The sequence below is a fragment of the Dromaius novaehollandiae genome, unplaced genomic scaffold, assembly GCF_036370855.1.
Source record: "Dromaius novaehollandiae isolate bDroNov1 unplaced genomic scaffold, bDroNov1.hap1 HAP1_SCAFFOLD_65, whole genome shotgun sequence".
Taxonomy (NCBI): domain Eukaryota; kingdom Metazoa; phylum Chordata; class Aves; order Casuariiformes; family Dromaiidae; genus Dromaius; species Dromaius novaehollandiae.
Window position 1 is genome coordinate 484,897 of NW_026991288.1, and position 72,089 is coordinate 556,985.

Below are 72,089 nucleotides of genomic sequence, written 5' to 3' on the forward strand. Positions count from 1 at the left end.
AGGGTGGCGTTGCCTGTGGCGGGAAGGAGAGCCGCGTGTGAGGGGCAGCGAGGGCGCAGGACCGGCACCTGCCTGTCCCCTGCCACCAAGGGCTTTCCCGCGGGGTCGTGGCCTCAGCACGGCCAGCTCCCGAGGGCTTCCTGCTGCCGGCCTCGGTGCCCCTTGCTGTGCCGGCACAGGCCCCCCCGTCCCCAGAAGGGCTCTTGACTTGGGTACGTACCTGCGTCAGCCTCTGGTGTGTGCCTGAAGGAAGAGGATGACTTCTGCTCGCCTTTGGGCTCAGAGGCAACCTGCATGGGCAGAGCAAGAACACACACCCGCGTGCCATCAGCTGGCGATGCTCAGGATACTGGTGCCCCGGGATGGACGGGGGAAAGGGCTTGGGGTCGGGGGATGCTGCCACCAGCTGCGAGTCCCAAGGGGAGGGAGCTGCGGCTGGCACAGCAATGGCACAAGGCCGTAGCAGCAGGGCTGGGCTGGCTGGGGGCCGCGATGGGCAGGAGCAAATGGAGGTGGCCAGGTGCATGGCAGAAGTGGGGGTCGCTCACCGGGTGTGGGAGGGGGCTGCTGCTGGGGCTGCCCCTCCCCTCCTCGCTCAGCATCCATGCCCCAGGGCTGAATGCAGCACAAGGGGTGGAGGGCACGTCAGCCCTGTGCCTTTGGCACTTTGAAACAGAGAGGAGCAGGCATCTCCCCCATGGGAGACATTGCAGAGGGTAAATGGCTGGGGGTGACCGCTTGGCACCATGGCCGGGGGGGTGCCACGCGATGGGGCAGCTCTCTGCCCCCACCCTGCACACCCCAGACACAGGTCACACAGCAGCTCCCTCTCATCATGGGTGCCAATGGCGTGCTCGTTGCTCACCTGGTGAGGAGGGCCTCCAGCCAAGGCAGAGGTCACTGGTGGTGTTTCCTTGGGCAAAGGCTGTTGGAGAGGCAGGCTGTTGCTCTCAGCCCAAGTGCCTATGGCCAAGGGAGAGGCCTGTGGCACAGCTTCTGCAGGAACTGATGGAGTCAGAGGTGCATTTTCCCCCGCATCCGGAGGGATGCTGGCTGCGGGGGAGGCCTCCTCCGGCTTTGTTCCTGCGCTCAGAAATGCTGATGGGGCGAGAGACGTGCTGTCCCCCGCGTCCTGAAAGCCATCGGCCAAAGCAGGTGCTGCTGCCTCGGCTCCTCTGGGCACTGCTGGGGCGAGAGGCGTGCTCTGCAGGTCGCCCGTTGCCTCCCCGGTAGCGTCTCTGGCCTTGCCGTTGGGAGAGCAGGGCACCTTCTGGGGGCACGTCTCTGTGTCTGTGAAGAGGCTCCTGAGGCTAGGTCTGACCCAGGTCATGCACAGGGAGGGCTTTCCCTCCAGCTGCTCCTCTTGCAGAAGCTCTTCATCAGTGTGCTCTTCCTCACTGGGCCAGTCCGCTTGCTCCTCCTGCAGCGCTCCCGGGACTCTCTTGCCTCTTCCCACCTCCCGCTCCCTCCTGGGGGCATGGGCATACAGCCGCTCCAGCACCTCCCACTTGCACCTTGCGTCCTTGAGGAGCTCCACTCGCGTCACCTCCGGTTTCCACAAGTTGTAGAAGGAGTTTCTGGCGAGGAGCTGAAAGGAGAGGGGGAGATTTGTGAAGGCAGCTCCTTTTCCCACCAGGAAAGGCCTCGCGGGGCCCCGCCAGCACTGGCACAAGCAGGCTGTCGTGGCACGGCGCAGCAGCTGGCCCCAGCACGGGGAGGGTTGACACCTGCCCCGGCCCAGCCCTTGCACTCACCTCCTTGGGTTTGACGTTGAGGGATCCTGAGGCTGTCAGGGAGAAACGTTTCCCCTCGCCCTGCTCTTGCTCGCCCTCGCTCTCCTTCAGGCTCTGCTCCCTCCTCTGCAAACAGGCTTCCCGCAGCTGGGCCAAGCTCTGCCCGGTGCGGGCCAGGCAGCTGCTGTTGAGCTCCTCCAGCGTCTCTGTTTTGATCGACAGCACTGCCAGGTACTGCGAGGTGTTGTCCGGGTGAATGCGCAGCGGCTCTCCTCCAACGTGGCAGATGATGCCCAAAGGCTGCTGTTTTGGGCGCTGCCCTGCTGGCGCTGGTTGTGGTGTCCCTGGCCCCGCACCCTTGCCCGGGGAAGCTGGTGCACCAGCCCCGCTGACCTGCCTTTTGCCCCCATGAGCGTGGGGATCAGGCCTTTGCTGAGCTGCGGGGGCTGTGCTTTTGCCACGCTCTGTGCTCTGGTGCTGGTCTGGCCTTGCCGGTGTTGCTGCATCGATGGTGTGTGCCTCGAGGCCCAGGCCCGCGTCCTCCAGAGCCACGGCAGGCGGTGCGGGGCCATGTGGGGCAGGCCCCTGGCTCTCAGCCCTCAATTGCCTGCCAGCTTCTGCAATGATGCTCTCAACAAGGCCAGCAGGCTCCGGCAGGGAAGGCGATGGGGACTCAGGTGGGGCCATTTCACTGTGGCACCTGGCAGCGATGTCTTCTGCAGAGCCGGGTGGTACCTCTGCGAAGGGCGGGCTGGTGAGTCCAGCCGTGTCCGAAACAGCTTTGGCTGCCATCGCACACTGCAGGGGAGAAGAGGCTGTTTCTTCCGGGGGCATCTCAGCTGGGGGCACTTGCAGGTGGGGAGGCTGCAGGTCTGCCCCTTGGGATGCTGAGGACTTGCTTAGCACCAAGTCCTGCCTCTGCACCACTGCGTCCAAGCATTGTGCCTTGACCTCCTGGGCACAGGCATCTCTGGGAGCCGGGGGCAGCTTGCTGACTAGCTCCTGGTGCATTTCTTGGCCAGTGCTGGCAAAACCCACCGCTGACGGGGACTGTGGCAGCCTTGGCACTGTCAGGCAGCTTGGCCAGGCCTCGTGCTGCTCCTTGCACGCTGGTGTGCCTCGCAACTCCCTTTCAGGAACGGTCTGTGCTCCTGCGCCAAAGGAGGAGCTTCCTGAGAGCTGTTGGCTTTTCAGGGCAAGAGGTGTTCTGCTGCCGTCGTCCTGCAACATCCTTGCTTTTCCCAGCACTAATGGGGAAGACCCAGGCCGGGACTCAGGCCAGGAGCGGACGTGCTCTTGAATTGCCTGGGGAAGAGCACAAATTTCCCGCTTGGGTTTTTGAAGGGGAGGCAAGGAAAGCTGGGATGGCTTTAGTTCCTCCTCTTCCAGGCTCTTCCCTGAGTCCAGAGCCATCCCAGCCCCACTAACAAGCGGGAAGTGTTCCTTGGCAGCAGCTTCACTGGAATTTGTAGCCAGCCTCTCTAATGCCTTGGTCATTCTCTCCAGGACTCTCCTGCTCACAGCTTCCGCATCCATGGCATTGGCCCAGCCTTGGGGAGAAGATCTGCCGGATGTTTCCAGAGCAGGCAGCTTGGTTTGACTTGTAGCTCCTGCTCTTTTACCTGCAGAGGCCTCCGGGCCTCCCTGTGCCTGCCTAGCTGCCTTGGCTGGGAGCGGTGCTAAGCCGGGCAGATGTGGTGTCTCTGCTCCCGCATAAGTCCTGCCAGGCAGTGTCTCCCCGTGCCTCAAAGGAGCCTTCTTGAGAAGGCCGGTGGAGGCATGCAGAGCTTGCACTGTGACATCCCTGCTAGTGTCCTCCACCATCTGCAACTCAAACCCACAAGAAAGGCCAAGTTACTGCCATCGTTCCCCCCGCTGCCCTGCATCCTTCCATCACAGAAACTTCCTGCGGCCCCTGATGCCCTCGATGACGGCAGCGCTCTCCCACACAGGCGGCTGCTGCCCTGCTCCCAAAGGCTGGGTGGGGAGAAGGGTCCTCACCATGGGGCAAGAGATGGGCAAAGGCAGCTCCCTGGGACGCCCCAAGGCATGTGCTTGCAGGCTGCCATGCAGAGCAGCCAGTCAGCCTGCCGGGGGGCGGAGACCGCCTGGTCTCGGCCAGCACTTCCCGCCTGCTTCTCAGCAGCTGCAGGGAGTCAGGCAGAGGCTTTGCCACCTTCTCTGCTCAGCTCTGTACCTTTGTGATGCCGTGTTCCGAGGCTCGTGAGCTCTGTGGGCCGGGCAGCGAAGGCAGCCTGTCCCTTTGGTGGGACGGAGCCGGGGTCCGGCTGTGCTGCATTGCTGCGTGCAGCTCCTGCTGGCCTACCTGTGGGGAGAAGGAGACACGTGATGGGGGTGGTTGCATTGCTGTGAGCATCTCCCTGTGGCCCAGGTGCGGGGAGAAAGAGGGGCAGGATGCAGGCAGTTGTGCTTGCACATGAGGCCACTGAAGGGTGGAAAACTCCGGGTCTGTTTGTAAGGCAAGAACAAGGCTGGCCACAGCCAGGCTGAGCTCAGCCCAGAGCTGCTCTCTGCCCTGGGTGGAGGTTACTGCGGCCGTGTGGCCTTGGAGCATCCGTGTGCCCCAGTCTGCCCTGGGGGCCAGGAATTAATAATACCCTTTGCTACTGGAGTACCTCAGAGCTGGCTGTCCCACCCCCAGCTCGCCCACCCCACACCCTCGCTCTCTCCATGCAGGTCCCATCCCTGCTGCCTGCCCCTGCCTCCAGCCCCATCACTCACCTCGCTCCTGCACTCCTGCGCTCCTGGAAGGCCGTCCGCGGGCTGGGAGCAGGCGCTTGCCTGCCGCTCCTTGTCCATCTCCAGGATGCTCTCCTGGGGACCTGACACTCTGGCAGCTGATCGAGCTGCTCTCCTCAGAGTGGGGACCCCGGGGGCTCTGGCCGCAGCAGGGACATGGTCACCACGGGGACCGCCCCCTCACAATGGCCTTGAGGGCACGATGCCACCCCATCACAAAGCCCTGGCGGTCGCCATGGGGACCCCCATGACCATCTCCTGGCAGTCCCCCGTGGAGACACCACCTCCCCTGCCGCCCCCCCATCACAGTGCCTTGCTGTGCCCGTGGCCATCCCCATCTTTGCCTCCAGCCCTGCGGGCCCAGTTTCTGAGCCCAGCTGGGAGTGGGTTTCTGGGGAGTAGGAAGACTCTTCCTCTGCCCAGCTCGGGGCTCCTCTGTGCCTTGCCCAGGCAGCTGCTCTCCTTGGCTGCTTGGATCTCCAGGCACTCACAGTCCCCAGGGAGGTCCCCACAGACCTGCTGGCCAGGCTCACCATGGGCGGGCCAGGTCTTGCAGGACACCTCAGCAGAGGCCCTCGCGGCTGGCCTGGGTGGCTGACAGTGCTGTTGGGAGAGCCCTGGGATGCCAAGGTGTGCCCGGGGGTGGGGCAGGCCTGGGGAGTCTCAGGGGGCAGCCGCTGGGGGCGGAAGGGCAGCTGGGGTTGCAGCAGAGCCGTATGTCAGGCCCTGGGATGGCCAGCGAGGCCGTGCAGAGCCAGGATGGCCATGCCTCAGTCTCAGTTTGGCCCTGCACAGAGGCCAGGGAAGTGCTGCTGCGCAGAACGGCACAGCAGATGAGTTGAGACTGCTGTGGCTGTTGCTGTGGTGGTGCCTGGGCCGGAAAGCGGCCTAGCTAGAAACAGCCTGTGGCTGCAGGGCACCGTGAGAGGCAGCTCCCAGCAGTGGGTGGGGGTAGGACCCTTTTGGAGGAAGCTCCCAGCACAAAGGGGCAGGGCACTCGGGGACGGTCACAGCGGTGGTGGGTACCCAAGGTAGGTAGGAGATCCTGGGGACAAGCGGAGCTGGAGGCAGCAGCGTGACCCGGCAGCACGGCCGGCCCCGCACCCCAGCTGTGTTAGCAGAGGGCAGCCAGCAGGGCGAGGGAAGGCATTGCTCCCCTTGGCTCGGCCTGGGAGAGACCGTGTGTGGGAATAGGGTCCAGTTTGGGCTACCCAGCCCCAGACAGACACAGACACACAAAGCCCTGGCGGTTGCCATGGTCGGCAGTAGCTGAGGAGAAAGTCTAAAGCTGGGAGGAAGAAAAAGGTATTCTGTATTTCCAGATAATACTTAAATATCAAGTAGAAAGGCTAAGCTACCATTGTTTAGAAGAGAATACCAATGAATCAAGCAGCAAAACATTTGAAGGTTTTTCTTTGCTTATTTGCAGTACTTTTAACCTTCTTGAAAGAGAAGAATTTAAAGTTCTATTTCCTCATGCTGTGAACTGAGTTTTGCTGATAGAGAATATATACAGCTAACTAGTAAATCTACAGACATTGCACCCATAAAGGGAAATGCCTGGTCTTTCAAGCAAACAATTGCAATTGACTTCCAACAGACAAACCTCTCCAGCTTATAAAGTAATCAGGTTCTCAGGTATGTAAAAAAAATCATAGATGACAAAACTCCCAAAACACCTTTTTAAACCAGGACATGTTTTGAGTATACTTTCCGCTTATCACACAAGACACTAAGCCTTTAACTATGGCAAGCAATCCCCTATACTTTGAATCTATGTATATTCTGGATTTCATCTGTTCTTAAGAAATTACTTTTTACTGCTACTATAAAAGCTCAATAATGGCAGAAGCTTTTCAAGCACACAAATGTATTGATGTCTCAGTTTACCTAAAGATAAATCCAACAGAACCCATGTCCTGGGTTTAAGAAAGGCAAAGAAACCCCATCGCTGCCTCCATTTATAAATTTTCTGTTGGGGGGGGTTCTTTCTGAATAGCCTACTGTAAAGCAGAGGGGCAGTAGAATTTTACATTAAAATATTTAGAGTTTACGCCTAACCCCTTCAAAGAAATCCAATTGCTTTTAAAGAGTCAAGTCTAAAAATCCAATTGCAGAGAGCCCCCTTAGAGCCACCAGTGCCAGTAAGTTACATACTATGCTAATGGATTAAATATTGCCACTGTTTAGAATCTGCATAGGAGCAGGGAGGAGAACACTTCACAGTCAGGCAGCTGCTCTGCCTCTTCAGCAGATTCCTCCCTCCCCTCTTCTCTAATCACACTCACCTTCTGACAGCTCTGTTAGGGCTGTGCTTCCTACACCTCGCAAAATGTTCCTCATCATCAGAGGAGGAGGAGGATGGGGAATCACTGCTGTAGACTTCATGTTTCCATCCACAAGCATTTCAAAGGCAGTAACAAAGACAAGACTAGGTCACACTAAATCACATCAAAAATCAAGTGAAGCCTCCTCCAGAATGTGCTGTGAGAGCTAAGAAGTTTCCAGCCCATTATCTGTATTCCTCGTGCATCTGATTTCAAACTGCATTACACATTTCTCCTTGTGAGAGCAAAATTCAGTCTTTGCTGGGAAGGTGAAATGTTTAACTAGTTTACAATCAAAATTCAGCTACAAGTTGTTCAAATCTGTAATCAGACACACAGAGCACCCAGTTTCACTGAGCATTAAGTATCCACTCTGTAAAACATAAGCCCTTTGCACGTATTGAATCATCGCTCTTCCAAAACTGAGGCCCCCTCTTCTTTCCTAAACTGACTGCTCTAAAGAATGTCAAAGTGTTCTTATCAAGCAATAGATAGCTTTCTCCAAGCTCCAAGTGCTTACAGCATCCAAAACAACCTTTCTCACCACAATCGCCATTAACACTTCTTTATGGAATTTTTCTTGTTTAAGAGTACTTCTACAGAGAAATAATCCAAGAGGAAATTAGTATTGCCATCTGAGTGATTAGAAAAGCACCCGGTACTTATATGCACCTTGACTTTGGCACACAGTATGCCAGAGCCTTGCAAAGTAACTGTATTTGTGAATCTATTCCCCCTGATTTCCTCTGAACTTCATGTTCACAGATGTGACCAAAACAGCAGGACAGATCAAGAAGGGTGCTCCTGAGAGAGCTTCAATTAATTATGATGCATGCAGGAAGATAATTATGAGGCACACATAATTATGAGGCACACCTCCTTTGGCTTGAAGCTTTTTATACATTTTTATTCTCCTTGTTCAAGTCTTGCACAGGCTGTGGAACATGGGCGAGGTACTGCCTTCACGAGCTATTGCATAATTACATCTCTTCCTCAAGGCATAATGAGCTCAACTACTGCAACATCCTCTTCCGTCCTGAAATACAGCCTTACCCCACTCAGATCCATTCAGAAAGTGGCTCTAAAGATCATATGCTGAACTTCTTCCCTTAATCACAAAGAGCATTCTCCTGAAAGCCGTCAAGTTTCTTCCCTCACAGCAAGCAAAGTTGCTAGAGCCTTTCACGAATTACCCTCATTCCCACATTATTTCCCACTGAGTGCCCAGAGGAGAGCTCTGAATTCCAGGCCGGCACTGACAGCAGCACCTACTGACTAACTCCTCAGTACAAAAATGCAGCAGCACAAGAATTTCTGCTCTAAACCAAGGCTCAGTAAATGTGGAGGTTGCTGCAAATTCTTATCCAGATACAAAATGGAGCGTATCAGCTAATCAACTACTAATCCACCAGTAGAATCATGAAAAAAGCAATAGTTCCTCAGCAGCCACAGAACTGTTCATACTGTCACTTGAGAGATATCATACAAAATAGCGTGAGCAATTCTGGTCTTATTTGAAAAAAGGGAACTGAGATTCAAACGAAAAGTGACAAAGGCAAGCTATGAAGATGCTCCAAAAATGAAGTGCCAATCATTCAAAAGCACACTAGGAGAATGTAATTTGACATAGCAAAACTAAGACAGAGGAAATATGATTGTTACATATAATAGAAGTTGCTCTAGGGACAGAGAACCAGTTACACCCACAAGTAATGCTGGTACAAGAACAAATACTCATAAACTTGCCCCCAGTTGTGGTGGTCTGATTCACGGACTCCGATGTGCTGGATCAGAATCAACTTTATTCAAGCAAGCAAGCCCTATATATAAGCTCTAGCCCGGATTGGTACTTTCCCACAGTGATTTACGGTACTTTCTCTTCTCCTTGCAAGCGCCACGTTATACCTTCCCAAAGGTCATGTTCCTATCATCACTCCCTCATTCTGTGCGGTTACTCCCTGTGTTCCCATACTGCTATCTATTCAGCCCATGGCCTTCGGCTCCTTATTTCTATCTTGTCCGATCCCTCGCTGTCTGCCCCTACACCCAATAAATGCAGTTCCCTAAAAAGGAAATCCTGGAAGTGACTCTCAATGAAAGGAATATATTACAAAGGAGCTTAAGTCAATTTATAAAAATGATTCTGCGATCCTTTTGCCTATAACAGGCAACTAAACTACAGCACCCAGGAGATTCTTTGGGAGGTGAGCAGATGTCAAGGAAAAACAGGAATCCAAATCTCAGCCACAGGGACAAGCACAGGACACTAAGCAGTGCCTTTTAGCCTGTAGGCTAACCACGCTGCCCAGGCAAACAGCATTCTTTTGTGCATGTGGAACAACAAGATTCAGGAGCTGAGGAGTAAAATCACAAAAGCTTAACAGCTTAGTTGTGCCTAGGCAATGGAAGGCATCACACAGTCTTCTTGCATATTTCAACCCCAGCCATTATTTCTGATAAGTTTTAAAGTGGAAAAACAAGCCCTGAAGCAGCTGTTTGTAAGCAGAGTATCTATACAAAAATCACAAAAAGGCAATTCAGAGAATGCAGCATAAAGCGTATATACTGACTGCTCACCGTTATTTCACATTTTCTGAGGAAGAAGATCATCATCCGCTGGCTTGCAATACTGCTTCTGCGGGACTGACAGAAAGCTGCACACACAAGAGCAAAGAAAACCAAGTGTCAAAATGGTTGGACACAATGCATACAAGCAGCAGGACATCTCAGTGTGGAGTGCACATAACGACAGACTCAAATTAACACTTAGCCAGGTTCTTCAAAACTAAAAGAAAGTTAGTTCAAATGTTTGCTTTGTACAGAGCGGTTTAAGAACAAGTGCTTGAGACTCTGCAATCACACTGCACTGAGGTTCATTTTCCCTCCCCCGAATACAGTGAAAAATCCACTTTTGTAGGAGAAAAAGAGAAAGTCTAAAGGTCATAGTCAGACATGAGAAAGGAATTATGGCAGACGTTAACAGCACTTGAACTGCTCTGCAGGACAGCAGGAAGCCCTTTGCAGCTGACAGCCTCCCCCAGACCCAGCGGCTCTCTGTTCCTAACTGGGGTGCAAACCGCGGGCGTTGCTCCATGGTGGCACACGTCGGACAGGCCACCCCGCGGCGGCCCCACGCTGCAGCTCCCCCAGGAGACAGCGCCAGCCTGGGCTGCCCGAGGGCCGCGTCGGGAAGGAGGCTGCAGGCAGAACCGCAGGAACGTCAGGACTCCTCGGGGCGGGCTGCGGTCCCTCTGCCCCCGTGTCCGGACTCGCCCCACGCACGAACCGCATTTCGATGCGCCTCAGCCTGGAGCAGCAGCTCGTCAGCGCTCCAGGAGCCTCTCACCCCGCAGCCGCCACTAAGATGGCGCCGTCCCGCCCGGGTCACGTGGCCACAGCATTGCCATGGCAACACCCCCAGTGCGGCCCTGCTGTTGGCCGGCAAGAGGAGGTGGGCGGGTCTGGGTGGGACTGACAGCTCTATCAACCAATCAGAGTCCAGCATGCAGGGTCCTCGGGGAGGGGAGGAAGGGGTGGGGCCTGACCTGGGGGAGAGAAGAGGAGGGAGGAAAGGAGAGGAGGAAGCGGGCGGGTGCATCTGGGTCGGGGTTGGGGACGGGTGTGGGGGGGCTGTGGGTGTGTTCAGATGCCGGCGGGTGCCCTCCCGCTGGGGCGGGGCAGTGGTGCTGCCGATGGGGCTGCTTCCTGCTGGAGCTGCAGCAGGTCAAACCATGAACTAGGAGAAGGGTTGTTGTCCTGGCTGTGCAGAGCGTTTGCTGACTGCCGAGTTGTGGGAAGGCCTCTCACCCTGATGGCACAGGAGGCCCTGCTGTCCTCAGCTCCGTGATCGCTGCTCCCATGCAATGCTCCCATTAGAAAATGATGCCAAGAATTCCGGGCTGTTCTCCACTTCCTAAGTGTCATAGGCTGGGTGTAGGTAATACATGGGCAAAAGCTGATCTTTTGGGGGGTAGTAACTGGTACGTCATGGGTGTTTTGCTGCACTCTGAGCACTGCGAAGCCACGAGGTGACTCAGGGAGGCTGTTGAGGAGCTGGCTCAGCCCTGGGGGGGGGGGGGGGGCAGGGGGAGCTGCAGGCAGCAGCAGGCACGTGGTGAGGGTGTGGGTAGTGAGGTCACCACTGTGTGTGAGAGCTATGCCAGGAAATCACCGGTGTCACATGAATTCTTTGTGAGTAGCTGATAGGCCTGGAGGAGGCACGTGGCTTGGCTGTTGATTGTGAGGTCACTTCTGACTGCTGAACTGATTGGATAGCAGCAGCCGTGTGGCTGGTGACGGTGACTGTGAGGTCACTTCTACCTGAGCGGTTGATAGGGCAGCAGCAGGTACATGGCTGGGATAGATGTTTTTGAGACCAGTTCTGCCCGTGCAGCTGATAGGTCAGCATTTTTCTCGCGGCTGGGGAACTTGCAGTGAGGTAACTTTTTTCTCAGAGGCTTCTAGGCCAGTAACAAGCCCACGGCTGTGAAGTGACTGTGAGGTCATCTCTTTCTGAGTCCCTGGTAGGCCAGCAGCAAGCGCATGGCTGGGAATCGACTTTGAGGTCACTCCTGTCCCAGCAGCATACAGGCCTGCAGCATTAGTAATCTCTGATTTCCAGGGTCTGTGTGCTGTAGAAATTACCCCTGTCCATCAGCAGGGAGCTTGTGAGCTTTTCCTGCAAGGTCTGTACTGGGTCTCTGTTCTTCATGTGTACACCTGCTTTAATATCACCTTTGGGACTGTAGCATGTGAGAGGTCACCGATTCTCTGTCCAGGTATGTTCTGATTGGAGAATGGGTGCAAAGGCTCTTGGAGGAGGCAGAGGTAATGTCACCCCCAAGGAAAGGCATGAGAAAAATGTCCACAGAGGCCTCTTTTTGGCAGGAAAATAGGCACAAGAGAGAGAAGAGATTTGGCCAGGTGAAGCCCCTTGGGACCGCTTCATCTGCTTCCTTGAGGTGGGAACTGAACGTGAGCAGGGCTGAAAATGGATGTTCCAAGAAAGTCCATTTTTAAAGCCTTTAGGGGATTAAAAGCAGCTTCCAGGGATGGAGAGTTGGCCTTGCTGTGTTTTTGGGCTTTTGGGGTGCTCTGCCTGCTGCCATGTCTAGTCCTGGCCCCTCTGTGTCCCTGATGCACCATGCTGAGGCAGCAGTGACCTCAGAATCAAGATCCAAGCCATATGCCTGCTCCTGGCCTATGAGGTACTCAGGCAGCAGTGACCTCACAATCAACACGCAAGCCGTGTGCCTGCTGCTGGCCTATCAGGGGCTCTGGGAGAAGTGACCTCAGAATCAAAATCAAGCCCTGCGTCTGCTGCTGGCCTGTGAGGTGTTCAGGGAGCAGTGACCTGGCAGTCGGCATTCAAGCCGTGTGCCTGCTGCGGGCCTATCAGTTACTGCAGCAGGAATGACCCCAAAAGCACGTGTCCCACCCATGTGCCTGTTGGGGACCAAAACAGGATGGCACTGTGTAAGACAGCAGAGAATCTCTAAGACAGAAAGTGATGATGTGGTAACTATGATCTGTGGCCAGAATGTGTGCACGTGAGTTGCCAGTGATCATGATGTGACTTCCTCCCTGTGTACCAGCAGTCACGGTGTGCCTTCCTGCCTATGTGTCAGCAGCTACGGTGGGCCTGTCCTGCTGGCCTGCCTGCCTGCCAGGGATCAGGAGATGTCTTCCTACCTATCACAAGATGCCACAATGCTTAGGAGATACTTGGAGGAGTGGCTGGGCTTGATTGCTATATAACCAGCCATTGTGTTTTCAATAAAGGATCTTTGCACTACCCTACCTCAGGTCCGTGTCATCATATGCCACGTGTGCCTACTGTTGACCTCTCAGGCACTTAGGCATCAGTCATCTCACAGTCAGTATCCAAGCCCTGTGCCTGCTGGGAAGGGAAGGGAAGGTAAATAAGTTAAATGCAAAGTGCTCCTGAGAGGATAAGGACAACATCCCAGGAAGGGCAACATAATAGAGTAATGTGAAAAAAGAGAGCCACAATAATATTTGAAGAGCCTAATACAATGCTCAAGCATTTCTCAATAGAAAACCACTGAGTAAGTAGAAAAGTAAAATACATAACCATATGTGAAAGTCTAATGGCATTGCAATGTATGAAAGTGTGCAATAACAGCATGGTGGGATGCTGTGAGATGCCGTATTGCTTGTGTGAAACTGCAATGAAATGTGTGTGCTGTTCTGCATAAATGGTGGTGTGCGATGGACAGGAGTTACAGAGAGATGGAGAGGTGCTGGGTGCCAGTGGCCCTGGGCTGCTGTAGTGCTGTGAGCTGTGAGCACTGTGCCCCTGCAGCACAGGAGACATCCGTCCCCCTGCTCAGCCCTGAGCATGGGGGCTTAGGAGTGTTTTGGTCACCTGCAGAGAAAAATCCCCCTCTAGGACCTGTGCCCAGCACCTGTGTCTGCAAAGGCAGCAGGAGCAGCCCCTGCGGCCCCATCCCTGGGAGCAGGTTTGGGGCTGGAGCTGGCACAGTGGCTACGTGCAGTGACACTGCTTGGGGAACCAGGCCCAGAGAGAAACCACCGTCTTCCTGGCTCAGCCGCTGCTGCAGGGAGAGCGCGGCGCAGGCTGCCGAGGTCACGTGGGCTGTGGTTTGTGCACCTGCAGGCGAGGCTTTGATCTCCCGCTCAGCCCCGGCGAGGGAATAACGGGCTCTTGGGTGAACACCCGGGGGGGTGGGGGGGGTCTGAGTGCCTGGGCTGCCCTGTCTGCTGTCAGAGCAGTGACATGCCCCAGCTCCCTGCTCCTGACCAAGGCACCCACCGCGGGGCGGGCCAGGAAGGGACTGACAAGCCCGCGCTCACGGGATGTGGCTCTGGCCATGGCAAAGAGGGCTTTCACCGCTGCTGCTCCCGGCACAGCAGGGCTGTAGCGGGGTCAGGGGCTGTTTCTGTTTCCTTCCCCTCCTGACACAGCCCGTCCCGGGGCAATCCCAGCTCCACGGTTCCCATGGTGTGGGGACAGCTGGACACTCACACCTTGGGCACGTGGGCAAACACAGGGTATGAGATGCCCAAAGCTCCCTGTCCCCACAGTGGGATACGAGGGGCGACAGACCCATTTTCCCCCCATGGCCTGCCCTGTCCCACTGGGATGGGCCCCGTGACGATGCCCCAGAGCAGCGACCGTGACATCCGCAGTAGAGCCGTGCCTCATATATGGTCATGAATGGTGCTGGAGAAGTTCATTGGAGGGCTGGGCTGTGTCAGACGGGAGATGACGCCTGATAATGTCTAAAAAGGTGCCTGCTGCTTCGATTGGCTCCTCCTGCAGCTGGGCCAGCACCTGCAGATATATATTAGCCTCCCATCTTTGTTGTCCTGCGCGAGTCCCCAGGAGCTGTGTCAGGGAGTGGGGTGCAGCAGGGCAGTGCCGTCAGGGCAGGAGGCTGCGGATGGAGGCAGAGGGCCTCCTCGTCCCTCGGGTGCTGTGGCTGCTCCTCTGGGTGCAGCTCTGCAGGGGTAAGTGCCTGCTTCCTTGTCCCACAGCCCTGGGGCCACTGGGCACCAGCAGGGTCATGGGGATCCCTCTGGAAAAGGGGTTTCATCCCAGAAAGCAGTGAGACAAGGGTCAGAAGGTGCTCAAGTCCATCGACACTGTGCCGCTCTGGGTGGGAGAAGGGTGTTTGTGCTTCCAGGGCTCCTGTGCTTATGGCAGTCGGTGCCTGGGTGTGCTTGTAGACACCTCGTCCTTGGGCACCCTTTGGGGACCCCCTGTGCCCCCAGTGCTGTGCCCCGGAGCTGGCGGTGGGTCAGCTGGTGACTGCAGAGCTCAGCAATCCCCAGGGCACAGCCAATCCCCCGGGTGCCCAGGAGGGTTTCTGTGCTGCTTGCTGCCCCATTTCAGGGTGAGCCTGGCCCAAGCAGGGGCAGTTTGTGCCCCGCAGAGAGAAGGGGACCAGGGCATCTGCGTCCACAGCCCGGCAGAGAGGTGTCCTTCCTGGGGGCCCTGGCCAGGGGCAGGGGCTGGGCTCATCCCCATGGGCGAGGAGGGGATGTGGGTTGGGAGGGATTGTGGGGATCATCTTGGTGCGGAAAGCCCTGTGGGATGTGGGTGGGTTTGGGTGGTGCCCAGGGCAGGTGGTGGGCAGGGGGCTGGGATCCTGGGGGGGGAGGGCAGCAGTGTGTGGGGAGGCCTGGGGGTTCAGGGCTGCTCGTGGGGCACCGGGCTGGGGAGGAGCGGGTGCCCTGTGCAGAGCCTGGCAGGGTGTCCGGGTGGGCATGGGCGGGGTGCAGGGGGGCTGATGGGGTGCGAGGAGGTGCCGAGGGCTCTGGGGTGGGAATGGCCCAGCAGGGCCGGAGCTGGGCATCCCCCAGCACAGCCCAGTGCAGCCTGTGGGGAGAGGAGGGAGCCGGCACTGCCGCAGGACAGCGCGGAGGGGAGAGGGCTCACACCCTGGTGCCTGGGACTCGGCCCCAGGCAGGGGACCCCGCACAGCCACAGCGCTGGGGCTCGGTGCTCCCCTAACCTGCCCCGTGTCTGTGTTTGAAGGTGCTGCGGAGGTGAGGCTGGAGGCTGGTGGCAGGCGCTGTGCTGGGAGAGTGGAGGTGAAACACCAGGACCAGTGGGGGACGGTGTGTCGTTATGCCTGGGACATGAAAGATGCTGCTGTAGTTTGTAAGCAGCTGGGCTGTGGATCTGCTCTCCAAGCCGTTCAGGATGGATATTTTGGGCCAGGATCTGGGCCGATTTGGCTGAGCCTTCTTGGCTGTCAAGGCACCGAGACTGCCCTGTCTGAGTGCAGACATGCTGGTTGGGGTAAAGTTTATAACTGCGTTCATGCTTGGGATGCTGCAGTGGTTTGTTCGGGTAAGGAGTCAGGCAGTGCCTCACCTTTGGGGTCGGGCCTGGGATCAGAGCACTAACCGGGCTGTGCCCTGAAGGAGAAATGCGTGGGTACCAGCGCAGGCCCTGACGTGGCTGCTCTCGCTGCCGAGCTGGGACTGTTGCTGCTGCTGTCCCCAGGGAAAGCCCGGGTGAGCCCATCCCCGGGTGCACAGACCCCGTGAGGGTCCTGGGGGCTCAGCCCACCCCAGGTGGTGCCTCATGCTGGGAGATGAATCCCCCACGCTGCCCTGTGGTGTCTCTTGGTCTCCATCGATCTCCTCCCATTCTGCCAGGACCCGGCTGGCAGTGCTGGGGGTTCCTGTGCCCTAGACCTCAGGGATGACTTGCTCAGCACCCCACAGCCGGGATAGGGCATGAGATGGCCGTGGCCCCTCGGCTCATTCCCCTCAAACACAAGTCCCTCAGCTGAGCCAAAGGGGCTTTTCAGAGGGGAGAAGAGCAGGGCCTGGGCAGAGGAGCAGGGCGGCAGGCAGCACCTCGCACCCCGTGCCCAGGGCCACCCTGCGAGGACCAGCCCCATGTGGGCTCGGGGCTTGGTGGCTGCGGGGCCGCTGGCTGCTCCCTCCCGTGTCGCTGCACGCTCAGGCCAGCCCTGCGGGTCCCTGGGGCTGTCACCGCCCCGTGGGGAACACGGCCCGTCCAGGCAGCACTGTCCAGCCGCTCCTGCCGGCCCCGGCTCCCCACACTGCCCCGTGCCACAGGGCTTTGCCAGCACTCGCTGACCCTCGTCTGTGCCTGCTTTTGCAGTGCGCGACGGTGTCAGCCCAGGCTGCACACGGGTCTCCTGCTCCTCTGCCCGGTCGCTGGCCTGCGACGTGCTGTGGCCCTGCCTGGGGACACCCCTCCCCGGGCACACGTCGGAGGGGGCAGCTGGCCCAGGCACCGACCCGGTTACAGCTGCACCACTTCTGTGCCTGGGACGTGTCACCCCTCACAGACACCCCGACACCCCAGGACACCCCCGGGAACAGGGCGCATTTTGGGCTGCTCTGAGGCAGCTCCCCAGCCTGGCCCTGAGCCCTGAGCTCTGCAGGGGCTGAGCAGGCTGCAGCAGCCGTGAGCGCCTGGGCAGCTTCTCCTGGTCCAGGTGCTGCAGTGCTGGGGCCTGCGCTGGGCAGTGCCAGGCCTCTGGGGCAGCAGCATTTCCCTGAGCAGTGCCTGTGTCTGTGGGTCCAGGACAGACACAAGCCCTGGGGTGCTGTGTGGGTGTGAGAGGAGGTGCAGGGGGCCCTGGAGGGTTTGTGTCATCAAAACCCCCTGACAGCTGCTGCCAGGATGTTCACAGGGCATTTTGGATGTGGCTGCCATGGAAATTGTGTGGGATGCAGGTGTGTAACTGCTGGAAGCCCCTGGGAACTCCCCATCGTTGGTGTTTTTTCCAGGATTTGTCCAGCTGGTTGGAGGAGACAGCCCCTGCTCAGGACGTGTGAAGATCAGAGATGGGGACCAGTGGAGACCAGTCTGTGACTCTCACTTTGGTCTCAAAGCTGCCGATGTTATCTGCAGGGAGCTGCAGTGTGGCACAGCCCTGTCCATCCCCGGGGGAGCTCACTTTGGAGAGGGGGTCGGTCCCATCTGGGACGGAGAGCTGCAGTGTGTGGGGAATGAATCCCTCCTCTCCTCCTGCCCCAGGAAGTCCCTCAGCAACCAGACCTGCACCCATGCGAACGATGCTGGTGTCACCTGCACACGTGAGCATTTGGGGAGGAGGTGTGAAATGCCTCCCACGAGCTGTGTGCCGTGGGGCAGGGGAGCAGGGAAGTGACCGTGCTGAGCATGGTGTGAGCACAGGAGGGCTGGAGTCATTGTAATCTTAAAATGCTGTGGAAGGAGCAGGAAGGGCTGCTATGCCTTTGGTGTCTCCTTCAACACCTGAGGGTGCAAGAGCTCAAAGCCATCCTCACTTTTCCTCCTCTTTCCCCCGAGTACACAGGATTCAGGCTGGTGAATGGCAGCACGGTGTGTTCGGGGCGGGTGGAGATCCAGGTGCAGGGGACCTGGGGAAGCCTCTGTGACTCTCACTGGGACGTCGCCGATGCCCACGTTCTCTGTCGTCAACTCAACTGTGGATTTGCTGAGTCCGTTCCTGGAGGAGGGCATTTTGGGAGAGGAACCGGCCCTGTCTGGAGAGACAGCTTCCACTGCAATGGGACTGAATCCCATTTGGGACAGTGCCCTGTGACTGCCCTGGGGGCCTCCCCATGCTCACATGACAACAGTGCTGGTGTTTTTTGCTCAGGTGAGTGCAGGGAAAATGCAGGATTAACTGAACTTGCCCCTTGTGTGTCACATGGCAACACGAAGCTGGGGAACCCATGGCAATGACAAACTGAATTTCTTCCTGGAGAAACTGTGGTTCCCCATGGAGGGACTGAAAGGGCTTTGCCTGCTCAGGCAGACCTCTTTGCCTTGTGAGAAATGAGGAGTGAGCACGGAGGAGACATCTCTGCCTCCCCAGGGCAGCTGGTTCAGGCCCCAGGGGCCACCACCAGGCCTGGGCTCCTCTGCTCCCTCCTGCAGCTCAGGCTCAGGACAGGGCTGTGGGACACAGCTCCACTCACTGCAGCTGTGAAGGACCCTCTGCTCCCTCCTGCATCACACAGCCCCATCTCAGACTGCAGAGAGCCCCGCAGACCCTGATCCCACCACCGGCAGGGGCTGCCATGGGTTCGCCTAGCAGGAGCAATCCCTGGGGCTGAGCTGCAGAGTGGGGCTGGGATTTGCCCTTGCTTCTTGTCAGTATGAACCCAAACTTGTCCTGTTTTGTCAGAATGGCCCTTGGCCGTCTGCTTCCTGCCAAGGACACCAGCTCCCAGGCCCCGATCCATAGGGATGCAGAGGGGCAGAAACGTGTGGGCTCTCCCCTGGGTGTCTCAGCAGGGGCCAGTCCCAGAGCAGAGAGGGGAGCAAGGCTTGGGCTCGTCCTGTCCATCACCCAGGCCTTGCACAGGCCCCTGCTTCCTCCTGCTGGAGCTGCTCCAGATTCATCATTAAGGACATATCTGGTGTCTCTGGGATTTGTGCTGACCTCCCACACTTTCCCATCTCTGTCCCTTCCTGAGAAACAGCAACATTTGTACTCAGCAAGGTTTAGTGAGTGGAGAAAAAGAAATCCCTGGGAAAACTCCCATCCTTGAGCTCCTTACTGTGAGCTGGATACAGCTGGGTGAGCCCCAGGGTGTCCGAGGACATCAGAAATGGGAGACACACGGGAAGATGCAGGGCTCCCCAGTGTCACAGAGGATCCAGGGCATTTCCCCTCTCTCCGGGCAGGACCCTCTGAATCCCTGCGGCTGGTGGACGGAGGAAGCCGGTGTGACGGGCGAGTGGAGATGTCCCTGCACGGGGCGTGGGGCAGAGTCCTGGATGACCAGTGGGACATGGACGATGCCAGCGTGGTGTGCCGGCAGCTCCAGTGCGGAGAGGCAGAGCGAGCTTACAACCCGCCGAAGCCTGAGCGAGGGACGGGCCCTGTGGGGCTGAGAAGGGTCCAGTGTGCAGGGGAGGAGACTCGCCTGGCCCTCTGCAACACCTCCCTGCTGGAGGCAGCGCCGGCAGGAATTGCTGAGGACGTGGGGGTGGTTTGCTCGGGTGAGTCGCTCTGACGGTCCCCGACGTGCTGTGCTCCCCAGGGCTGCGAACCTCTGACAGCCGGGGTTTCTCCTGTCTGCAGGGAGCCGGCGGGTCCGGCTGGTGAATGGGGCAGGGCGCTGTGCCGGGAGAGTGGAGATCTACTACCGGGGCAGCTGGGGGACCGTCTGCGATGACTCCTGGGACCTGTCTGACGCCACCGTGGTTTGCCACCAGCTGGGCTGTGGGGTGGCTGTGGAGGCGGCCGGCTCTGCTCGTTATGGGGAAGGCTCCGGGCAGATCTGGCTGGACGACGTGAACTGCTCCGGGGGTGAGGCTGCTCTCTGGGACTGCCCTGCCGGGGCCTGGGGGCAGCACAACTGCAGGCACAAAGAGGACGCAGGAGTCGTCTGCTCAGGTCTGTGCAGGGAGCGGTGGTGGGAGCCTGGTGCCCGGGGAGGTAGGGACGAGGGAAGAGCAGGGCATGGTGAGACTGTCCCTGGCTGCCCCGAGCCCCCTTCCTGCCCCCGACCTGGGGACACTCGTGCACACTCCCCATCAGACTGTTACAGGGAGAGCACAGCTGTCTCCAGGGGTTAGAGGGGAGGGCACTGCTGCATCCCAGGGACTTCTCTACTCCCTTGGTGAAACAGTGACTTGCTGGCAGTGTCCTCTTCCTGTCTGAGCCCAGGGGTGCCCAGGAGGGTCCCTGCTTCTTGGAGTAACTCTCCTCGCCCTTGGCTACTGCAGGGGGGATTGTCAGGGATGGCTGCAGTTTCTCTCTCCTCACCCCAGGACTAGCTTGATCCCCCCAACTTTGTGCCTTTCCTTCCAGAGTTTGTGGCCCTGAGGCTGGAGAACAGCGACGGCTGCTCTGGGCGCCTGCGGGTTTTCTACAACGGGACGTGGGGGAGTGTTTGCTCCAACTCGATGACTCCTGACACCGTGTCTCTGGTGTGCAAAGAGCTGGGCTGTGGAGATGGAGGGTTCATTGAAACACATCTGGTGTATGGCAAGGTATCTGGCCCCGCATGGCTGGATTATGTTCAATGTGGGAAGATGAACAGCTCCTTTTGGCAGTGCCCCTCTGCTCCCTGGGACCCGCAGTCTTGTGATGACCAACGAGAAGAGACTCACATCACCTGCAATGGTAATGCTGGAGCCACCTGAGCACAAAGGTTCACAGCAGGTCTTGCTCCCTGTTCAGCAAGGTGCAATGCAGAGAAAGAGCTTGGAGTGGCTTTTACTTTCCATTTGAGACCATTCTGCTGTCAGTGACACAAACATGCCTTCAGCGCTCGGAGGGACACGTGTCCATCAGCAGTAGCTGTTCTGAGCTCCCTGCATAGCCCAAGGAGGGGCAGAGGCACCTCTAGGCAGTGTCTCCTCCATCTCCCCTTGGACACCTCTCCGAGCTGCCTGTTGCTCTCTGTCGCCCATAGACAGGCCCAGACAACCTCCTTTTAGCTTGGGAAGTCCATGCAGAGCATCCCGCTCATGGCTGTGGTTTGCTGAGGGACTGGGAAGAGGGAGAGTGAAACCAGTCCTGGTGGCTGAGGGCTGTGCAGAAAACAGGCACTGCCCAGAGCACTTGTTGCACCAGAGCTCAGAAAAGCCTCCCCTCTGGGAACATCCTTCTGCTCCTCTGCTAACCAGGGACGCTTTGGGGGTGAGCAGCCAGGGGTAACCCTGGAGTGCAGCAGTGTTGTACACTGCATTACTGGGGGCTTCAGCTGTGTGCATGACCAAGGAGGCACTGGGAGGTTCAAGCACAGGTCAGTCCTGCTCCCACCTGTGTGGCCCCCACGGAGCAGCCCCTTCACCGCAGCATTTCCTTCTGCAGGGAGACGACCAGAAACGCCCCCAGCCCCGGTGGCCGAGTGCCCCAACTCTACAAGCTGCACAGGTAGCTGCTCCTCCGTGTCCCCTTCTTGCCTGGCTGGGCTCTCCCAGCTACCCCAGTGACAGGGGGTTTCTGCCTTTTCCAGAGACGGAGAAGATTCGTGCCGTGGGAGGAGAGGACGGGTGCTCGGGCAGAGTGGAGGTTTGGCGCCGCGGCTCCTGGGGGACGGTGTGCGACGACTCCTGGGATCTGAAGGACGCTGAGGTGGCGTGCAGGCAGCTGGGCTGCGGCCCCGCGGTGTCTGCCCTGGGGGAGGCTGCGTTTGGGGAGGGGACGGGTCCCATCTGGCTGGAGCAGGTGGAGTGCCGAGGGACGGAGCGGTCTCTCTGGGACTGCTGGGCCCAGCCCGGGGACAGCGGTGCCTGCCAGCACAAGGAAGATGCTGCCGTGAATTGCTCCGGTGAGTGGCAGTGCTTTGTCTCCTTGCTCCAGGACATGTTTCCCCAGCTGGGTCCTCACATGGCCCCAGAGCTCCTCAGAGCAGGGATGTCCCTGGGGAGGTCAGGTGTCTGGTGCCAGGTGGGGAGCAGCTGTTGTGGGGCTGGGTGTCCTCAGGCCTCTGCCTGTGGGATCCTGCAGCCCTCTGGGTGCATCCCCTGGGCTGCCTGTGCCGTCCTCCCCACGGCCCAGAGCAGAGGGCCCTGAGCCTGTCACAGGGACCCAGAGGAGGACAGTTCAGGTGGGACTTGTAGGGGACATCTGCGCGCGCGCGCACACACACACACACAAACACTCCCCTCTCTCTCTCTCCCTGCTCCACAGCTGCACCCAGGACGACAACGTCACCCCCCCGAGCAGGTAACCTCCCCTCCTCCCTGGGGCTGGGTCTCCCTGGGGCCGGGCTGTGAGCTGCAGCCCCAGGGAAGGGGCTCTGTGCTGGGGTGCAGAGCCCCAGAGAGGAGGCCCTGGGGTGGGAGCGGGTGGCTTTGGGGAGGGCTGTGATTCACCCAGCAGTGTGGGAGCTGCCCCGTGACCCACCCCTGTGCCCCCATCCCTGCTGCCACAGGTAGGGGTCAGGACTGGGGTGTCCCTGGGGCCCCCCTCCCCCAGGCCAGGGGCTGCCTCATCCATGTCCCTGCCCATGCAGATCCCACCCAGGGCCGTGCGAGGGACAGCGGGAGAGTCTCGGTGCCTGTCGTCATCTGCATCGTCCTGGGGGCCCTGCTCTTGCTGCTCCTGGCCCTCCTGGTGGGGCAAGTGCGAAGTGCCAGGGCTCAGCGCAGAGGTGGGTCCTTCCCCATCGGTCCCAGGGTGGGCGATGCCTCTTGGCAGCCCCGCGGGTGCTGTGGGGTGTCTGTGAGGGGCGCAGATGGAGCTGGGGTGGGGGTGCTGCCTCCTGCCCTATTCACTGCCCCTTCGCTGTCTGTCTGTGGGACACCAGCAACCAGGGGTGGAGAGAGTGCAGACGCAGGAGGAGATGGTGGTGGGTGAGGAGAGAAGTGGCAGCGAGGGGCCGGGGGAGCCAGGAGCAGTGGGAGATGTCTGAGGATGCTGCTGGCCATGCTGTGGGCAGCGCTGGCGGGGATGCTGTGGGGCAGGAGTGGTGCCGGGAGGAGCACAGGGCAGGGGGTCTCTCAGTGCAGGTGTCCGGTCCCCAGGCTGCTCCCTCCGTCCATCCCTGCCCACCCGTGGCAGGGCAGGGCCGCGTTACGGACCCGTCTGGCAGAGAGTGGGGAGCCCTCCGGGGAGAGGAGCCACGGGAGCTGCTCCAGGGTCAGACCAGGGACTGAGTCGGGGCCAAAAGGGGCATTGAGCTGTCTCTGAAGGGACAGCGTGAGGGTGACATTGCCCCAGGCCATCTCCACAGGGACATTGCTGTCACTGGAGATGGGATAGTGGTACCTGGACAGAGCAGTGGGGCTGGGCGGTGGGGTCAGTGCTGGGCTGGCCCTGGGGAAGGGCTGGGTGACCACATCGGGCTCATTCTCCATGTCTCTGTGCTGACCCTGCCTCTGTCCCCAGGCTCCAGGAGGTCTCTGGAGCCCTTCTCTGAGGCCGTGTACCAGGAGATCGACTACAGCCTGACGTGGGAGAAGCAGGCGAGGTTTGGTCGTTCAGGTCTGTGTGGGTCCCTCCTGGGTGGGAGCACGTCTGCAGGGCCCTTTCCTCCGGCCCTGACCCAGGATGGGACCTTGGCAGCCCCTGGGCCAGTGGTCCCCACAGCACTGGGCCATGGAGTCTGTGGGGAGAGCAGCCCCATGCTGGGCTCAGGAGAGGAGCTTCCTCCCCACCAGCTCTGCCCATCCCAGTCCGGGGCACAGCTCCTCCCTGCCTGCCCCACTGCACCCCAGGGTTGTTCCTGGGGGGTGAGGGAAGGGGCTGTCCCAGGGCAGCTCTGAAAGGCCCTTTGAGATGGGGTTTGTCCCATGGGAGCAGGACGAGCCCCGAGCCCTCTCCCCATGCAGTCCCTGCTGTGTGGGTCCCTGTCCCCAGCAGCGCTGGCCATGAGCAGGGTCAGCAGGGCTCACCCTGATAACACCCGCTGCTCCTCTCGCCAGGCTCCTCTTCAGAGGGGTCCCTGACCAAGCTGCATCCTGACCCCAGGGACAGTGAGGAGGAGGACGGTCCTGGGTCAGCCCCAGGTAATGGAGGGGGAGGCAGAGGAAGGGTCGGTCTCTCCTCCCTGTAGCTCTGTGACCGACAGCAGTGTCACTGGGTGTCACCATCGGGGTGGGGAGGAATCGCCCTGAGCAGTGACTCCAGAGCCATGCGGAGCAGGCGAGGGTCGGCCGTACCCGTCTGAGCTGGGTGCCTGTAGCCCTGTGCCCCACAGGGGACATGGTCGAGAGGGATCCCCACTGCCGCACACACGCTCCTGAGACTCTGGGGTGGGTGGGCAGGACGCCGGGTCTCCTGTGGCCCTGCCAACACCATCATCTCAGCCCCTTGTTCCTGCATGTCCTTCCTTCCTCTGCTCTGCGGGAGGGCTCTTCTCATTGCCACCAGCTCCCCTCTCCTTTCAGATGGCCTCATCCTGCCCAGAGGTGACCCAGCAGATGGCTATGACGATGCCAGGGACGTCTCTGACCCCGGGGAGGATCTTGTTCCTGGGCAGCAAGATTGGGAAGCGCCCAGGGAAGCAGAGGAGGGAGATGGGCCCAGGGAGGCACAGAGAGGTGAGGGGCAAATGCAGTGCTGCCGGCTCCTGGGGTGCGGTCCCCAGTGCTAGGAGAGTCGCTGCGTACTGACAGCCCAACTTCCTGGGATAGGGAGGGAATGTGCCCAGGAGTTTTCCTGGTGGGGAAACTAGGGTGGGAGAACAGGCTGAAGATCTCAGGACATTAAGAGGAGGGAGAGAAAGGGGATTGACAGCCCAGAAGGGGCACGCGCACAGGGATAACTTGCACAATGCACCGGCCTTGCTGCTTCCAGGGGGGAGCCTGCACTCCTGGGGAAGCGATGGGGCCCCTGGAGCTGAGAGAGCCGCCCCATCCCTGCTCCCCGCAGACACGGGATACGATGATGCTGAAGAGGTGTCTCTGGCACATGCCCATGAGGACATCAAGGTTGTGAGACTGGACCCTGGTGCCAAAAGGTCCCTGAGCCCAGGGCCAGGAGAGACCACCCCTGCCATGTGGTTGGGTGCACCTGGGATGGAAGAGAGGTCTGAGCAGCTGGGAGAGCCGTGAGTGCCAGAGACTGGTCTCCCTTCTCCCACTGGTAGCAGAAAGAGCTGGGCATTTCCTCTATTTTCATTCCTCTACTTTTACACCATGCATTGGTATTTGTTGTTATTAAAGCCATTTGGAGGTTTGATCCAGAGCTGGTGCTTCCCTGCCCGGGTGTCAGGGTGTCTCCCTGAGGCTGATCAGGGAGGGCGAAGCACCAGGAACCAGCAGTGGGGAAGGGACAAGTCTCGGGAGCAGCGGGCTCTGAGACAGGCTGTGTGCCTGCAAGTGCCTCTGGTCCCTGCAGTGCGGGAATAGTGAGCAGTCCAGCTGGAGGATATTCCTGCTGGCAGAGACATTTCCATCCTGCAAACAACACACAGAGCTTCCAGCCAAAATGGGTCTCTCTGCAGGGTCCCGTAATGCCCCTCTGGGCGGGGAGGTCCAGTCTCCTCACCCCAGGAGTGCCCCTGCTTGCTCTGTTCCTGGGGGCTCTGCCTGGGCCACCCTGGTCCCAGGCACAGAGGCCACCGCAGAGCTGCAGTGACAGGGTTAACCATGGGCGGTGGCCCCACAGCAGTGAGCCCGGAGCTGCCAGCAGGGCCCTGAACATCCCAGGCAGCCCCAGAGGGGCTCATCCCCTGGGGATCACCTCCCCACAGTGGTTGGGGGCAGCTCTGCTTCCCGCTGCCCCCGCACACGGCGCAGAGCAGCTTGATTTTCCCCTCCTCTGGCTCTGCAGGGACTCCCATTTCCAGGGGCTGCTCCTGGCTCCTGTGGCCCTCGTGGACTCCTGAGCACTCCTGGCACAGCCAGGGACTGAGGCACCAGGGCCAGGACAGTGCTGGGACCCCCCTCCTGCTCCCATCCTCCCCCACCCCTCTGCCCTGCCGCTGCTGGGCTGCGAGGGCAGAAGAAGGAGCTGCCTCGCCTGGGGCACCAGGCTGGGTCTGTGCAGGGCAACATCTGTGTGCAGGGCGCAGGGGACGGGAGCAGGCAGCCACAGGAGGGGACGTTTCCTTCAGCAGGGTGGGAGGCAGAAGAGGGAGAGGGCAGTGGGCTGGAGAAGGGAGCCCCACAACACGCAGGCTCCAGCCCAAAGTCACGGTTCAGCCCCTGGCCTTGTGACAGGCCCATCCCTGAGGATGCTCACAAGGGCATATTTCCATGATAAGATTTTTTTTTTTTCCTGGCTTTTTTTCCTTCCTACACTGCAGTTATTTATGTTCCCTGCTTTTTCCTTTGCATTTTTTTCTTTCCTTCCTTTTCTCTTCCCCCTCACCCTACCACTTATGCATCCCTCCCTCCACTTGTTTACTGATTGCAGCCTTCCCAGCCACAGGAAAGCATGGGGCCATGCGACTGCCATCAGCTCTCCCTGCCCAGCTGCCCCAGGACAGCTCGCCTCTCCCCCCGCAACGGGCACCGTCAGGCCAGGAGACAAAATCAGACCTCTCGGGGAGGCAGAGGATAACGCTCCCAGCCCCAGTGCTGCCCAGCGCTGGCTCTGCTTCGCAGGAAGGTTTCAGCTCTGGGTCCCAGGAGGGGCAGCTCTCTTTGGCCCCAGTAGCCAAGCCACTGCCTGGCAGTGGGGCTGTGTGAGCCCCCTGCACCCCCCAGCTGGGGCAGGGCAAAGCCGGGCTCCCTGCTGGGAACAGCCATGGCTTAACACTGATGGTGACAGTGGTGTCAGCAGCACATCCCTGAAGCAGTGGGGCAGGGCTGGGGTGACTCTGGGAGTTCTGAGGGGAGCCGGGGCTCAGGCACCACCTCCAGCCCCAGGACCTGGAGCCTCCCTGACGGCAGCCCCTGCCCCGAGACAGCCCCCTCCCTCCCAGCTCCTGGCCCATCTCTCCCTGTGGGAGAGGCAGGGCTGAAGCCTGAGCCCCAGCAGGAGCAGGGGTTTCCCGTGGGGACGGGAGTTGTGTTTGCAGCACCCATGTGCATTACCCACCTTCATGGGGTCTCACTCTGTGAATGCTTTTCTCCCACTGGCTTCCAGCAGTCGGGGTACAGAAGAGCAATGCAGCTCTGCTCAGCCCCACAGTCCCTCCGCTGTGGGCTGAGCGCCTTCTCAGCCAGCCCCAGGGCAGCGCCAGCCCCTGCCCTGCCCTACAGGGAGATGTGGGGCCGGGCTCAGCCCTCAACCGAAGGACACACTCTCCCTGAGGGCTGCCACAGGGACCACTATGCTCAGCTACAGAAATGTCACTACACAGACACACATAGATTTGGGCCAGAGATGGCCCAAGAGCGACAACATGATGACATGGCCCTGTTCCATCACCAGGATGATGTCCCTGGGATCCCCAGGAGATGTTTGCCAGGCTCCAGACCAGACCCACAATCCAATCTCTTGCCTTGGCTGTAGGAAACTCTACACCTGCTCTGAAGGTCCAGGTAGAGCACACAACAGGGGCACAACACAAGAGCCCAGGGCCATAACAAGAAGGTGATGGATCAAAGTGATCCATGTGCTTCAGAGACGTTCATGGTCAGAGTGTTGGTCTAAAACAAATGTCTAATTCTTTGGGATCTTTTGCTTAGGGTGATGCTCATGTGGGGAATCCAAACCTCTTGGACAGGATTGCTGGTTGCTTTCCAGATGCTGATGGTAGTCTCTATCACAGATATCCTTGCAACAGCATCTTCAGCTGGATTGGGTGGGAATCCTTGAATGGGATTGTTTCATGGCATCCTTATAATCCAGCTGGCCCAGGGTCCTACATGACTCCTCCAAAGCATGCATGATCCGTTTCTGTTGATATAGGAGCATATCGGACAAATCTGAACATCATCCTTGTATCACAGCTGTAACTTTACTTCCAAAGATCTTACCACAGTGCAAAAGAAGTGACATCATCATTCCAGCATTGTTCCTCTTTACCTGCCTGTCCCTCTCCCCTCCCCTGAGCTCTCCTTTGCGTGGGGAACATTTTCTGACCTGCTTCATGACCTCACAGTGCCTGCCTGCCACCCGATCAGATTGCTGCAATAGAAGTGACTTCACAAGAAAAGGTCCCAGCCATGTCACCTCTGCCATCTTCAAGAGCTCTCCTCTCCCCTGGGAGGCTTTCTCATCACCTTGATGACCTCAGAGTGCCTACCTACCTGCTGCTGGCCAACCAGGCTGCAGTCACAGAGGTGACCTCACAACCACTATGCCAGCAGTGCCACAGTCACCTGCCTCTCCCTCCTTCCAGGCTCTCCCCTCTACCTTATGGGCTTTGTCATGCCCTTGATGACCTCACATGCCTGCCCACCTGCTGCTGGCCAATCAGCTGCTGTGAAAGGAGAGACCTCACAATCAAACCCACCAATGCCACCTTCACCTCCTCCTCCCTCTCACCTCCTCCCAAGCTCTCCTTGCTGCTGGGCAGCATCTGTGATGCTGTTGATGACCTCATAATGCCAGCCTGCCCTCTTCTGGCCAATCAGGTAAGTGTAATGGAAGTGACCTCACAAACAATGCACCAGCCATTATGCTTTTGCCTGCCTCTCCCACTCCCGCTTCCACCTCCCCAGCTGCTGAATCAGCTCCCACCACTCATGGTGACCCCAGTGCCTGCTCCCCTGCTGCTGGCTGGGGCTGCTGGGACAGGAGCGATTCACCAGCACTGTCCTAGCAGTGACCTCCCCCTGCCTCCCCTCTCTCCTCCTGCTGCGCTCTCACCTCCCATGGTCAGGGGCATCTGATGTGCCTGATGCCCTCACAGCACCTGCCTGCCTGCCCAGGGCAGTTCTGCTGCTGCAGCTAAAATAACCGAAGCCGACGCAGAGACCAGCAGGTCTGCGAGGAAGCTCGGAAAGTGCTGTCACCCCTCTCTGCCCATGGGCAGCACCAGCAGCACCTTAGCTGGCCCCATCAGGCCTGGTGTCACCTTCGGCCTGGAGCCACCACAAGCCCAACAGCCGGGATGGCGCTGAGAAATGGCACCGAGCCGCGGGGCCACCAGGAACAAGGGCGCAGGAGCCGGGGGCTCCCGCGTGGGTGGAGGCGGCCCCGGCCGTCTGGGCCTTCCCCAGCAGTTGCTCGCACCCAGCCGGGCCGTGGCGGCTCCGGCCGCCCTGCGTGCACAGCCACTCGCTCTGCCTGGCCCGTGGCCTGTGGGTGCTGGCGGCTGCTGCGCAGGGAACCGGGGCGACGCTGCGGCCCGGCGTGTGCTCGTGCGCCTGGAGCCGGCGTATATATGTGTATTTTTATATGTGTATATATATACACACACACACACACACACACACACACACACACACACACACACACACACACACACAGTAAATTATAGTACATATGCACATAAAACTAATCAGCCCAGAAGACCAGGAGCATAATGTGTTTTCCCCATAGTCGTAAATTTGACAGAGTCACTGCCAGGGGTTGTCCTGTGCTGATTCTTCGGACTTTACATTGTGTAGTATTTGGGGTAGGCATATTCATCAGGTCACGGTTCTCTGGGCAAGAGTCTCCTAGAGAGGACATAGACTGGGACACTTTCCCCTTTGATTAGTACCAGGTGGGGATCTCCTGGCCTGTCAGCAAAGATTTCCCCTTCCAGCTGTCTGGGTTTAGTCGGATCATGCACCCACACAGCATGCCCTGTAGACCCGAAACCACCTGGCTGCTGGGTGGATGCATGATCTGAACTCTTACCTCTGCAAGGTAGTTTGAGTCAATGCCTTGATGTCCACCCCCCTGGAGAGCTAAACTATTATGGGGCTCGATGGATTCCCCTTTGAAACGAGCATATGGGGTAGAGCCATGCAGTGGTTGGGCACTGAGGCAGGCAGTTGCGTGATGAACATTTTTGCTCCAACTCGTGAGGTACCAGCAGGGGACAATTTGCACAGCTGCTCTTTGAGCAGCCGTTCATTCGCTCTGTCAATCCCATCCCTCGTGGATGGTAGGGTATGTGATATGTCCAGGCTATTCCTCACTCTCCAGACCAATTTTGAATGTCATTCTCTGTAAAAAGAGTACCCTGATCACTTTGGATTTCCACCAGGGAACCACAGAACCATATAACCCAATCAAGTCTTCTAATGCCTTAATGGTGTGAGCCTGTGTAGCTGCGGTGCAGGAGTGGATGTATAATAGACCAGAGCAGGTATCTACAGTGGTCAGAATATATCTCTGCTGCTGGCTCTCTGGTAAGCGTCCGATATAATCAGTCTGCCACACCTCCCCAGGCTTTTGTCCTCTGTGGATATAAGGCTTTTTCTTCTGCAACTGCCGTGGAGCTAAGTGGGTACAACACAGGCAATGCTGCCTGGCCCCTGCTTGTGCCACTGGCAGCTCCCCTCTGTGCATGCTGCTGATGGGGCAGTGGGTGTCCTGGGTCCCCCCGCGCTCTCCAGGCTGCTCGCCACGCTCCCCGGGGGCTATGTGTGTTGCTCCAGCTGGAGCTGCAGCCGCCACTTGAGCAGCTCCGTGCTGGGTTTACCATCCACCTCCCCCCGGCACACCGGCTCGCAGCAGGTCTTGGAACGTAGTGCCATGACTGACTCTTTTTTCCTTTTTCACGTTTACCTGCCTGTTTCCTGACTTCCTATCTCTGCTAACAGAGGACGCCACTGCTAACTGAGATAGCAGTACTGCCACTCCCCCCACCATACCCACCCCCATCGCAAGTAGCACCATTGCTTTAAGATGGGGGTGGCAGGTCGCAGCATCTTAGTTCGGATGGTTTTGCTCACGGAGATCAGATCCGGTTCTGTAAACTCGGGGAAATAAGTGCTGAACAACATTCCCAGTTGCCGTAGATGGTTTATTCCTGCTGCGATAGTAGTCCACCCAGTGAACCCATCGTTGATGTCTGCGGCAGTCAGCCAGGTTAACCGCGCTGTGCCCGTCACCCACTCCATTAGGGATGGGGAAACATTTAGGTTTTGCTGCTGCAGGGTGCGGAGGGTGTTGCGCAGCCTGGGATCCTGGTGCAAAGCCCCCTTCTTATCAAGTTCCCTGCTAGTAAAATAAACCGCATCTGCTCCATTATCCCACAGGCTTAACAGCCACTCTAATAACCCTCCGCGGGGCTGCTGCCTGTAGCGCCCCTCATAGCCTGCAGTTATCATGCTTTAAAATCACTCACTGTTGCGGTCCCTTCAAATTGACTGCATTCAGTCCAGTAAGCCACTGCTCTGCCACTGGCCAGACAGCTGCCTCGCCCTCATGCTCTGGGTCTGACTCCGAACCAGGGAGTTCGTCAAAGTCCCAGACATTTCCACCCAAATATTCATTCACCACTTCTAATTTTTCAAATGTATTTCAGAAAGGAAAGAGAGGAATCTTTTCCAAAGTATTCATAAATGCACTTTATAATGCTGAATATACCCTTTTTGATTAAAAGAAATGAAAAATGGAAAAGCTACATCTCTGATTACTATGGTATACTGAACCAAAGTTAATGCAAGTCTGTACTACGTATAGACTGACAGCATATGAAGCAAAAGAAACCCATGCCTTTCTGTTTAATGGTAACTCCTTTATACAACTAAAATTGGAGACCATAAAAACAAGCACTCAGAGGTACCACCTTCTGCAGTTGAAGTATAGGCTATCTGAGAAAGAAAACGCATGGAAGCTAATATCAAAGGTAATTCACAGGTGGTGGGTAATACAAAGAGCAGTGAAATAAATTTTAGCATTTATAGAATGCTTTGTCTTTTTTTTATATGTGTGTATATATATATACATTCTCCATGATTTCCATCCCTTATTTGATTTGGGCTTTCCTATCCCACAAGCTGATGCTTAACCAAAGATATAAGATACTCCAGACCTCTTGTGAAATATATATAAATATGCAGCTTAAATTATTTAGATCATAATAAGTCATTTTTCAGGAAGGGTCCCTTGGAGGAGTTTATTGAAGATAACACTTCTGAGATCTGTTGAATCTCACGTTTTCTTAGACTAGAGGCATAGCAGTTGCCTCTCTCTCCTGTTAATAAAGGCTTATTGGGAGGTACTAGCAATAAATAATTGGTGTGGAGACTCTTTTCTTCTAATATGGTAGTGCTCCAGAAACCGTTTGTTTGTAATGCAGTAATATGCCCTACTTTGCAGTTAATTAGCCATCCAAGTAACTCTCCAATGCAGTGAAATAAGGCGGGAGCAAGGTCCTGATCTCTCCTTGCCAAAGGGCTCGCTCCTTGGTGATCTCTGCTGCAACCTGCACACTGCGTACTGCCCCGGGCACCAAAACAGGACATCCAGGGGCTGGCATCCAGGAGGAGACCAGAGAGTACAGTTTTGATGCAGTGGGACTTTTTTCTCTGACATAGTTAACAAGGAAGTGGTCTCATCATGACAGAGCGCTCAGAGGTACTCTTGTGAGCAGCAGTGCCACAGTCGTTACCTTTCAAAATGGGAAAATAAGGAAAACTTCCAAAGACAAAGTATTTCTTCAGGAAATAATTGGCCTCTTATAACCACTTTTCCCAGATGCTCATACTACAGAGTGCTGTTTCAAGGGCTCAGAGCTTTTTTTTGTGCTGAAAACAAAGAAAATGACAACATTGCTTTTGGACCCTGAAAATACTCACCTGATGCTCAAGCACTTTCCTGTAAGTCATCAAGAAATACTTGTAGGGTCATAGCTGAGGATCAGCTTGCAAAGTTGAAGTTGTTTCATGCAAATAACTCTGCAAGGCCCCCGAGAGTCCTCACCTTTGCACATGCTCCTCTCTTCCTTAAGGGAGTCATTTCTAACCTGACAGTTCAGGTGTCCATCTCAGCTGAGCACATTTTGCCATGTGTCACTAGGTTGGTTGAGGCCTGCAGCTTGTGAAACTCTTGCCAGGATCTCCTGCCAGGATGCTAACTAAAACCCCAGGTTCGGCTGATCAGATACAAGGAACATCACAATCAGCGTCCAAGCCACGTGCCTGCTGCTGGTCTGTCAGCTGCTAAGGCAGGAGTGACCTCACATGCACCTGCCCCAGCCATGAGCCTGCTGCTAGCCTATCAGAGTCTAACTGTCTCTTTACCCTACTCCCTAGTTGTGTTTCTATCTATCCTTTTCTATCTATTTGTCAAAAACATTTCAAGGAATGTTATTCCATGTAGAAAGTGGACCTCACTGGAGGCAGCTTGGGCTTAACATGTACTTGAATAGTGTATTCTACTTTTTATTAAACTGTATCATATTTTGTTTTTGTTTGCTTGCAATTAAGAAAAATCCTCCTGTGTCTGCAAGTAGTTGTCTAAGGAAAGCAGATGGGAATTGGTGTATAGGAGCTGTATATATAGACTTAAGCGGAAAAAGGTTAGATTCTAACAGGAGTGATGTAAGTCCCCAGTGGCTGATGAGAGAAATGGCAGGGCTGGGGAGGTGAGAAGGAAGGTTGGCCATACATGTCTCTTATCAAAAATGCTGTTTTTCCCACATGTCCATACTTGATTAGGAGACGCTCTGGATCAGCATGAATTGGGGAGTGTGGATATCAGTTATTCTGAAAGCTGAAAAATAAAGCTTAAAAAGCAGAAATCCTTTCTTTTTCAGGTGCTCATTGAAATCTTCCTCTTGTAAATACACTCCTGAAACCTCTCCAATCAGCCACACAAGAATTGAAGAACTGAAGAAAATTATGGAGAGTGACATGGGTTGTTGGGGCTTTTGGCATTTTAATGACCCCTTGGGTGTATTTGGTGCTGAGTCCATGAACCTCAGATACTGAGAGGAGATTGAACAAACCACTCAAGAAGTTAAAGTCAGAAGTAAACGCCAAAGTTTCTTGGAGCTTTGATGGGTCCCACTGAGGACCATTACCAACAAAGCCTCCCTGGAGGCTGATTAGAGCAGAAAGTTGGAGACATTGATTGCAGGTAGGCAAAGGAAATGTGCAGTTGGCTCTAATGCCAAGTAAACTTTGATAGGTTTTATCAAGCAGATTGGACAGGCATTGACACCCAGCCCCTGGGTAGGGTGATCTTTTCCCTCATGCTTTGCTTGGGGCTCTTCACGGGGGCAGTGGGAGTGTGCAATGCCGAGTGCAGGCCAACGATACGGCACCTCCTGGGCTCCCTGGAGGGGAGAAGGCAGTGAGGCTGTGCTTTAAGGAGATGGCATTTTTGGTAGGCCTCAGTGGCAGTGACAATAGCCATAGCCAAGAGGACAAAAACATCAGTTCTGTCAGAGGCTTTCAGCCTTGGCGGTGCCCTTGGCTGACTCCACCACAGGCCGTCCCATGCTGTCCCATGCCTGTGCCTGTTTCCTTGCAGACTGCAGACATCCAGCCTGCTTCCCCACCTTGCTCTCACCCATGGATCTGCCTCCCTTCAGTGATGTCTCTCTGTCCTTGCTTGCTTTTCCTTGAAACGCAAAGCCATGGACTGATCACAGACTCCCTCTGGGTGACCTGTAGCACCACAGCACTGCCCTTCAAGTGACATTCTCTTTTCCTAATGTTACATCTGAACACCACAAGGTGCTCTTTGTGGCTGTTTACCATTCTCGTGCTCTTTCCCATTACCAAGAGAAGCTCCATCATCTCTGAAACCACCCTTCAAGCACTCGCAGGCTACTACTCTACTGCCTTGCACCTCCACTTCAGCAGCATAAAGAAGCCCAGGGCCCTCAACCTCTCCTCAGGGATGCGGTTATTCCCCCCCAGTTGCAGGACTTGACACTTCTCTTGTAAATCTTCATGAGGTGTCTGTTGTCCAAATCACCCAAGTTTCTCAAGGTCCCTCTGGACTGAAGCTCCTCTGTGTCAAAAACAAAAGAAAACAATTCAAAACAGCGCCAATAGGGAAAGGGTAAGCAGGGGTGGGCATGCGAGGGGATCAGGATGGTAAAAGACACAAACTTAGAAAGAGGGAAAGAAAAAAAAAAGGAAATTAAAAGTGAAGCAAAGGATTGATCAGGGCTGTGTTGGGCATTCCTGCCAAGAAGCCCTGCATCTGCACAACCCTGACTGGAAGCCGACAAGAAAGCTGACCTACTTCCACTGTCACAGGGAACCTGTATGTTTTCTGTGACAGCAAAGAGTGAAGACCCAGAGGGGGAAGAATCACAGACACCTTCAGGGTGGAAGGGACCTCAGGAGGTCTCTAGCCCAATCTCCTTGCTCACACCAAGGTCAGCTCTGGCATCGAACCAGGTCGCTCTGGGCTTGATCCAGTCTGCCCTTGGAAACCTCCAAGCAAGGAGACTGCACAGCCTCTCTGGGCAACCAGCTCCAGTGCTTGACCATCCTCTTAGTGGAAAACCTTTTCCTCATCTCCTGCATGAACGTCCCTTCTTTCAGCTTATGCCCATTGTCTCTTGTCCTCCCACCATGGTGAAGAGCCTGGCTCCATCTTCTTGATGACCTCGTTGTAGCCATCAGAAGGCTGCTATGAGATCCCTCCAAAGCCATGTCTTCTCCAGGTTGAACAAGCCCCATTTCCTCAGAAAGCAAATGCTCCAGCTCCCTGGTGATCTTGAGGGCCTTTCACAAACTCAGTCTCAGTTATCGACCTCCTTCATTTTTCTTGGGATTCTATACATGGTCTAATGAGTGCTGATTAGAAGAGGATCATCATTTCCCTCAAACTCCTGGCTGTGCTCCTGGTCCTACAGACCCAGATCCTTTCAGTCGTCTTTGCTGCCACGGAATGGTCCTGGCTCATATTTTGCCTCCTGTCCACCAGGACCTTCAGGTTCTTTTCTGCAAAGCCACTCCCCAGGCACTCAGCCCCCAGCCTGTAACACTGCGGAGTGTTGGCCTACTCCAGGTGCAAGACCTGGCATTTGTCCTTGTGGAATTTCATGAGGTTCCTAACAGCCCCTTCCTCCTGCCTGTCTAGGTCCCTCTGAATGGCAGCCTCAAGCATAAAACTGGTCTCCCACACCTCCAGTTTAGGGTCATCTACAAGCATGATGAGTGTTGCCTCCTCCATGTCACTACTAAAGAAGATAAACAGGAACAAGCTATTGGCGACATCAGTGGTGCTCCACTTCTCCCTGACCAGCAGGATGAGTACTGCTACACATTCACCGCTGCCCTCCAAGCCTCATCATCCAAGCAGCTTTCAACCCATCTGTTGTCTACCCCTCTAAAATGTAGCATTCTAACTTGCATACAAGAATATTGTGGAAGACAGTGTCAAACACCTAGCTAAAGTCTAAGGAAAAGACATTTACTCTTCTCCATCCACAAATACGTTATTTAATCATAGAAGGCGATCAGGTTGGTGAGGCACAATTTACCCTGGGTAAATCCGTGCTGACTGTTCCCTATCCCCTTCTTCTCTCTCATCTGCCCAGAAATGTGATGTGAGAGGATTCACTCCATTGCACACTCCTCACCAAAGTGAGGCTGAACTGCCTGCAGCTTCCCAGGTTGTCCTGTTGGCCTTTTTTGAAGATGGATGTAACATTTGCCTTTCTCCAGTCATTGGGATCTCGCCTCATCTCCACAACCTTTCAAATATGTTAGAGAATGGTCTTGCTATGGCAGCAGTCAGCTCTCACAGCACCCTCATATGCAGCCCATCCAACTCCATTGACTTGTATAGTTTGAGTTCTCACAAGTAATCCCTCTCTCATCCAGTCTTGGTTGCTTTTCTCCTCAGGAGTCCTGACTCAAGACACAACAGCCTGGGAGACCTTGTGGGTGAAGACTGAAGCTAACAAGGTGTTGAGTTCCTCAGGCCTATCTGCATCTGCTGTTACTAGATTCCCTGCCCCATTCAGCAGTGAGACCACCTTTTCCTTTTTATTCTTACCGAAGCAGTAGCAGCTCATTTTCATGCCCTTAACATCCCCTGAAAGTGTCTATCCTAGGGGTGCTTTGTCTTCCCTAACACCATGCCTACAATGCTGGACAATATTTCTGAATTCCTCCTTTGCAGCCTTTCCCTCCTCCCCCCTCCCATATGTTGCCTTATTGCCCTGGAGCTCAAGCAGAAGTTCCTGGTTTAGCCAAGCTGGTCCCCTGAGATAACTGCTAGTTTTACTGAGTATCGTTAGGAACCATCCTTGTGTTTGGCAGGTGCTTTTCTTAAAGATCTTCCAGCTTTCCTGAGCTCCATTGCCCTTCAGAGCTGCCTGCTATGGGATCCCCCACCAGTCCCCTGCAGAAGCCAAGGTCTGTTTCTCTGAAGTCCAGCATCTATACTCTGCTTCTGTCCTTCCTCAAGATCTGGCACTCCACGATTTCATGGTCATTGCAACCAAGGTTTCCACTGATGATCACATTCCTGATCAGTTCTTCCTTGTTTGCAAGCGCCAGAGCTAGGTAAGCATCACCCTCACTGGCCCTTGTTGGCGGGTGTGCTAAAAAGTTGTCCCTGACACCCTCCAGAAACCTCCTGGACTGCTTGCACCCTCCTGTTTGTCCTTCCACTGAATGTCAGGGAGATCAAATTCCCCCCATAAGAGCCAGGGTCTGTGACATAAAGACTTCCTCAGGTTGCTTAAAGGAGACTGTGTCCACCTCCTCACCCTGACTGGGTGGTCTGTAACTCCACCATAACGTCACCCTTACTCTGATGCGCACCCACAAGCTCTCACACAGCCCCCTGTCTGTCCCACGGAAGAGCTCCATACCTCTGAGCTGTCCTGTCACACTAAGGACATTCTCCTGCCTCATCTTTTCTGACAGTCTCTCCTGAAGAGTCTGTACCCTGCTATTGCAGCCCTCCTGTCGTGTGAGTGATCCCACCACAGGGCTACTAAGATAATGAACGGACTGGAGTATCCCTCTTACGAGGAAAGGCTGAGAGAGCTGGGCCTGTTCAGCCTGCAGAAGAGAAGAATGAGGGGGCATCTTATCAATGCGTATAAATATCTGAAGGGAGGGTGTAGAGAGGATGGGGCCAGACTCTTTTCAGCGGTGCCCAGTGACAGGACGAGAAGCAATGGGCACAAACTGAGACACAGAAAGTTCCATCTGAACATGAGGAAAAAATTCTTTACTGTGAGAGTAACAGAGCACTGGAACAGGTTGCCCAGAGAGGTTGTGGAGTCTCCATCCTTGGAGATATTCAAAATCCATCTGGACCGGATCCTGTGCAGCCTGCTCTAGGTTACCCTGCTTGAGCAGGGGAGGTGGACTAGATGGTCTCCAGAGGTCCTTTTCAACCTCAACCATTCTGCGATTCTGTGATAGCAGTATAGGTCTCTAGGATCATTTCAGATGGCCGAAGAAATTCCCCAGCTGGCTCCCACCTGATGCTCTAGAAGGATGTGGGTCTTACCATTGCTCCATCAGAGCAAACAGACACTGGCACAGGACCACTTCTGTCTCTTCAGATATCACCAGCTGTTTGTCTGTGACCAACTGACTCCCACCCCCTACCTCCATTGATTATAATGGGAGCTTAGACAAGGAGCTCGCATGCAGACATCCACATTGTGCACACTTCAGCTTGGGCAAGCTCCCACCTCCTGTGTGTTTGTGGTGTTCACGGGAGGGATATGAATCCCACTCCACCCCATGGGTTTTTAACTTGGCATGAGATGTCCAGATTGGCTCATTCGAATCAACACCTGAACCATGGGAAAATGAACTCCCTTCTTGTTGCTGTCTAGGTGTCCTGCCTAGGTAAGAGATGGGAATAGGGGCATCTAGACTGGGACATTTGCACCTCTCTTAGATAACCATCCTATGATGAGACAAATTGCAATGCTGGAATCAGCCTCTCTCCACTGTTTAGAGAGAGATCATAGATGATTATTTTAGTCTACCTCAGCGAACATCTCCCAGGAGGAGGGAACACAAGGGACAGAGAAATTCATGGCTTCAGATGGGTCTGTGCTCCTGAGCTGGGCCAGGCTCCTGGGATGGAGGGAGCTCATAGCAATCTGGCAGAGCTGATGGGAGACAGCTCTGTCCAGGAGCAGCTCCCCTGTGAAGAGCAGCAGGGCTCCAGCACTGCCTGCTCTTGCAGACGTAACATGAGAGAAGACCGAGGGAAGTGAAAGGCAGTCTGGAGTGGGAAGACAGAGGAAAGCTCATTGTGAGAGAAATCTCCATAGCCCTTTACGCCGTAAGTCTCTGGCTGTAGAGCAATGCTACTGAGGTTCTTGGAGGGATCTTCTGAACCCAGCCTATCTCATGACCGATAGGGTTGTAAGGTTCACTCTCCTGGCTTCTCCAGTGCGGAGGAGGAGGAGGTGCTTCAGAACAAGGGTTCCCTGCCACACTGTCACAGGGACAGGGAATGCTGCTACCTTTTCCCAGAGACAACTGCAGGGGTGTGAAGCTGGGGTGTGCACAGAGGTCTGCCCAGGACTGTAGTTCGGAGCAGTGTCCCTGTGTCCCAGGGTGCCGTGTGCCTGGGGCAGTGACTCTGCTGCCCGTGAGGGTCAGCATTCAGCCTGCCCGGGGAGCTGCCCAGGGGTCTGTGGGAAGAAGCTCTGGGTGGAAGGAGTGACCCTGGCAGGGCAGGTTCATTCTCCTGTTGAGAGGGTGCTCTGTGAGTCGGGGCTGCTCGCAGCTCCATCTCACCCTGAGAACATTTCTGGAGGAGATTTTCCAAAAGGAAGATCAAGTCAGGGATGCCTGAAAGGGAAGGAGCTTTCATGAGACTGTGCTTTCAGTTTTATTCTCTTTGGGTGGGATGAAATCTTATTGGATCTGTTAGGGTTAAACAAGGGATTGCGATTCCAAAACATGACAATGAGAGAGGAACCGTTCTGGGAGGAACTCAGCAAATCCCTTCATCCACCCCTCAGCCTACAGACAGAACCAGCATCACCTTTCCAGCCTCATCAAGGTTTTTCTCACCTGCTCCTTAGCTCCTGCAAACACGGAGGTGCCCCTGTGCAGTGGCCTGCACCCGGGAGGTTTCTGCAAGGCAGAGCTGAATGCCCAGTGGGTGGGATGGGGTCTGTGAGCACTGACATGACATGGGGGACATAGAAATAGCTCCCTTCAGGTACAGCTCCAGGCAGCAGAGTCATGGTCAAAGTGTGAGTGGAAACTACAAACTTCAGTGCCTCCCCTCCTCTCCCACCCAGCACAGCCCTCAGTCCTCAAGGCTGTGGGGTCTAGCGCATGAGTCATTTCTTTGGCAGACAGATATCCAGAGGAGGAAAAATTCCTGAGTGCCCATCTGTCTCTCTGTGTCCCTACCCCCCTGCATTGATCCGTGTGTCCCCACCTGTCTGTGCTGTTCTTGTCCCTCCCCTTGGACTCTCTGGGCAAAGGGGTTTCAGATGCAGTTCAGACAATGAACCTGTGGGACCTGCCATGCAGACGTGTCTTTGACAATGAGGTGCCCCTCTGACCTGTGGGGCTCTGGGCAATGCAGTGGCGGGTAGGGAGGGCTGGCTGGGAATGAGCCAAATCTCTCTTCAGGACACCCCATCCGTAGGACATTTGACCATTTGCCTCTGGGGTGTCTGGCTGGGCTGCAAGCCAAGATGGGGAGAGGTGATGTCTGCTTTTGGAGGAGGGCAGAGTTGTAAGAAACAGAAATTTTTGCTCAGAGAAGTCTGTCCTAACTTGTTGATGTCTTTCCCTCCTTGGACAGTCCCCCATGCCCAAAGGAAGCAAATGTCCAGTGGCAGCTCCTTCAATGAGTTCCTCCTCCTGGCATTCACAGACACGCGTGAACTGCAGCTCTTGCACTTCATACTGTTCCTGGGCATCTGCCTGGCTGCCCTGCTGGGCAACGGCCTCATCGTCAGAGCTGTAACCTGTGACCACCGCCTCCACACTCCCATGTGCTGCTTCCTCCTCAACCACTCCCTCCTTGAGCCTCGCTTGGCTCCATCTCCATCACTGTCCCCAAATCCATGGCCAGTTCCCTGTGGGACACCAGGGCCATTTCATACTTGGGATGTGCTGCCCAAGTCTTTTTCCTTGTCTTTCTCATTTTGGCTGAGTACTTTCTTCTCACAGTCATGGCCTATGACTGCTTTGTTGCCATCTGCAGACCCCTGCACTACAGGACCCTCATGGACAGCAGAGTTTGTGTCAAAATGGCAGCAGCTGCCTGGGCCAGTGGTTTTCTCCATGCTGTGCTGCACACTGCTAACACATTTTCAATACCACTCTGCCAAGGCAATGTCCTAGAGCAGTTCTCCTGTGCACTTCCCCAGCTCCTCAGACTCTCCTGCTCAGACGCCTACCTCAGGGAAGCCGGATTTACTGTGGTTAGTGCCTGTTTAGCCTTTGGGTGTTTCATTGTCATTGTGCTGTCCTACGTACAGATCTTCACTGCTGTGCTGAGGATCCCCTCTGAGCAGGGCCGGCACAAAGCCTTTTCCACGTGCCTCCCTCACCGGGCTGTGGTCTCCCTGTTTGTCAGCACTATCGTATTTGCCCACCTGAAGCCCCCGTCCATCTCCTCCCCAGCTCTGGATCTGATGATTGCAGTTCTGTATGTGGTGGTGCCTCCAGCAGTGAACCCCATCATCTATAGCATGAGGAACAAGGAGCTGAAAGATGCAGGGAGGAAACTGATCCAATGGGTACAATGTACACACCAGCAACTATCCCATGTGCATCTACTCCCCATTCCCAGGGTATCTGGGATCAAAGATATGTGTTGTTCTTTCATTTCTTTCTCACTGGGCTCCAGGGGATGAGCTCAGAGTCCCAGTGTGATCTGTTAGGGACCGAAGGCGGGATTCAGGGTTCATTTCTCTGCGACCACTGCCAGTAGAGATGGTGAATGGTCTCTGAATTGTCTGCCTCAGGGCTGTCGCACAGGTGACAGTGCTGATGAGAGATGCCCATCCTTCTGGAAGGGAATCTGAGCCCCCAGGAGAGCTCAGGGCATCTCCAGGAACAGCATGTGCCTGGGGGTGGGCAGGGAGTGGAGCTTCAGGAAGTGAGGGACTGTCCATGGTGGAGTCACCAGAAGGTAAAGCACTGAAACCTGGTATGCACAGGGAAAGGAGGACTCTGCAATCCCCAGAGAGGCAGTGGGGACCCAGGAAGCCCAGAGAAGGGGGACTGGAGAATGATTCATGCACCCACAGTGAAACACCACAGACCAGAGTGAGTGCACACCCAAACACATCTTGTACCATTGCAAACGCCCTGGGGTCACTCTGAGCACCAGCCATGAGCACAGACATGTGCCAGTGGGGTTGAGCCATGTCTGCCTGGATCTGCTTCCTGCCCCAATTAGCACTGCCAGTGAGGAGTCAGGAGTCACCCCGTGGTCCCACAGCCTACTTGCACCACAGAGAAGCACCAGTCCAAGGCCCTGCGGGGAGCACTGAGGAGGGGCGCAGGAATGGCCAGCCAGCCAGCACAAATGTACTCACCTGGAGAAAGTCTCTCTGGGGAGCAGGAATGTCCCAGGAGAAAAGCAGGGCAGCATTCAGAGATAGCAAGCGAGAACAAGAAACAGGTTTGTGTGTGCCCCAGCTCGGGGCAGGCTGCTCTGTCCCTGGGGCAGCAGAAGCTGCTGGAGGGGCTGCAGGGACAGGGCTCTCAGGCTGTCCTGAGCAGCGGGGTGGGCGTGGAGGAGCTGCAGGCAGACAGGGAGGGGGATCTCCTGGACACGAGAGCAGGGGAGACGGAGAGTGACCAGCCTCACTGGGGGGTCCTCCTCCCCTTTGCCGGGGAGCTGCTTCCGTTGTCCTTGGGCCTGGCCTGAGTTACGCTGTGGACACGCCTGTGCCTGGCCCTGCACCTCTCGGGTCCTGACCTGACCCTGTCCCCGTCCTGCTGACCTGATTCCCAGTCTCTGCCTCAGACCTGCCTCCACACTGTAATAAAAAAGCCTTGGCAAGGGAAGCTGGGATCTTAGCAGATCCCGGAGAAGGTTGTAGGTACAAATGGTGACCATACATGAACAGCAGCAACTCTTGCCTGACAGCCAATTTAAAGGTGTAAGGAGTGCTTCGGGTTTGGACACCCTACCCAGGTAACACTGCAAGCAGAGTCTTGGCTGGATAGAAGAAGCTAGGGCAGCCACTTGGGTCTGATTTTTATGATGGGTAGTTGGGAGAGCAGGTCTTTCTGTATTCAGATCAATTGGTTATGCACCATTTATGACTGGTTGCTATTACAAAGAGTATATTGTTGGGTGCAGCAAGAACCAGGCTGCTCTGTATAGGAAGGGGCATTGGGAGCCAAGGGTGCTGGCAAGGCAGGCAGGGCAGTGCCCCACTGACGAGAGGTGCCGTCCCGCAGTGCCTGGACAAGAGGGGCAGAGCAGGTTTGGGGATGGTAACTGGCACCACGCACATTCCAGGAATTGCCAGACAAGACTGTAGGACTCTGACCAGCCCTGCCTTGTGCGGGAGATTGGACTGGAGACCTCCAGGGGTCTGATCCCACTGAAACTCCTCTGCAACTCCATGAATAGAAAGACCCCAGGCTGGGGGGAAGAGGGTGTCCCACTGCCTGGCTGGGTTTGGATCCTCAGCTTGGGGAGAGGAGGGGAGGACTGGGGACTGGGGAGCTGAAGTATGGTGGCTGTATGGTGCCTTCGCCTCCCTTGGCAGCTGTCACGGTCACCTGCTTTGCAAAAGGTCCCGCGCTGCCCCTGGGCAGACACAGGCTGTTCCTCCACTCCCGTGCTGCCCTCCCAGCAGGACAGGACACGCAGAGGGGCTCAGCCTGCCCCGTGCTCAGGGCCAGCTCCCCGGGGCTGGCACAGCTTGGCCTGAGGCACCTCCAGCTCCTCGGCCTCTGCTCCAGCACGGCTGGCATAGGGATGAGAGCTCCTCGGGCAGGGCAGAACAAGCCTGGCTGGCAGAGTGTCGGGGGGAAGATCCAAAGGTCCCTGGCTCAGCCGTGGGCTCTGGAAAACTCCCTCATGCACCCCGAGATGGTCCATCTGCCTCTTCCACCCTGACCTGTGCTCCCCTCCCATTGGCCAAAGTGGAGTTCAGCATTGCTTGGGGACTCTCTTCTCCATGGGGAGGGGAGGGAGGACCTTCACCAGCCCCACACTGATGTTTCTACTCCTAGCCTTTGCAGTTGCACGTGCCTGGGTCTGCCCACTCACCTTCGCCACAGTCACGGATGCACTGGACACCAACGAAAACGCCAGTGTCCCACGCTGAACCTGGAGCCCGGCTGGCCACAGAGGCATCAGCCATCCAGTGCCCTGGCCGTGCAGCCAAGGGCAGGGGGCTTCCTCCCAACTTCCCTGCTCCTCCCCCTGCTCCCAGCACTGCTGCTGCTGTGCCCATGTCAAACCCTCTTGCTGCCAGATGGCCCCAGGGCCCAAGGCAGCTCCAGCTCCCTCCAGGGCTGCATTGAAGCCTTTTAGGAGCAGGCTGAGGTGGGGCTGGCTGCACCGGGGTGGGTTGGGAGAGGGCAGCTCCCCTCTGCTATGCTGGGGCTGGGGCTCGGCACAGCTTTTCCCAGGGGAGCTCCCTCAAGAGTTGCTCTGGGACATCCTCCATCTCTGCCCTGGCAGCAGCACCAGTGCTCAGGGTGCCAAGGTGGAGGTAGACATATACACCTCCTCATCGGACCTTGTCCATGCATGCAGGGATAGAGTGAAGAAAGCCAGAGCTCAGCTGGAGCTGGAACCAGCGAGGGAAGGGGAGGGCAACGAGAAAGCTTCCTGCCAGTGCATCCACAGCAAAGGGAAGGCAGCTAAGGGAAATATGGGCCTGCTGCTCAGTGGGGCAGGAGCCCTAGTGACCTCAGGCATGGAAAAGTCTGCCTTTTTGCCTCAGCTTTCATTGGTAAGCTCTACCTGAGGCCTCCAAGTTCCCATCCCCAAGTTTAGGGACGCTGAGCACCCAGCCCATGCCCAGCCAGGGCTGTGCCCTGCGTGGGTGTTAGCAGACAGCCGTGCTCTGGGATCTGCCACGGTCTGGTGCAGAAGAGAGGCCGTGCAAGGCTGCCCTTTTCCCCCCTGTCAGGATACAGAGACCTGCAGGAGGACACAGCTGGCCACGGATCACTCCACAGCTGATGTGGGAAGTCAGTGCTGGAAATGGGCGATGTGAATGGCTGGCCTGGGATGATGTCTCTGAGACAGCTTCCCCAGTGTGTCCATACAACACAGAGAACAATGTGGGCTCTTGTCTTCTGCACCCGCCATGTCCTGGTGCCTTTCCCAGGAGACCTGCATGTGCCCTGCAAGAAACCTGGTGTGCGATCCCACACAGGGTTCACACACAGGAGCTTTCTGCTCATATTTTCCGCTCCCAGGCCCTTTCCAGCCCAGCCCAGCCCCTTCCCAGCTCTCCTCATCTCCCCTGCCCTCTCTCCAGACCAGACCAGCAGAGCAGCCCAGGCTGGCGGTGGCCCCATAGCAGTGCCTGCTGCAGGGTGCTGCCGAGGGCTGGGCACTCACCCGACAGCCTCAGCTCCTCTGAAGGGCACAGGGGCTCTTGGGGGTGGGGTGGGAGATGGGGTGTCAGGCTCTCCGTCACCCCCAGCTCTGGGGGCCAGCAATGGCAGGAAGAAATGTGGTTCAGAGACTCTCTGCCTGCCCTGCTCTCATGGCCATGAGATCCCCAACCCCAGAAAATCTGTGGCCCCTCCATGCCCAGACCCCCTTGTGTGGGCCCCTGCCCAGGACAGCACAAGAGTCCTGACCCCAAAGCTCCTCAGGCAGATCCTGCTGCCCAGCAACAAAGACGCTTGCCCCAACCTGGTGCACACAGGAAGGGTTTCTCTTTCTCTTCCTCCCCTGCACACACATGCACCCCTACTCCTCCCCTGGATGGCCCTGCTCCCCAGAGAGCCTTTCCCCAGGGGTGCGTGTCCATGCTGGCCCGGCCAGCCATTCCTGCACCCCTTCCCTGTGCTCCTCGCAGGGCCTGGGCTGGCGGTGCTATTCTGCAGCGTGAGCAGGCTGTGGGGCCAGGGAGTGACTCCACAGTGGCCGTGCTGGTCAGCGCTGGAAGCAGACCCAGCCAGACTGGGATCCCTCTTGCTGAGCCCCTTTCTCTCATCCGCTACCTGATGGTCCGTGGCCATGGAATGCGCTTGGATGGACCATGGGCTGTCACTAACGGTACAAGAGGCATTTCGGTGCTGCACTAGATCCAGCCTGTGATGTTTCAAAGAGGGTGCCATGATTCATTCTCCAGTCTTTCTTCTCTTTGCATGCTGGGTCCTCACAGCCTCTCCTGGCATTTCAGAGCCCTCCTTAGCCTGTGAATTCCGTGGGTTAGCCCTTTTCCTTTGGAGAAGTCCACCTTGGGCTGTCTCGTCTTGTGAGGCCTCACTCACTATCCACTCAGGTTCACAAGATACCCTGGGAGATCCCCTGAAACCTCGTGGGAACTCCAGTTTCTTCTCTAGGAAGGGCACCTGCCATCAGCCCTATTGCACGTGGGGGGCAGTCCCAAGCAGATAAGCCAGAGACCATTTGCTTTCTGCTTGGACATTTGCCACAAATGTCCAGTTCCTGGTCCCTAATGGATCACACTGGAACTTTGAGTTCATCCCCCTAAACCCATGGAGAAACCCAGAAAAGCAAGTGGCCCTTTTAGGGTGCAATTTATTGGCTGTATTCATGACACCAGCTTTGGAAGAGGAGTCCAGACTCCTGGCATAGCACTGAGGAGAGCCCTTTTTATTACAGTAGTGCTTGTAGGGAGGTCAGATCTGATGTGGTGGTTCACATTGCCCATTCCTGCCTGTAGTCACAGAAATGTGACTGTAGACACAGTAGTACTGTCACCAAGGTACAAGAGGCCTTAGGGCTGACACAAGTACAAGGTCACAACAGGACAGCGCACAAGTGAAAAGAGAGCAGCTCTGAAAAGACCAAATCCTGCTGCTGTCAATGGATGGGGCTCGAGGAAAGCAACAGCCTCAACTTGAAGGCTGAGGAAAGGATTTGCCTGCTGAGGCAGTGAGGGACATCCCAGAGAGCCACAGGGGTTGCGCCTCCATGCCCTGCCTGGACACTCCACCCCTCAATCACTTCTGCATACTAGGGCTGCTCCCTGTGCTCCAGAGAAGGTAGCATGGGCATGAGCCAAGACCAGTGATTTTCTGCTTGTTCCTTTATTTTGTTTGATAATGCAGTGAGCCATGTTTCCCATGTACATGAGAGAGTTGGGTCTGAAGAACAAACAAACAAACAAAAAAACGCACAGATGCTTGAGAAGAAGTAGGATGGATAATTAATAAACATTTGGGAATAAATTTATCACAAGTATAACAAATAAAGAAAAAAAAAAAAGAAGGTACATATGAACAAAAGATAGACTTGGCTTTTCTTGAGATACCTTGGGAGTCATTGAGGAAGATGCTGAAATATTGTGTATTCAAATAGTTTCCTCAGCCCATCTTTGAACTCCTTGTTCCTCATGCTGTAGCTGAGTGGATTCACTGTTGGAGGCATCACCACGTACAGAACAGCCACCACCAGATCCAGAACTTGGGAGGAGATGGGGGCGGGGGGGGGCTTTAGATGGGAAAAAAATGAGATGCTGATAAATAGGGAGATGACAGCCCGGTGAGGGAGGCAGATGGAAAAGGCTTTGTGCCAGCCCTGCTTAAAGGCGATTCTCAGAACAGCAGTGAAGATCTGTACATAAGACAGCACAATAAAACCAAACACCCAAAGACTAAGCAGCCACTAACAACAGGAAACCCAGCTTCCCTGAGTTAGGAGTCTGAGCAGGAGAGATTGAGCATCTGGGGAAACTCACAGAAGAACTGCTCCATGGCATTGCCTTGGCAGAGTGGTATTGAAAATGTGCTCCCAGTGTGCAGCACAGCATAGAGAAAACCACTGGCCCAGGCAGCTGCTGCCATTTTGAAACAAGCTGCTCAGAAGGGTTCCGTAGCGCAGGGGTTTGCAGATGGCCACAAAGCGCTCATAGGCCATGACAGTGAGAAGGGAACACTCTGTTGAAAATAAGAAAAAGAGACAAAAGATCTGTGCAGCACATCCCAAGTGTGTGGAACACCTTGTGTTCCAAAGGGAATTGGCTATGGATTTGGGGCTAGTGACACAGATGGAGCCAAGGTCAAGGATGGAGGGATTGAGGAGGAAGAAGTACATGGGAGTGTGGAGGCGGTGGTTGCAGGCTACGGCTGTGATGATCACCATGTTCGAAGGTAACGTTCAAAGCACCCACGTCACGTTCGAAGTCCAGACGTCACGTTCGAAAATCCCACGTCACATTCGAAGCATCCACGTCACGCCCACGTCACGTTCGAAGCCCCCACGTCATGCCCACGTCACTTTTGATGCCCACATGTCACACCCACGTCACGATCAAAGCACCCACGTCACGCCCACGTCACATTCGAAGCCCTCACATCACACCCACATCACTTTCGAAGCCCCCACGTCATGTTCGAATCACACACTTGATGCCCATGTCACGTTCGAAACACTAACATCACGCCCAGGTCACGTTCGAATCACCCACCTCACACCCACGTCACGTTCCAAACACCCATGTCACGTTTGAATCACTCACGTCACGCCCATGTCATGTTCTAAGCCCCCACGTCACACTCACCTCACGTTCTAAGCCCCCACGTCGCGCCAATGTCACGTTCGAATCACTCACGTCACGCCCATGTCAAGTTCGAAGCCCCCACGTCACGCCCACGTCACGATGGAAGCCCCTACGTCACGCCCACGTCAGGTTTGAATCACCCACGTCACGCCCACGTCAATTTTGAAGACCCCACGTCACGCCCACGTCACGTTCGAAGCCCCCACGTAATGCCCACGACTCATTCAAAGCCTCCACGTAACACCCATGTCACGTTCGAAGCCCCCACGTCACGACCACGTCACTTTTGAATCACACATGTCACGCCAACGTCACGTCAGAAACACCTACGTGACATTCGAAGCCCCCACGTCACTCCCACATCACGTCCGAAACACCAACGTCACGTTCGAATCGCCCACGTCACGCCCACGTCACTTTCGAAGCCCCCCACGTCATGCCCACGTCAAGTTCCAAACACCCACGTCACGTTCGAATCACCCACGTAATGCCCACGTCACGTTCGATGCCCCACGACATGCCCATGTCACGTTCGAATCACCCACGTCATGCCCACGTCACCTTTGATGCCCCCACGTCACACCCACGTCACATTCGAAGACCCAACGTCACACCTACGTCACGTTCAATGCCCCAACGTCACGCCAATGTCAAGTTCGAATGTCCCACGTCACGCCTACGTCACGTTTGAAAAACCCATGTCATTTTTGAAGCCCCCACATCACACCAACATCACGTTCGAAGCACCCACGTCACGATAGAAGCACCCACGTCACACCCACGTCACGTTCAACCCACCCACGTCACGACTACATCATGTTAGAATCACCCACGTCACGCCCATGTCACGTTCGAAGCCCCCACGTCGGTGTTCCGGACATGACATGGGCGTGACATGCGTGCTTCGAACGTGACGTGGGCGTGACGTGCGTGATTCAAAAGTGACGTGGGAGTGACATGGGGTCTGTGAACGTGACGTGGGCGTGATGTGGATGCTTCGAACGTGACGTGGGCCTGACGTGGGGACTTCGAAAGTGACGTGGTCGTGACTTGGGGGCATTGAATGTGATGTGGGCGTGACGTGGAGGGGTTGAACGTGATGTGGGCGTGACGTGGGTGATTCAAGAGTGACATGGGCATTACGTGGGGGCTTCGAACATGACGTGGGTGTTTCAAACATGACGTGGGAGTGACATGGGTGCTAGAACGTGACGTGGGTGTGACGTGGGGGCTTCGAACGTGACATGGGCGTGACGTGGGTGCTTCGGTCGTGACGTGGGCGTCACGTGGGGGCTTCGAAAGTGAACTGGGCGTGATGTGTGTGATTTGAACGTGACGTGGTTGTTTGACATGTGAGCTGGGCAAGACGTGGGGGCCTCGAACGTGATGTGGGTTTGATGTGGGGGTTTCGAACGTGACGTGGCCGTAACGTGGGGGCTTCGAATGTGACGTGGGTGCTTCGAACCTGACGTGGGTGTGACCAGGGTGATTAGAACAGGACATGGGCATGACGTGGGGGCTTCGAACGCGACGTGGGTGTGATGGGAATGATTCGAATGTGACGTGGGCGTGACATGGGGCATGGAACAAAACATGGGCATGATGTGGGTGTGACGTGGGTGCTTCGAATGTGACCCTACGTCACGCCAACATCAAGCTGATAGACCCCACCTCACGGCCACGTCACGTTCGAGTCACCCACGTGACGCCCACGTCACGTTCGATGCCCCCATGTTACACCCACATCACGTTCGCCTAACCCAGGTCACACCCACGTCAAATGTAAACCACCGACGTCACGCCCACGTCACGTTCACATCACCCACGTCATGCCCATGTAATGTTCGAAACACCAACATCACGTTCGAAGCATCCACGTCACACCGACGTCACTTTTGAATCACCCACATCACACCCACGTTAGTTTTGAAACACCCACGTCACGTTCGAAGCCCCCACGTGACACCCACGTCCCGATCGAAGCACCCAGGTCACGCCAATGTCAAGTTCGAAGCCCCCACATTACTCCCACGTCACATTCGGGGCACCCATGTCACACCCATGTCACGTTCGAAACACCAACGTCACATTGAAGCACCCATGTCACCTTTACGTCACGTTCGAAGCCCCCACGTTACACCTACGTCACGTTTGAATGACCCACGTCACGCCCAGCTCACATTTAAAACACCCACCTCACGTTCGAGTCATGCACGTCACACCCATGTCACATTCAAAGTACCGACGTCACACCCACGTCAGTTTGGAAACACCTATGTCACGTTCGATGCCCCCACATCACACATACGTCAGTTTCGAATGACCCACGTCACACCCAGGTCACGTTCGAAGCCCCCAAGTCACACCCACGTCCCGTTCGAAGCCCCCACGTCACGCCCACGTCACGTCCGAAGCACCCACGGCACACCCACGTCATGTTCGAATGACCCACGTCACGCCCAGGTCACTTTTAAACACCCACGATACCGCTACGTCACGTTCGAAGCCCCCACGTCACACCCACGTTAGTTTTGAAACACCCACATCACGTTCGAAGCCCCCACGTCACACGTACCTCACGTTCGAATGACCCAGGTCACACCAACCTCCAATTGAAAGTACCGACGTCACGCCCACGTCACGTTCGAAACTCCCACGTGACGCCCACGTCACGTTGAAACCACACACGGCATGCCCACGTCACGTTCGATGCCCCACGTGACACCCACGTCACGTTGAAACCACACACGTCACACCCACGTCACGATCGAAGGCCCACGTCACGTTGGAATCACCCGCATCACGCCCACGTTACGTTCTAGGCACCCACGTCACTCCCACGTCACGTTCACATGACCCAGGTCACAACCACGTCACATTCACAGTACTGACGTAACGCCCACGTCACGTTCGGATCCCCCACGTCATTCCCACATAACTTTCGAAGCCCCCACGTCACGGCCACGTCACGTTCGAATCACCCAGGTCACACCCACGTCAGATATAAAGTACCGATGTCACGTCCACGTCACGATCGAAGCCCCCACGTCACACCCAGGTTAGTTTTGAAACACCCACATCACGTTCGAAGCCCCCACGTCACACGTACGTCACATTCAAATGACCCAGGTCACACCCACGTCAGATATAAAGTACCGACGTCTCGTCCACGTCACGTTCGAAACTCCCACGTGACGCCCACGTCACGTTGAAACGACCAACGTCACACCCACGTCACGTTCGATGCCCCACGTGACACCCACGTCACGTTGAAACCACACACGTCAGGCCCACGACACAATCGAAGCGCCTATGTCAGGCCCACGTCACGTTCGAATCACCCACGTCACGCCCACGTCACGTTCGAAACACCAACGTCACGTTCGAATCACCCACGTCACACCCACGTCACGTTCGATGCCCCCACGTCACGCCCACGTCACGTTCGAATCACCGACGTCATGCCCACGCCATGTTCGAATCACCGACGTCATGCCCACGTCACGTTCGAAGCACCCACGTCACACCCACGTCACGTTCGATGCCCCCACGTGACGTCCACGTCACGTTCGAATCACCCACGTCATGCCCACGTCACGATCGATGCCCCCACGTCACACCCACGTCATGTTCGAAGCCCCCATGTTACGCCCACGTCAGGTCCGAAGCACCCACGTCACACCGAAGTCAAGTTCGAAACACCAACGTCACGTTCGAAACACCCACGTCACACCCACGTCATGTTCGAAGCCCCCACGTCACACCCACGTCACGTTCCAATCACCCAGGTCACACCCACGTCACGTTCGAAGCCCCACGTCACGTTGGAATCACCCACGTCACATGTACGTCACGTTCGAATGACCCAGGTCACACCAACCTCAAATTGAAAGTACCGACGTCACGTCCACGTCACGTTCGATGCCCCACGTGACACCCACGTCACGTTGAAACCACACACGTCACGCCCACGTCATGATCGAAGCGCCTATGTCACACCCACGTCACGTTCGAAGCACCCACGTCACACCCACGTCACGTTCGAAACACCAACGTCACGTTCGAAGCATCCACGTCACGCCCACGTCACGTCCGAAACACCCATGTCACACCGACGTCACTTTCGAATCACCCACGTCACGCCCACGTCATATTCGAATCACCCACGTCACGCCCACGTCACGTTCTAAGCACCCATGTCACGCTTACGTCACGTTCGATGCCCCCACGTCACTCCCACGTCACGATCAAATGACCCAGGTCACACCCACGTCACATTCAAAGTTCCGACGTCACGCCCACGTCACGTTCGAATCACCCACGTCACGCCCACGTCACGTTTGAAGCCCCCACGTCACACCCACATCACCTTCGAATCACCCACGTCATGCCCACGTCACTTTCGAAGCCCCCACGTGAGGCCCACGTCACCTCCGAAGCCCCCACGTGACGCCCACGTCACGTTGAAACCACCCACGTCACGTCCACGTCACGTTCGCATGACCCAGGTCACGCCCACGTCACGTTTGAAGCCCCCACGTCACGCCCACGTGACGTTCGAAGCCCCCACGTCACGTTGGAATCCCCCACGTCACGCCCACGTCACGTTCTAAGCACCCATGTCGCCCTTACGTCACGTTTGAAGCCCCCACGTCACTCCCACGTCACGTTCAAATGACCCAGGTCACACCCACGTCACATTGAAAGTACCGACGTCACGCCCACGTCACGCTGGAATCACCCACCTCACACCCACGTCACGTTCCATGCCCCCACGTCATGCCCACGTCACCTTCGAATCACCCACGTCATGCCCACGTCACGTTCGAAGCCCACCCGTGACGCCCACGTCACGTTGAAACCACACACGTCACGCCCACGTCACGTTCGATGCCCCACGTGACACCCACGTCACGTTGAAACCACCCACGTCACGTCCACGTCACGTTCCAATCACCCAGGTCACGCCCACGTCACGATCGAAGCCCCCAAGTCACGCCCACGTGACGTTCGAAGCACCCACGTCACACTGACGTCACTTTCGAATCACCCACCTCACGCCCACGTCACCTACCAATCACCCACGTCAAGCCCACGTCACGTTCATAGCCCCACGTCACGTTGGAAGCCCCCACGTCACGCCCACGTCACGTTCTAAGCACCCATGTCGCCCTTACGTCACGTTCGAAGCCCCACGTCACTCCCACGTCACGTTCTAAGCACCCATGTCACCCTTATGTCACGTTCGATGCCCCCACGTCACTCCCACGTCACGTTCCAATGACCCAGGTCACACCCACGTCACATTCAAAGTACCGACGTCACGCCCACGTCACGTTCGAAACACCCACGTCACACCCACGTCACGTTCGATGCCCCCACGTCACACCCATGTCACCTTTGAATCACCGACGTCATGCCCACGTCACGTTCGAATCACCCACGTCACGCCCACGTCATGTTCGAAGCCCCACGTCACGTTGGAATCACCCACGTCACGCCCACGTCACGTTCAAATGACCCACGTCACACCCACGTCACTTTCGAAGCCCCCACGTCACACCCACGTCAGGTTCGAAGCCCCCACGTTACGCCCACGTCACATTCGAAGCACCCATGTCACACCCATGTCACGTTCGAAACACCAACGTCACATTCGAAGCATCCACGTCACGCCCACGTCACGTTCGAAGCCCCCACGTCACACCTATGTCATGTTCGAATGACCCACGTCACGCCCAGCTCACATTTAAAACACCCACCTCACGTTCGAACCATGCACGTCACACCCACGTCACATTCAACATACCGACGTCACACCCACGTCAGTTTGGAAACACCTACGTCACGTTCGATACCCCTACGTCACACCCACGTTAGTTTTGAAACACCCACGTCACGTTCGAAGCCCACACGTCACACGTACATCACGTTCGATGCCCCCACGTCACACCCACGTCACGTTCGAATCACCGACGTGATGCCCACGTCATGTTCGAATCACCCACGTCATGCCCACGTCATGTTTGAAGCCCCCACGTCACACCCACGTCACATTCGAATGACCCACGTCACACCCCCATCAGGTATAAAGTACCGACGTCACGTCCACGTCACGATCGATGCCCCCACGTCACACCCCCGTCATGTTCGAAGCCCCCACGTGACGCCCACGTCACGTTCCAAGCACCCACGTCACACCCATGTCACGTTCGAAACACCAACGTCGCATTCGAAGCATCCACGTCACACCCGCGTAATGTTCGTAGCCCCCACGTTACGCCCACGTCACGTCCGATGCACCCACGTCACACCCACGTCACGTTCGAAATACCAACGTCACGTTCGAAACACCCACCTCACACCCAGGTCACGTTCGAAGCCCCCACATCACACCCACGTCACCTTCGAATCACCCACGTGACGTCCACGTCACTTTCGAAGCCCCCACGTGACGCCCACGTCACGTTCGATGCCCCCACGTGACGCCCACGTCACGTTCCAATCACCCAGGTCACACCCACGTCAAATGTAAAGTACCCACGTCACGCCCACGTCACGTTCGAATCACCCACGAAATGCCCACGTAACGTTTGAAGCACCCACGTCACACCCACATCACGTTTGCTTGACCCAGGTCACACCCACGTCACATTCAAAGTACTGACGTCACGCCCACGTCACGTTCGCATCACCCACGTCACACCCAGGTCATGCTTGAAGCCCCCACGTCACGCCCACGTCACGTTCGAATCACCCACGTCATGCCCACGTCACGTTCGAAGCCCCCACGTCACAGCCACGTCACGTTCAAATGAGCCAGGTCACACCCACGTCATACATAAAGTACCGACGTCACGTCCACGTCACGATCGAAGCCGCCACGTCACGCCCAGGTCACTTGTAAACACCCACGTGACGCCCACGTCACGTTCGAAGCCCCACGTCACGTTCGAATCACCCACGTCACGCCCACGTCACGTTCTCAGCACCCATGTCACCCTTACATCACGTTCGAAGCCCCCACGTCACTCCCACGTCACGTTCCAATCACCCAGGTCACACCCACGTCAGATATAAAGTACCCCCACGTCACGCCCACGTCACGTTCAATGCCCCCACGTAACACCCAGGTCACGTTCGAAGCCCCCACGTCACGCCCAGGTCACTTGTAAACACCCACGTTACGCCTACGTCACGTTCGAAGCCCCCACGTCACACGTACCTCACGCTCGAATGACCCAGGTCACACCAGCCTCAAATTGAAAGTAGCGACATCACGTCCAAATGACCCAGGTCAAACCAACCTCAAATTGAAAGTACCGACGTCACGCCCACGTCACGTTCGAAGCCCCACGTCACATTGGAATCACCCACGTCACGCCCACGTCACGTTCAAATGACCCACGTCACACCCACGTCAGGTTCGAAGCCCCCACGTTACGCCCACGTCACATTCGAAGCACCCATGTCACACCCATGTCACGTTCGAAACACCAACGTCACATTCGAAGCATCCACGTCACGCCCACGTCACGTTCGAAGCCCCCACGTCACACCTACGTCATGTTCGAATGACCCACGTCACGCCCAGCTCACATTTAAAACACCCACCTCACGTTCGAACCATGCACGTCACACCCACGTCACATTCAACATACCGACGTCACACCCACGTCAGTTTGGAAACACCTACGTCACATTCGATACCCCTACGTCACACCCACGTTAGTTTTGAAACACCCACGTCACGTTCGAAGCCCACACGTCACACGTACATCACGTTCGAATGACCCACGTCACACCCACGTCACATTCAAAGTACCGACGTCACGCCCACGTCACGTTCGAAACACCCACGTCACACCCACGTCACGTTCGATGCCCCCACGTCACACCCACGTCACCTTCGAATCACCGACGTCATGCCCACGTCACGTTCGAATCACCGACGTCATGCCCACGTCACATTCGAAACACCCACGTCACACCCACGTCACGTTCGATGCCCCCACGTCACTCCCACGTCACGTTCGATTGACCCATGTCACACCCACGTCAAATGTAAAGTACCACGTCACGTCCACGTCACGTTCGAAACTCCCACGTCACGCCCACGTCACGTTCGATGCACCCAAGTCACACCCACATCATTTTCGAAGCCCCCACTTCATGCCCACGTCACGTCCGAAGCACCCACCTCACATCCACGTCATGTTCGAAGCCCCCACGTCACACCCACGTCACGTTCGAAGCCCCCACGTCACACCCACTTCACGTTCCAATCACCCAGGTCACGCCCACGTCAACTTCGATGCCCCCACGTGGCGCTCACGTGACGTTCGAAGCCCCCACGTCACGCCCACGTCACATTCGAATCACCCACGTCACGCCCACGTCACGTTCGAAGCCCCACGTCACGTTGGAATCACCCACGTCACTCCCACGTCACGTTCGAAGCCCCCACGTCACGCCCAGGTCACTTGTAAACACCCACGTTACGCCTACGTCACGTTGGAAGCCCCCACGTCACACGTACCTCACGTTCGAATGACCCAGGTCACACCAACCTCAAATTGAAAGTACCGACGTCACGTCCACGTCACGTTCGATGCCCCACGTGACACCCACGTCACGTTGAAACCACACACGTCACACCCACGTCATGATCGAAACTCCCACGTGACGCCCACGTCACTTTCGAATCACCCACGTCATGCCCACGTCACGTTCGAAGCCCCCGCGTCACACCCACGTCACGTTCGAAGCCCCCACGTCACGTTCGAAACACCCACGTCATGCCCACGTCACGTTCTAAGCTCCTATGTCGCCCTTACGTCACGTTCGAATCACCCACGTCACGCCCACGTGACGTTCGAAGCCCCCACGTCACGCCCAAGTGACATTCGAATCACCCACATCACGCCCACGTCACGTTCGAAGCCCACGTCACGTTGAAATCACCCATGTCACTCTCCACGTGACGTTCTAAGCACCCATGTCACCCTTACGTCACGTTGGAAGCCCCCACGTCACTCCCACGTCTCGTTCCAATCACCCAGGTCACACCCACGTCACTTTCAAAGTACCGACGTCACGCCCACGTCACGTTCGAATCACCCACGTCACGCCCATGTCACGTTCGAAGCCCCCACGTCACGTTGGAATCACCCACGTGACGCCCACGTCACGTTCTAAGCACCCATGTCGCCCTTATGTCACGTTCGAAGCCCCCAGGTCACACCCACGTCACGTTCGAAGCCCCCACGTCACACCCACGTCACCTTCGAATCACCCACGTGACGTCCACGTCACTTTCGAAGACCCCACGTGACGCCCAAGTCACGTTCGAGGACCCCACGTGACGCTCACGTCACGTTGAAACCACCCACGTCACGTCCACGTCACGTTCCAATCACCCAGGTCACGCCCACGTCAACGTCGAAGCCCCCACGTCACGCCCACGTGACGTTCGAAGCCCCCACGTCACGCCCAAGTGACATTCGAATCACCCACATCACGCCCACGTCACGTTCGAAGCCCCACGTCACGTTGGAATCGCCCACGTCACACCCACGTCACGTTCTAAGCACCCATGTCATCCTTTTGTCACGTTCGAAGCCCCCACGTCACTCCCACGTCACGTTCCAATGACCCAGGTCACACCCACGTCACATTCAAAGTTCCGACGTCACGCCCACGTCACGTTCGAAACACCCACCTCACACCCAGGTCACGTTCGAAGCCCCCACGTCACGCCCACGTCACCTTCGAATCACCCACGTGACGCCCACGTCACTTTCCAAGCTCCCACGTCATGCCCACGTCACGTTCGATGCCCCCACGTCACGCCCACGTCACGTTCGAAGCCCCCACATCACGCCCACATCACGTTCGAGTCATGCATGTCACACCCACGTCACATTCAAAGCACCGACGTCACGCCCACGTCACGTTCGAAACAGCCACGTCACACCCACGTCACGTTCGAAGCCCCCATGTCACACCCACGTAACGTTCAAAGCCCCCACGTCACACCCACGTCCCGTTCGAAGCCCCCACGATACGCCCATGTCATATTGGAAACACCAACGTCACATTCGAAGCCCCCACGTCACACCTACGTCACGTTCGATGCCCCCACGTGACGCCCACATCACTATTGAAGCCCCTACGTCACGCCCACGTCACGTTCGATGCCCCCACGTCACACCCACGTCACGTTCGCATCACCCAGGTCTGCCCCACGTCAACTTCGAAGCCCCCACGTCACGCCCACGTCACGTTTGAGTCATGCACGTCACACCCACGGCACATTCAAAGTACCGACGTCACACCCACGTCACGTTCGAAGCACCCACGTTACGCCCACGTCACATTCAAAGCACCCACGTCACACGCATGTCACGTTCGAAACACCAACGTCACATTAGAAACATCCACGTCACGCCCATGTCACGTTCGATGCCCCCACGTCACACCTAAGTCACGTTCGAATGACCCACGTCACGCCCAGCTCAGATTTAAAACACCCACCTCACGATCGAATCATGCACGTCACACCCACGTCACGTTCAACGTACTGACGTCACACCTACGTCAGTTTGGAAACACCTACGTCACGTTCGATACCCCACGTCACACCCACGTTGGTTTTGAAACACCCACATCACGTTCGAAGCCCACACGTCACACGTACATCACGTTCGAATGACCCACGTCACACCCACGTCACATTCGAAGCCCCACGTCACGTTCCAATCACCCACGTCACGCCCACGTCACATTCGAAGCCTCACGTCACGTTGGAATCACCCGCATCACGCCCACGTCACGTTCTAAGCACCCATGTCACCCTTACGTCACGTTCGAAGCCCCCGCGTCACTCCCACGTCACGTTCCAATGACCCAGGTCACACCCACGTCACATTCAAAGTTCCGACGTCACACCCACGTCACGTTTGAAGCCCCCACGTCACACCCACGTCACGTTCGAAGCCCCCACGTCACACCCATGTCACCTTCGAATCACCCACGTCATGCCCACGTCACTTTCGAAGCCCCCACGTGACGCCCACGTCATGTTCGAAGCCCCACGTCACGTTGGAATCACCCACGTCACGCCCACGTCACGTTCCAATCACCCAGGTCACGCCCATGTCAAACTCGATGCCTCCACGTGACGCTCACGTGATGTTCGAAGCCCCCACGTCACGCCCACGTCACATTCAAATCACCCACGTCACGCCCACGTCACGTTCAAATGACCCACGTCACACCCACGTCACTTTCGAAGCCCCCACGTCACACCCACGTCAGGTTCGAAGCCCCCACGTTACGCCCACGTCACATTCGAAGCACCCATGTCACACCCATGTCACGTTCGAAACACCAACGTCACATTCGAAGCATCCACGTCACGCCCACGTCACGTCCGAAACACCCACGTCACACCTACGTCATGTTCGAATGACCCACGTCACGCCCAGCTCACATTTAAAACACCCACCTCACGTTCGAACCATGCACGTCACACCCACGTCACATTCAACATACCGACGTCACACCCACGTCAGTTTGGAAACACCTACGTCACGTTCGATACCCCCACGTCACACCCACGTTAGTTTTGAAACACCCACGTCACGTTCGAAGCCCACACGTCACACGTACATCACGTTCGATGCCCCCACGTCACACCCACGTCACGTTCGAATCACCGACGTCACACCCACGTCATGTTCGAATCACCCACGTCATGCCCACGTCATGTTTGAAGCCCCCACGTCACACCCACGTCACATTCGAATGACCCACGTCACACCCCCATCAGGTATAAAGTACCGACGTCACGTCCACGTCACGATCGATGCCCCCACGTCACACGCCCGTCATGTTCGAAGCCCCCACGTGACGCCCACGTCACGTTCCAAGCACCCACGTCACACCCATGTCACGTTCGAAACACCAACGTCGCATTCGAAGCATCCACGTCACACCCGCGTAATGTTCGTAGCCCCCACGTTACGCCCACGTCACGTCCGATGCACCCACGTCACACCCACGTCACGTTCGAAATACCAACGTCACGTTCGAAACACCCACGTCACACCCACGTCACGTTCGAAGCCCCCACGTCACACCCACGTCACGTTCGATTGACCCAGGTCACACCCACGTCAAATGTAAAGTACCACGTCACGTCCACGTCACGTTCGAAACTCCCACGTCACGCCCACGTCACGTTCGATGCCCCCACGTCACACCCACATCATTTTCGAAGCCCCCACGTCATGCCCACGTCACGTCCGAAGCACCCATGTCACCCTTACGTCACGTTTGAAGCCCCCACGTCACTCCCACGTCACTTTCAAAGTACCGACGTCACGCCCACGTCACGTTCCAATCACCCACCTCACACCCACGTCACGTTCGAAGCCCCACGTCACGTTGGAATCACCCACGTCACACCCACGTCACGTTCTAAGCACCCATGTCACCCTTACGTCACGTTCGATGCCCCCACGTCACTCCCACGTCACGATCAAATGACCCAGGTCACACCCACGTCACATTCAAAGTACCGACGTCACGCCCACGACACGTTCGAATCACCCACGTCACGCCCACGTCACGTTCGAAGCCCCCACGTCACACCCACGTGACCTTCGAATCACCCACGTCATGCCCACGTCACTTTCGAAGACCCCACGTGACGCCCAAGTCACGTTCGATGCCCCCACGTCACGCTCACGTCACGTTGAAACCACCCACGTAACGTCCACGTCACGTTCCAATCACCCAGGTCACGCCCACGTCAACATCGAAGCCCCCACATCACGCCCACGTCACGTTCGAAGCCCCACGTCACGTTGGAATCGCCCACGTCACGCCCACGTCACGTTCTAAGCACCCATTTCACCCTGACGTCACGTTCGATGCCCCCACGTCACTCCCACGTCACGTTCCAATGACCCAGGTCACACCCACGTCACATTCAAAGTACCGACGTCACGCCCACGTCACGTTGGAATCACCCACCTCACACCCAGGTCACGTTCGAAGCCCCCACGTCACGCCCACGTCACCTTCGAAGCCCCCCCGTGACGCCCACGTCACGTTGAAACCACACACGTCACGCCCACGTCACGTTCGATGCCCCACGTGACACCCACGTCACGTTGAAACCACCCACGTCACGTCCACGTCACCTTCGAATCACCCACGTGACGCCCACGTCACTTTCCAAGCTCCCACGTCATGCCCACGTCACGTTCGATGCCCCCACGTCACGCCCACGTCACGTTCGAAGCCCCCACATCACGCCCACATCACGTTCGAGTCATGCACGTCACACCCACGTCACATTCAAAGCACTGACGTCACGCCCACGTCACGTTCGAAACAGCCACGTCACACCCACGTCACGTTCGAAGCCCCCATGTCACACCCACGTAACGTTCAGAGCCCCCACGTCACACCCACGTCCCGTTCGAAGCCCCCACGATACGCCCATGTCATATTCGAAACACCAACGTCACATTCGAAGCCCCCACGTGACGCCCACATCACTATTGAAGCCCCTACGTCACGCCCACGTCACGTTCGATGCCCCCACGTCACACCCACGTCACGTTCGCATCACCCAGGTCTGGCCCACGTCAACTTCGAAGCCCCCACGTCACGCCCACGTCACATTCAAAGCACCCACGTCACACGCATGTCACGTTCGAAACACCAACGTCACATTAGAAACATCCACGTCACGCCCATGTCACGTTCGATGCCCCCACGTCACACCTAAGTCACGTTCGAATGACCCACGTCACGCCCAGCTCAGATTTAAAACACCCACCTCACGATCGAATCATGCACGTCACACCCACGTCACGTTCAACGTACTGACGTCACACCTACGTCAGTTTGGAAACACCTACGTCACGTTCGATACCCCACGTCACACCCACGTTGGTTTTGAAACACCCACATCACGTTCGAAGCCCACACGTCACACGTACATCACGTTCGAATGACCCACGTCACACCCACGTCACATTCGAAGCCCCACGTCACGTTCCAATCACCCACGTCACGCCCACGTCACATTCGAAGCCTCACGTCACGTTGGAATCACCCGCATCACGCCCACGTCACGTTCTAAGCACCCATGTCACCCTTACGTCACGTTCGAAGCCCCCGCGTCACTCCCACGTCACGTTCCAATGACCCAGGTAACACCCACGTCACATTCAAAGTTCCGACGTCACACCCACGTCACGTTCGAAGCCCCCACGTCACACCCACGTCACGTTCGAAGCCCCCACGTCACACCCATGTCACCTTCGAATCACCCACGTCATGCCCACGTCACTTTCGAAGCCCCCACGTGACGCCCACGTCATGTTCGAAGCCCCACGTCACGTTGGAATCACCCACGTCACGCCCACGTCACATTCAAATCACCCACGTCACGCCCACGTCACGTTCAAATGACCCACGTCACACCCACGTCACTTTCGAAGCCCCCACGTCACACCCACGTCAGGTTCGAAGCCCCCACGTTACGCCCACGTCACATTCGAAGCACCCATGTCACACCCATGTCACGTTCGAAACACCAACGTCACATTCGAAGCATCCACGTCACGCCCACGTCACGTTCGAAGCCCCCACGTCACACCTACGTCATGTTCGAATGACCCACGTCACGCCCAGCTCACATTTAAAACACCCACCTCACGTTCGAACCATGCACGTCACACCCACGTCACATTCAACATACCGACGTCACACCCACGTCAGTTTGGAAACACCTACGTCACGTTCGATACCCCTACGTCACACCCACGTTAGTTTTGAAACACCCACGTCACGTTCGAAGCCCACACGTCACACGTACATCACGTTCCAATGACCCACGTCACACCCACGTCACATTCGAATCACCGACGTCACACCCACGTCACGTTCGATGCCCCCACGTCACACCCACGTCACCTTCGAATCACCGACGTCACACCCACGTCATGTTCGAATCACCGACGTTATGCCCACGTCACGTTCCAAGCCCCCACGTCACACCCACGTCACGTTCGATGCCCCCACGTCACGCCCACGTCACGTTCGAATCACCCACGTCATGCCCACGTCACGTTCGAAGCCCCCACGTCACACCCACCTCACATTCGAATGACCCACGTCACACCCCCATCAGGTATAAAGTACCGACGTCACGTCCACGTCACGATCGATGCCCCCACGTCACACCCACGTCATGTTCGAAGCCCCCACGTGACGCCCACGTCACGTTCCAAGCACCCACGTCACACCCATGTCACGTTCGAAACACCAACGTCGCATTCGAAGCATCCACGTCACACCCGCGTAATGTTCGTAGCCCCCACGTTACGCCCACGTCACGTCCGATGCACCCACGTCACACCCACGTCACGTTCGAAATACCAACGTCAGGTTCGAAACACCCACGTCACACCCACGTCACGTTCGAAGCCCCCACGTCACACCCACGTCACGTTCGATTGACCCAGGTCACACCCACGTCAAATGTAAAGTACCACGTCACGTCCACGTCACGTTCGAAACTCCCACGTCACGCCCACGTCACGTTCGATGCCCCCACGTCACACCCACATCATTTTCGAAGCCCCCACGTCATGCCCACGTCACGTCCGAAGCACCCATGTCACCCTTACGTCACGTTTGAAGCCCCCACGTCACTCCCACGTCACTTTCAAAGTACCGACGTCACGCCCACGTCACGTTCCAATCACCCACGTCACGCCCACGTCACGTTCTAAGCACCCATGTCACCCTTACGTCACGTGCCATGCCCCCACGTCACTCCCACGTCACGATCAAATGACCCAGGTCACACCCACGTCACATTCAAAGTTCCGACGTCACGCCCACGTCACGTTCCAATCACCCACCTCACGCCCACGTCACGTTCGAAGCCCCCACGTCACACCCACGTGACCTTCGAATCACCCACGTCATGCCCACGTCACTTTTGAAGACCCCACGTGACGCCCAAGTCACGTTCGAGGACCCCACGTGACGCTCACGTCACGTTGAAACCACCCACGTCACGTGCACGTCACGTTCCACTCACCCAGGTCACGCCCACGTCAACATCGAAGCCCCCACATCACGCCCACGTCACGTTTGAAGCCCCCACGTCACGCCCACGTGACGTTCGAAGCCCCCACGTCACGCCCAAGTGACATTCGAATCACCCACATCACGCCCACGTCACGTTCGAAGCGCCACGTCACGTTGGAATCGCCCACGTCACGCCCACGTCACGTTCCAATCACCCAGGTCACCCTTACGTCACGTTCGAAGCCCCCGCGTCACTCCCACGTCACGTTCCAATGACCCAGGTCACACCCACGTCACATTCAAAGTACCGACATCACGCCCACGTCACGTTGGAATCACCCACCTCACACCCACGTCACGTTCCATGCCCTCACGTCACGCCCACGTCACCTTCGAATCACCCACGTCATGCCCACGTCACGTTCCAAGCCCACCCGTGACGCCCACGTCACGTTGAAACCACACACGTCACGCCCACGTCACGTTCGATGCCCCACGTGACACCCACGTCACGTTGAAACCACCCACGTCACGTCCACGTCACGTTCCAATCACCCAGGTCACGCCCACGTCACGATCGAAGCCCCCGAGTCACGCCCACGTGACGTTCGAAGCACCCACGTCACACCGACGTCACTTTCGAATCACCCCCACGTCACGCCCACGTCACCTACCAATCACCCACGTCATGCCCACGTCACGTTCGAAGCCCCCACGTCACACCCACGTCACATTCGAATGACCCACGTCACACCCCCATCAGGTATAAAGTACCGACGTCACGTCCACGTCACGATCGATGCCCCCACGTCACACGCCCGTCATGTTCGAAGCCCCCACGTGACGCCCACGTCACGTTCCAAGCACCCACGTCACACCCATGTCACGTTCGAAACACCAACGTCGCATTCGAAGCATCCACGTCACACCCGCGTAATGTTCGTAGCCCCCACGTTACGCCCACGTCACGTCCGATGCACCCACGTCACACCCACGTCATGTTCGAAATACCAATGTCACGTTCGAAACACCCACCTCACACCCAGGTCACGTTCAAAGCCCCCACGTCACACCCACGTCACCTTCGAATCACCCACGTGACGTCCACGTCACTTTCGAAGCCCCCACGTGACGCCCAAGTCACGTTCGATGCCCCCACGTGACGCCCACGTCACGTTCCAATCACCCAGGTCACACCCACGTCAAATGTAAAGTACCCACGTCACGCCCACGTCACGTTCGAATCACCCACGAAATGCCCACGTAACGTTTGAAGCACCCACGTCACACCCACGTCACGTTTGCTTGACCCAGGTCACACCCACGTCACATTCAAAGTACTGACGTCACGCCCACGTCACGTTCGCATCACCCACGTCACACCCAGGTCATGCTTGAAGCCCCCACGTCACGCCCACGTCACGTTCGAATCACCCACGTCATGCCCACGTCACGTTCGAAGCCCCCACGTCACAGCCACGTCACGTTCAAATGAGCCAGGTCACACCCACGTCATACATAAAGTACCGACGTCACGTCCACGTCACGATCGAAGCCGCCACGTCACGCCCAGGTCACTTGTAAACACCCACGTGACGCCCACGTCACGTTCGAAGCCCCACGTCACGTTCGAATCACCCACGTCACGCCCACGTCACGTTCTCAGCACCCATGTCACCCTTACATCACGTTCGAAGCCCCCACGTCACTCCCACGTCACGTTCCAATCACCCAGGTCACACCCACGTCAGATATAAAGTACCCCCACGTCACGCCCACGTCACGTTCAATGCCCCCACGTAACACCCAGGTCACGTTCGAAGCCCCCACGTCACGCCCAGGTCACTTGTAAACACCCACGTTACGCCTACGTCACGTTCGAAGCCCCCACGTCACACGTACCTCACGCTCGAATGACCCAGGTCACACCAGCCTCAAATTGAAAGTAGCGACATCACGTCCAAATGACCCAGGTCAAACCAACCTCAAATTGAAAGTACCGACGTCACGCCCACGTCACGTTCGAAGCCCCACGTCACATTGGAATCACCCACGTCACGCCCACGTCACGTTCAAATGACCCACGTCACACCCACGTCAGGTTCGAAGCCCCCACGTTACGCCCACGTCACATTCGAAGCACCCATGTCACACTCATGTCACATTCGAAACACCAACGTCACATTCGAAGCACCCACGTCACGCCCACGTCACGTTCGAAGCCCCCACGTCACACCTACGTCATGTTCGAATGACCCACGTCACGCCCAGCTCACATTTAAAACACCCACCTCACGTTCGAACCATGCACGTCACACCCACGTCACATTCAACATACCGACGTCACACCCACGTCAGTTTGGAAACACCTACGTCACGTTCGATACCCCTACGTCACACCCACGTTAGTTTTGAAACACCCACGTCACGTTCGAAGCCCACACGTCACACGTACATCACGTTCGAATGACCCACGTCACACCCACGTCACATTCAAAGTACCGACGTCACGCCCACGTCACGTTCGAAACACCCACGTCACACCCACGTCACGTTCGATGCCCCCACGTCACACCCACGTCACCTTCGAATCACCGACGTCATGCCCACGTCACGTTCGAATCACCGACGTCATGCCCACGTCACATTCGAAACACCCACGTCACACCCACGTCACGTTCGATGCCCCCACGTCACTCCCACGTCACGTTCGATTGACCCATGTCACACCCACGTCAAATGTAAAGTACCACGTCACGTCCACGTCACGTTCGAAACTCCCACGTCACGCCCACGTCACGTTCGATGCACCCAAGTCACACCCACATCATTTTCGAAGCCCCCACTTCATGCCCACGTCACGTCCGAAGCACCCACCTCACATCCACGTCATGTTCGAAGCCCCCACGTCACACCCACGTCACGTTCGAAGCCCCCACGTCACACCCACTTCACGTTCCAATCACCCAGGTCACGCCCACGTCAACTTCGATGCCCCCACGTGGCGCTCACGTGACGTTCGAAGCCCCCACGTCACGCCCACGTCACATTCGAATCACCCACGTCACGCCCACGTCACGTTCGAAGCCCCACGTCACGTTGGAATCACCCACGTCACTCCCACGTCACGTTCGAAGCCCCCACGTCACGCCCAGGTCACTTGTAAACACCCACGTTACGCCTACGTCACGTTCGAAGCCCCCACGTCACACGTACCTCACGTTCGAATGACCCAGGTCACACCAACCTCAAATTGAAAGTACCGACGTCACGTCCACGTCACGTTCGATGCCCCACGTGACACCCACGTCACGTTGAAACCACACACGTCACACCCACGTCATGATCGAAACTCCCACGTGACGCCCACGTCACTTTCGAATCACCCACGTCATGCCCACGTCACGTTCGAAGCCCCCGCGTCACACCCACGTCACGTTCGAAGCCCCCACGTCACGTTCGAAACACCCACGTCATGCCCACGTCACGTTCTAAGCTCCTATGTCGCCCTTACGTCACGTTCGAATCACCCACGTCACGCCCACGTGACGTTCGAAGCCCCCACGTCACGCCCAAGTGACATTCGAATCACCCACATCACGCCCACGTCACGTTCGAAGCCCACGTCACGTTGAAATCACCCACGTCACTCTCCACGTGACGTTCTAAGCACCCATGTCACCCTTACGTCACGTTGGAAGCCCCCACGTCACTCCCACGTCTCGTTCCAATCACCCAGGTCACACCCACGTCACTTTCAAAGTACCGACGTCACGCCCACGTCACGTTCGAATCACCCACGTCACGCCCATGTCACGTTCGAAGCCCCCACGTCACGTTGGAATCACCCACGTGACGCCCACGTCACGTTCTAAGCACCCATGTCGCCCTTATGTCACGTTCGAAGCCCCCAGGTCACACCCACGTCACGTTCGAAGCCCCCACGTCACACCCACGTCACCTTCGAATCACCCACGTGACGTCCACGTCACTTTCGAAGACCCCACGTGACGCCCAAGTCACGTTCGAGGACCCCACGTGACGCTCACGTCACGTTGAAACCACCCACGTCACGTCCACGTCACGTTCCAATCACCCAGGTCACGCCCACGTCAACGTCGAAGCCCCCACGTCACGCCCACGTGACGTTCGAAGCCCCCACGTCACGCCCAAGTGACATTCGAATCACCCACATCACGCCCACGTCACGTTCGAAGCCCCACGTCACGTTGGAATCGCCCACGTCACGCCCACGTCACGTTCTAAGCACCCATGTCATCCTTTTGTCACGTTCGAAGCCCCCACGTCACTCCCACGTCACGTTCCAATGACCCAGGTCACACCCACGTCACATTCAAAGTTCCGACGTCACGCCCACGTCACGTTCGAAACACCCACCTCACACCCAGGTCACGTTCGAAGCCCCCACGTCACGCCCACGTCACCTTCGAATCACCCACGTGACGCCCACGTCACTTTCCAAGCTCCCACGTCATGCCCACGTCACGTTCGATGCCCCCACGTCACGCCCACGTCACGTTCGAAGCCCCCACATCACGCCCACATCACGTTCGAGTCATGCATGTCACACCCACGTCACATTCAAAGCACCGACGTCACGCCCACGTCACGTTCGAAACAGCCACGTCACACCCACGTCACGTTCGAAGCCCCCATGTCACACCCACGTAACGTTCAAAGCCCCCACGTCACACCCACGTCCCGTTCGAAGCCCCCACGATACGCCCATGTCATATTGGAAACACCAACGTCACATTCGAAGCCCCCACGTCACACCTACGTCACGTTCGATGCCCCCACGTGACGCCCACATCACTATTGAAGCCCCTACGTCACGCCCACGTCACGTTCGATGCCCCCACGTCACACCCACGTCACGTTCGCATCACCCAGGTCTGCCCCACGTCAACTTCGAAGCCCCCACGTCACGCCCACGTCACGTTTGAGTCATGCACGTCACACCCACGGCACATTCAAAGTACCGACGTCACACCCACGTCACGTTCGAAGCACCCACGTTACGCCCACGTCACATTCAAAGCACCCACGTCACACGCATGTCACGTTCGAAACACCAACGTCACATTAGAAACATCCACGTCACGCCCATGTCACGTTCGATGCCCCCACGTCACACCTAAGTCACGTTCGAATGACCCACGTCACGCCCAGCTCAGATTTAAAACACCCACCTCACGATCGAATCATGCACGTCACACCCACGTCACGTTCAACGTACTGACGTCACACCTACGTCAGTTTGGAAACACCTACGTCACGTTCGATACCCCACGTCACACCCACGTTGGTTTTGAAACACCCACATCACGTTCGAAGCCCACACGTCACACGTACATCACGTTCGAATGACCCACGTCACACCCACGTCACATTCGAAGCCCCACGTCACGTTCCAATCACCCACGTCACGCCCACGTCACATTCGAAGCCTCACGTCACGTTGGAATCACCCGCATCACGCCCACGTCACGTTCTAAGCACCCATGTCACCCTTACGTCACGTTCGAAGCCCCCGCGTCACTCCCACGTCACGTTCCAATGACCCAGGTCACACCCACGTCACATTCAAAGTTCCGACGTCACACCCACGTCACGTTTGAAGCCCCCACGTCACACCCACGTCACGTTCGAAGCCCCCACGTCACACCCATGTCACCTTCGAATCACCCACGTCATGCCCACGTCACTTTCGAAGCCCCCACGTGACGCCCACGTCATGTTCGAAGCCCCACGTCACGTTGGAATCACCCACGTCACGCCCACGTCACGTTCCAATCACCCAGGTCACGCCCATGTCAAACTCGATGCCTCCACGTGACGCTCACGTGATGTTCGAAGCCCCCACGTCACGCCCACGTCACATTCAAATCACCCACGTCACGCCCACGTCACGTTCAAATGACCCACGTCACACCCACGTCACTTTCGAAGCCCCCACGTCACACCCACGTCAGGTTCGAAGCCCCCACGTTACGCCCACGTCACATTCGAAGCACCCATGTCACACCCATGTCACGTTCGAAACACCAACGTCACATTCGAAGCATCCACGTCACGCCCACGTCACGTCCGAAACACCCACGTCACACCTACGTCATGTTCGAATGACCCACGTCACGCCCAGCTCACATTTAAAACACCCACCTCACGTTCGAACCATGCACGTCACACCCACGTCACATTCAACATACCGACGTCACACCCACGTCAGTTTGGAAACACCTACGTCACGTTCGATACCCCCACGTCACACCCACGTTAGTTTTGAAACACCCACGTCACGTTCGAAGCCCACACGTCACACGTACATCACGTTCGATGCCCCCACGTCACACCCACGTCACGTTCGAATCACCGACGTCACACCCACGTCATGTTCGAATCACCCACGTCATGCCCACGTCATGTTTGAAGCCCCCACGTCACACCCACGTCACATTCGAATGACCCACGTCACACCCCCATCAGGTATAAAGTACCGACGTCACGTCCACGTCACGATCGATGCCCCCACGTCACACGCCCGTCATGTTCGAAGCCCCCACGTGACGCCCACGTCACGTTCCAAGCACCCACGTCACACCCATGTCACGTTCGAAACACCAACGTCGCATTCGAAGCATCCACGTCACACCCGCGTAATGTTCGTAGCCCCCACGTTACGCCCACGTCACGTCCGATGCACCCATGTCACACCCACGTCACGTTCGAAATACCAACGTCACGTTCGAAACACCCACGTCACACCCACGTCACGTTCGAAGCCCCCACGTCACACCCACGTCACGTTCGATTGACCCAGGTCACACCCACGTCAAATGTAAAGTACCACGTCACGTCCACGTCACGTTCGAAACTCCCACGTCACGCCCACGTCACGTTCGATGCCCCCACGTCACACCCACATCATTTTCGAAGCCCCCACGTCATGCCCACGTCACGTCCGAAGCACCCATGTCACCCTTACGTCACGTTTGAAGCCCCCACGTCACTCCCACGTCACTTTCAAAGTACCGACGTCACGCCCACGTCACGTTCCAATCACCCACGTCACGCCCACGTCACGTTCTAAGCACCCATGTCACCCTTACGTCACGTTCGATGCCCCCACGTCACTCCCACGTCACGATCCAATGACCCAGGTCACACCCACGTCACATTCAAAGTTCCGACGTCACGCCCACGTCACGTTCGAATCACCCACGTCACGCCCACGTCACGTTCGAAGCCCCCACGTCACACCCACGTCACCTTCGAATCACCCACGTCATGCCCACGTCACTTTTGAAGACCCCACGTGACGCCCAAGTCACGTTCGAGGACCCCACGTGACGCTCACGTCACGTTGAAACCACCCACGTCACGTGCACGTCACGTTCCACTCACCCAGGTCACGCCCACGTCAACATCGAAGCCCCCACATCACGCCCACGTCACGTTTGAAGCCCCCACGTCACGCCCACGTGACGTTCGAAGCCCCCACGTCACGCCCAAGTGACATTCGAATCACCCACATCACGCCCACGTCACGTTCGAAGCGCCACGTCACGTTGGAATCGCCCACGTCACGCCCACGTCACGTTCCAATCACCCAGGTCACCCTTACGTCACGTTCGAAGCCCCCGCGTCACTCCCACGTCACGTTCCAATGACCCAGGTCACACCCACGTCACATTCAAAGTACCGACGTCACGCCCACGTCACGTTGGAATCACCCACCTCACACCCACGTCACGTTCCATGCCCTCACGTCACGCCCACGTCACCTTCGAATCACCCACGTCATGCC

General features: G+C 56.8%; 1 protein-coding gene across 1 annotated transcript; it reads left to right on the top strand.

Moving 5' to 3' along the window:
- Nucleotides 1–4,728: 4,728 nt before the first annotated feature.
- On the top strand, nt 4,729–47,730 carry LOC135325515 (scavenger receptor cysteine-rich domain-containing protein SCART1-like). The gene is made up of 17 exons (XM_064503644.1): nt 4,729–4,876; nt 17,084–17,393; nt 17,627–17,940; nt 18,975–19,292; nt 19,375–19,689; nt 20,107–20,421; nt 21,115–21,177; nt 21,260–21,584; nt 21,947–21,972; nt 22,262–22,399; nt 23,137–23,232; nt 23,673–23,756; nt 24,138–24,290; nt 24,622–24,799; nt 27,986–28,220; nt 40,931–41,191; nt 47,590–47,730. Exons 1-17 carry the CDS (start codon nt 4,729–4,731, stop codon nt 47,728–47,730), a joined length of 3,420 nt encoding a protein of 1,139 aa, XP_064359714.1.
- The last annotated feature ends 24,359 nt before the right edge of the window (nt 47,731–72,089 follow it).

What these genes read in the sequence shown, in the direction of transcription:
- LOC135325515 (XM_064503644.1), top strand. Translation starts at nt 4,729, where the DNA reads ATGGGGACCCCCATGACCATCTCCTGGCAGTCCCCCGTGGAGACACCA. An exon ending in CGCAGGAGTCGTCTGCTCAG is followed by an intron (nt 19,690 to 20,106) that starts GTCTGTGCAGGG and finishes CTTTCCTTCCAG; the next exon opens with AGTTTGTGGCCCTGAGGCTG. An exon ending in TGCCAGGGCTCAGCGCAGAG is followed by an intron (nt 22,400 to 23,136) that starts GTGGGTCCTTCC and finishes CTCTGTCCCCAG; the next exon opens with GCTCCAGGAGGTCTCTGGAG.